Source organism: Muntiacus reevesi, chromosome 9 (assembly GCF_963930625.1).
Source record: "Muntiacus reevesi chromosome 9, mMunRee1.1, whole genome shotgun sequence".
In the NCBI taxonomy this organism is placed as follows: domain Eukaryota; kingdom Metazoa; phylum Chordata; class Mammalia; order Artiodactyla; family Cervidae; genus Muntiacus; species Muntiacus reevesi.
In genome coordinates, this window is record NC_089257.1 from 5,691,102 (window position 1) to 5,763,190 (window position 72,089).

At 37.6% G+C, this 72,089-nt stretch overlaps 3 protein-coding genes and 4 pseudogenes across 3 annotated transcripts; all 7 read right to left on the bottom strand.

Annotated features, from left to right (window-relative positions):
* Positions 1-6,488: 6,488 nt before the first annotated feature.
* LOC136175394 (olfactory receptor 5D13-like) lies at positions 6,489-7,427 on the bottom strand (annotated as a pseudogene).
* Positions 7,428-14,047: 6,620 nt separating this feature from the next.
* On the bottom strand, positions 14,048-14,859 carry LOC136175395 (olfactory receptor 5D13-like; annotated as a pseudogene).
* Positions 14,860-25,936: 11,077 nt separating this feature from the next.
* Positions 25,937-28,675, bottom strand: LOC136175396 (olfactory receptor 1165-like; annotated as a pseudogene).
* An 8,835-nt stretch (positions 28,676-37,510) lies between these two features.
* LOC136174858 (olfactory receptor 1165-like) lies at positions 37,511-39,959 on the bottom strand. The gene is made up of 2 exons (XM_065945118.1): positions 39,034-39,959; positions 37,511-37,523 (listed from the first exon to the last, which is right to left on the bottom strand). Exons 1-2 carry the CDS (start codon positions 39,957-39,959, stop codon positions 37,511-37,513), a joined length of 939 nt encoding a protein of 312 aa, XP_065801190.1.
* A 6,508-nt stretch (positions 39,960-46,467) lies between these two features.
* LOC136175398 (olfactory receptor 5D13-like) lies at positions 46,468-47,914 on the bottom strand (annotated as a pseudogene).
* Positions 47,915-53,061: 5,147 nt separating this feature from the next.
* Positions 53,062-56,167, bottom strand: LOC136175399 (olfactory receptor 5D13-like). Its single transcript, XM_065945705.1, has 2 exons — positions 56,139-56,167; positions 53,062-54,016 (listed from the first exon to the last, which is right to left on the bottom strand). The coding sequence occupies exons 1-2, from the start codon at positions 56,165-56,167 to the stop codon at positions 53,062-53,064; spliced, it is 984 nt and encodes a 327-aa protein (XP_065801777.1).
* Positions 56,168-60,298: 4,131 nt separating this feature from the next.
* On the bottom strand, positions 60,299-68,596 carry LOC136175400 (olfactory receptor 5D13-like). Its single transcript, XM_065945706.1, has 5 exons — positions 68,470-68,596; positions 68,042-68,157; positions 64,871-64,978; positions 63,859-63,969; positions 60,299-61,285 (listed from the first exon to the last, which is right to left on the bottom strand). The coding sequence occupies exons 1-5, from the start codon at positions 68,594-68,596 to the stop codon at positions 60,299-60,301; spliced, it is 1,449 nt and encodes a 482-aa protein (XP_065801778.1).
* Between the last annotated feature and the right edge of the window lie 3,493 nt (positions 68,597-72,089).

Here is a 72,089-nt window from a genome sequence, read left to right on the forward strand (position 1 = left end):
TTGTCACATATTTCTGAGAACAAAATAATTGAAAAATCCAGAGCTCAGACAGACATAGAAATACACCTTAAATTATTCCAGAGACAAAACTGAATGTACCAGAAGATAGAACCACACCCAAGAAAACATCACGAGTTTAGTCACAGGTACTAATATTTTGTAGTATGACTTTCTTAGATGTATTTTACTTGTTCTCAGGTTTTGTTTTTTTTTTTTTTTCTTTTCACTAAAATAAGAGTGTTCACCTCTAGTAAACAAAGTTGCATCATGTATTTTGGAAAAATCTTAATTCAGTTCAGTTCAGTCACTCAGTAGTGTCCAACTATTTGCAACCCCATGAATCACAGCACACTAGGCCTCCCTGCCCATCACCAATTCCTGGAGGTCACCCAAACTCACGCCCATTGAGTTGGTGATGCCATCTCACCCTCTGTCATCCCCTTCTTCTCCTGCCCTCAAGCATCAGGGTCTTTTCAAATCAGTCAGCTCTTCTCATCAGATGGCCAAAGTACTGGAATCTCAGCTTTAACATCAGTCCTTCCAATGAACCCAGAACTGATCTCCTTTAGGATGGACTGGTTGGAACTCCTTGCAGTCCAAGGAACTCTCAAGAGTCTCCTCCAACACCATAATTCAAAGACATCAATTCTTCGGTGCTCAGCTTTCTTTAAGAGAAGGTAATGGCAACCCACTCCAGTACTCTTGCCTGGAAAATCCCATGGATGGAGGAAAGTGATAGGCTGCAGTCCATGGGGTGGTTAAGAGTCGGACACGACTGAGTGACTTCACTTTCACTTTTCACTTTCATGCACTGGAGAAGGAAATGGCAACCCACTCCAGTGTTCTTGCCTGGAGAATCCCAGGGACGGGGGAGCCTGGTGGGCTGCCATCTATCAGGTCGCACAGAGTCAGACGTGACTGAGTGACTTAGCAGCTGCAGCAGCAGATTTCTTTATAGTCCAACTCTCACATCCATACATGACCACTGGAAAAACCATAGCCTTGACTAGATGGACCCTTGTTGACAAAGTAATGTCTCTGCTTTTTAATATACTGTCTAGGTTGGTCATAACTTTCCTTCCAAGGAGTAAGGGGCTTCTAATCAATCACCATCTGTAGTGACTTTGGAGCCAAAAAAAAGTCAGCCACTGTTGCCACTGTTCCCCATCTATTTCCACGAAGTAATGGGACCAGATGACATGATCTTAGTTTTCCGAATGTTGAGCGTTAAGCCAACTTTTTCACCCTCCTCTTTCACTTTCATCAAGAGGCTCTTTAGTTCTTCACTTTCTCCCATAAGGGTGGTTTTATCTGCATATCTGAGGTTATTGATATTTCTCCAGGCAATCTTGAGTCCAGCTTGTGATTCCTCCAGTCCGTGTATCTCATGATGTACTCTGCACATAAGTTAAATAAGCAGGGTGACAATATACAGTCTTTTTATTTTACTTTATTTTTTTTTTAATTTTTTATTTTTCAGTGGGTTTTGTCATACATTGATATGAATCAGCCATAGAGTTACACGTATTCCCAATCCCGGTCCCCCATCCCACCTCCCTCTCCACCCGATTCCTCTGGGTCTTCCCAGCCCACCAGGCCCGAGCACTTGACTCATGCATCCCACCTCGGCTGGTGGTCTGTTTCACCACAGATAATATACATGCTGTTCTTACAAAATATTCCACCCTCACCTTTTCCCACAGAGTTCAAAAGTCTGTTCTATACTTCTGTGTCTCTTCTTCTGCCCTGCATATAGGGCCATTGTTACCGTCTTTCTAAATTCCGTATATATGTGTTAGTATACTGTGATGTTCTTTATCTTTCTGGCTTACTTCACTCTGAATAATGGGCTCCAGTTTCATCCATCTCATTAGAACTGATTCAAATGAATTCTTTTTAATGTCTGAGTAATATTCCATGGTGTATATGTACCACAGCTTCCTTACCATTCATCTGCTGATGGGCATCTAGGTTGCTTCCATGCCCTGGCTATTATAAACAGTGCTGCGATGAACATTGGGGTGCACGTGTCTCTTTCAGATCTGGATTCCTCAGTATGTATGCCCAGAAGTGGTATTGCTGGGTCATATGGCAGTTCTATTTCCAGTTTTTTAAGGAATCTCCACACTGTTTTCCATAGTGGCTGTACTAGTTTGCATTCCCACCAACAGTGTAAGAGGGTTCCCTTTTCTCCACACCCTCTCCAGCATTTATTGCTCATAGATTTTTGGATAGCAGCCATCCTTACTGGCGTGTAATGGTACCTCATTGTGATTTTGATTTGCATTTCTCTGATAATGAGTGATGTTGAGCATCTTTTCATGTGTTTGTTAGCCATTTGTATGTCTTCTTTAGAGAAATGTCTGTTTAGTTCTTTGGCCCATTTTTTGATTGGGTCATTTATTTTTCTGGAATTGAGCTTCAGGAGTTGCTTGTATATTTTTGAGATTAATCCTTTCTCTGTTTCTTCATTTGCTATTATTTTCTCCCAATCTGAGGGCTCTCTTTTCACCTTACTTATAGTTTCCTTTGTTGTGCAGAAGCTTTTAAGTTTCATTAGGTCCCATTTGTTTATTTTTGCTTTTATTTCCAATATTCTGGGAGGTGGATCATAGAGGATCCTGCTGTGATTTATGTCAGAGATTGTTTTGCCTATGTTCTCCTCTAGGAGTTTTACAGTTTCTGGTCTTACATTTAGATCTTTAATCCATTTTGAGTTTATTTTTGTGTATGGTGTTAGAAAGTGTTCTAGTTTCATTCTTTTACAAGTGATTGACCAGTTTTCCCAGCACCACTTGTTAAAGAGATTGTCTTTTTTCCATTGTATATCCTTTCCTCCTTTGTCAAAGATAAGGTGTCCATAGGTTCGTGGATTTATCTCTGGGCTTTCTATTCTGTTCCATTGATCTATATTTCTGTCTTTGTGCCAGTACTATACTGTCTTGATGACTGTGGCTTTGTAGTAGAGTCTGAAGTCAGGCAGGGTGCCACAGCAATCAGAGCAGAAAAAGAAGTAAAAGGAATCCAGATAGGAAAAGAAGAAGTGAAACTCTCGCTGTTTGCAGATGACCTGATCCTCTACCTAGAAAACCCTAAAGACTCTTCCAGAAAATTACTAGAGCTAATCAATGAATATAGTAAAGTTGCAGGATATAAAATTAACACACAGAAATCCCTTGCATTCCTATATAGTAACAATGAAGAAACAGAAAGAGAAATTAAGGAAACAATACCATTCACCATTGCAACAAAAAGAATAAAATACTTAGGAGTATATCTACCTAAAGAAACAAAAGACCTATACACAGAAAACTATAAAACATTGATGAAAGAAATCAAAGATGACACAAACAGATGGAGAAACATACCGTGTTCATGGATTGGAAGAATCAATATTGTCAAAATGGCTATTCTACCCAAAGCAATCTATAGATTCAATGCAATCCCTATCAAGCTACCAACGGTATTTTTCACAAAACTAGAACAAATAATTTCACAATTTGTATGGAAATACAAAAAACCTCGAATAGCCAAAGTAATCTTGAGAAAGAAGAATGGAACTGGAGGAATATACAGTCTTGACATGCTCCTTTTCCTATTTGGAACCAGTCTGTTGTTCCATGTCCAGTTCTAACTGTTGCTTCCTGACCTGCATACAGGTTTCTCAAGAGGCAGTTCAGGTGGTCTGGTATTCCCATCTCCTTCAGAGTTTTCCACAATTTATTGTGATCCACACAGTCAAATGCTTTGGCAGAGTAAATAAGGCAAAAATAGATGCTTTTCTGGAACTGTCTTGCTTTTTTGATGATCCAGTGGATGTTGGCAATTTGATCTCTGGTTCCTCTGCCTTTTCTAAAACCAGCTCGAATATCTGGAAGCTCACGGTTCATGTATTGTTGAAGCCTGGCTTGGAGAATTTTGAATAAGCTCTTCAGATTTTTTGAAATCTGTATTAGCTTAGAGAGGGCAGGATCTCTAAATTGAACATGACCAGTGTTAATAAACTACATCCAAGGACTATTTGTGAGAGACCCTTTTGATAATGGAAGTGTCATTTCTGTGGTTCTGAAAACTGCAAGAGAGTCAAATATTTATAGAATATGCAGCTACAGCTAAAGACTTAAAATTTAACAAAGAAATATATTCCAATGTACAGTACACAGTAAGAGGAGCACTCTTATAAGCCTTTGAGTGTATTCCTTTTGTCATTTTATCTTTTTAAATTTCATATGACAACTATATTCATTAAGGAGACATCATCTAAAGTCTTATCCAGGTGAAGAATTAGCCACCTAGTCGTGTCCATCTCTTTGTGATCCCATGGACTGTAGCCAGGCTGCTCTGTCCGTGGGAGTCTCCAGATAAGAATACTGGAGTGGTTTGCCATTCCTTCTCCAGGGCATCTTCCTGACCAAGGAATCCAACCTGGGTCTCCTGCATTGCAGAGGGATTTTTTACCATCTGAGCCACCAGGATAAGATCTCTTACCTAGGTGAGCACAGTACTAAATATTATGAATTTAGTCAGAAATTTTCATTTCTTTTCATCTTTTACTCATCCAGCAAGTATTCATTGAAGGCCAAATGTGTTTTCTAGGTAATTTTCTAGGCGTTAGAGATATAAGATACAGTAATAATACCAGAAATTTCTACTCTCTTGGAGTATATAGAGGGAGAAGAAAATGAGACAAATAAATTATTGCATGTATTAAACATATCATCTGTTTCTAAGAAAAAAAATATTGTTAAGGGGATAAAGATCACTCTTTATCTGTGATTATCTCATTATATTAGATTTTTCAGAAAAGAATCTTCTTGTAAGATGGTATTTGAATAGGCACATACATGATTTAATAGGAATATATTTATTAACAGTGGATTGAGCGCTAAAATATTTTGGAGCCTATTAACTTCCTTACAAGGTGTTTCATGTTTTTATATTTCAAGCTATTATGTCAGTGGGGATGTCAGTATGTATAGTGTATGTCACTGAGTTCAGTGTGAGGATTGGCATGGTATGAAGCAGACTCTACTTGAACAATCACTTATGAGATTTGGAACTGAGCATCTATAGAGGGTTTCCAGGTGGCCCTAGTGATAAGGTACCTGCAGGAGACATAAGCGTTTCTGGCTCAGTCCCTGCATCTGGAAGATCCCCTGGAGGAAGCCATGGCAACCAACTCCAATATTCTTGCCTGGAGAATCCCATGGGCAGAGGATCCTGGTGGGCTACAGTCCAGGGTCTCAAAAGAGTCAGACATGAGTGAAATGACTTAGCACACAGCATGCACGTGCTATAGAGAGAAAGGATGATGATATGTGGGAGACACAGGGAGACAGGACTCTGTGATGCCCACAGGTAGAAAGTATCTTTAAAATAGTGACAGAAGTGAAAGCTAGGAAATGATGACTGTGAACTTTCTTAGTTCATTGAATTAGCATAAGTAAAACAAGATCCAAAAGGGCAGCAGAATATTCATACAAAATGTGTTAACTATGATGAACTCACAGTAGGCAATACAACTGAAAGGATGAGTGCAAGAAACAGTCTATGCTCAGCTCTAGCACCAGCCAGAAGGATGGAACACAGCTTCTGGGGCACAACAGCTGTGTAAAGCACAGGCTTACTGACAACCAGGAAGCAGTTAAGTACCAACAATACTAAAAATGAGTCGTTGTTTTCTCATTTATTTTTATTAGTTGGAGGTTAATTACTTTACAATATTGTAGTGGATTTGGCCATACACTGACATGAATCAGCCATGGATTTACATGTGTTTCCCATCCCGATCCCCCCTCCCACCTCCCTTTTTTTTTTTTTTTTTTAAGAATTGTGTGTGATTTAGGAGGAAAGAGAGAGAAGCAGAAGTCACACATCCTCCTTCCCTGTGTGTCTCTGTGTATCTTTTTCTGTCTTATAAGGACACTCTCGTTGGATTTTGGGTTCACTTTAAGCTCATCTTGACTCTTACCTTAATTACATCTGCAAAGATCTTATTTCCAAATAAGGTGACATTCTGAGTTTTGGGTGACATGGATATTTGGGAGACACTATTCACCCACAGTGCTTCAATGTTGGCTCAGAAGGTGAAGAATCTCCCTGAAATGCAGGAAACCCAAGTTCAATCCCTGGGTCAGGAAGATCCCCTGGAGAAGGCAATGGCTACCCACTCCAGTATTCTTGCCTGGAGACTTCCACGGACAGAAGAACCTGGCAGGGTACAGTTCATGGGGTGGCAAAGAGTCAGACATGACTGAACAACTCACAGCTTCACTTTGCATACACTCACAACACATATCATTTTACACATGATATACAGCTATTTTATTTGACATTGAACTGAACAGAACCTAAGAGATCAAATGGACAATTTATGACTCTAAATTTATGATCTGGTGAGTTGACTGCATAATTTGAGTCATCATCTCTACAAGAAGATTTAATTAACGCTATGTAATAGATCAAATTTCTTTTGGAAATATATATCTTCAACCAAATTGTATTAAGTGATTCATTAATTTCCTGCCACTCTCTTTTACATCTTTGTTCCTGAGGCTATAGATCAGAGGGTTCAGCATGGGACTCACCACTGTATAAAATACAGAACCTACTTTGACCATGAGCCATGAGTTTTTGGACCCGGGTACACAATAAAGGAACAGGATAGTCCCATGGAACACGGTGAGGGTGGTCAGATGGGAGGCACAAGTAGAGAAGGCTTTTTGGCACCCCCCAGCAGAGGGCATTTTTCTGATAGTGGCAAAAATGGAAATATAAGTAGTGAGGATAATTGCCAGGCTGGCCACCTCATTGAATATGGCGATGGCACAACAGAGCACTTGGCTGATGAAGGGGTCAGAGCAGGAGACGGAGACAATGACAGAGTGCTCACAGAGGAAATTATTTATGATGCTAGACCCACAGAAGGATGACGCCAGGAGAGAGCAGGTGAGTGTCAGGGAGGAGACCGCACCCCACGTGTAGGGGCCGGCCACTAGCGATGCACAGAGCTTTGGGGACATGACCCCTGGATAGAGCAGAGGCTTAAAAAGGCCACAAATCGGTCATGGGCCATCACTGCCAACAGGAACGCCTCTGCCACTGCGAACACAAGCCGAGAAGAGCTGCGTGATGCATCCCGTGAAAGAGACGGTTCTGTCTTCCACAGCCAAATTCTCCAAGAGTTTGGATGTAACTGTGGTGGAATAGCAGAAATCAACAAAGGACAGGTGACCGAGAAGAAAGTACATGGGGGCATGGAGTCTGGGACTGATCCTGATGGCGATCATGCCCAGGTTCCCCACCGCGGTGAATGCATAGACGGTGAGCAAAACCAGGAACAAGGGAACCTGGAGGTCGGGATGCTCTGAGAAGCCCAAGAGGGGGAGTGTGGCTCCGGCACTCTGATTTCCTTCAGCAAACCACATAACTGTTGGAGAAAATCTGAGACAGTGATAATAAAATAATAACAATGATAATGATGACGGTGCATGGATATCACATTTATCGTGCAGCAGACATTGTGTTAAAATATTGGTACCTTCGTTTTGACCACTAAATAAGACTTTGAATTTCAAAACAAGCAGTCTCATATTTTACAAAGGGAAATGGAAGCGTGTATGATTTAAGACACGTGTTTGAATTAACACAGCCTGCTCGTGATGAGTTAGGTTTGAAGGTGATCATGAGTGACAGAAATTGAATTTAGTTTAAAGTTAGACATATTTCTTTAGTGTTGTAGAAAAACATGTTTTTCTCAGTTCCACCAATCTGAAGGTCTGTGCTGTTTAGTGGGAGTAACATAACAATAAATGAAAACATAGCACTCAAATTTATTTTAAAAAGCAGGAGGAGTAATAGTTTTAGAGGCCGTAGTACTTCTATCGTTAGGTCCAAACTGAAGATCATTGAAAAGGCAGAAGTCATGAGTCACCACAGTAATTTTCACATTTTGGAAAACATAAATGGACAATGAAGGAAGTAAAGCCCTAACTTCAGGTTTTCCAATGATTCGAGTCTGATGGTAAAATTATTGGCTTTGTGTTCAATGCAGCAATCTGGTAAAGTAATGAAGTTTATTATAATTCGTAGTGCCCTCACATCTGCTTTATTTCCCATTTGACTATTTATCGTTTGTCTCGCATAGTGTCACTGATGTCGCTCATTGTCTCACTGATGCTCTCAATGCAGTCTTTTAAATTCTTTGATCAATATCTCTTAACTTGCTATAAATATCTTTAATCTAATAAATTTATTAGGAATATTACAACATTCAGTACTTATAGAATATCTGAATTACAGAGTATCTTAAAATATATTTTGCTCAACTCTTTCACATTCCATACTGTTTCTCAAGAAAATCAGAGAATACAGTAATAAACACAAGTGGTTACATGATCACCCTTAACACTTCTGGTGACAGGAATATTGAGTTTGGTTAAAATAATCTTGCTTTGAGTCATACAATCATTATTTGTATACATTATTTTGAGAATGCAAAAGCATCTTGTACTGGTAAGCAGTTTATAACATTAGAAGTATATTTATTTAGCAAAGATTTTAAAATAAGTTAACCAATAACAAGCACACATCTGAAATATTCATTATTAAAGGGACTATCAGTTCGACTCTCATAAACACAGATGCAATTTTAGTTTTGTCTGATCATGTGAAGGGAGAAATTATTCATTATTTCTTGAATAGCTTTATGGCACTTTTGAGACTCAAAAAATGTTTTTCCTATATGCAGAAAAGGGAATCGGTGGGAAGTGGAAAAGAGCTAGTGACAGACACACTGGCACAATGAAAGAAGCAAGGAGCTGGAAACTCAGATTTAAATTCAGTTCCAAGCTTTGGCATTCACTGTATGATCTTTGATGAGTCACTCAGATTTTATGAGCCTCAACTTCTTTATCAGTAATAATGACATGATCATATATATTTTATAGGTGTATAAGTATTAAGTTAGGAAATGACATTAATTAGCACAAAGTCTGACTGTCGTGCAGTATAAAATATATAGGTTTTCCCACCCTCATCCATTTTTATTCTTAATACGCTGAATAACTGGTATTATTTTTAAACACATATTATTTTAAACAATCTAAGAAACAGATCAAGGTTCAAAGCTGGCAGCAACAATAGTGCAGGAACAGTCTGTGATGTCGAAGAGTAGCTCAACTCTTTTTCTGAACTTCCTCTTGGCCCTGTCATGCTAATCCATCGATCACTATCCTTCAATAAATTGCCTCTGTTTCCCCTGCTTTCTCATTATCATCTGACCCTTATTAGTCATCCCTTTTTATTTTTTTTTATTTTTTTTTTTTTTTTTTTTTTTGGTTTTTAATATTTTATTGAAGTATAGTTGATTTACAATGTTGTGTCAATTTCTGCTGTATGGCACAGTGATTCAGTTATACATACATACATTCTTTTTCACATTCTTTTCCATTATGGTTTATCATAGGATCTTGAATATAGTGCTATACAGTAGGACCTTGTTTATCCATTTTCTATATAATAGTTTGCATCTGCTAATCTCAATCTCTCAATCATTCCCTCCCCCAACTCCCTCTCACCCATGGCTGATTCATGTCAATGTATGACAAAACCCACTGAAATGTTGTAAAGTGATTGGCCTCCAACTAATAAAATAATATTAAAAAAAAAAAAAGAAAGAAATAAGAGAACAAACTTGTGGTAGTCATCCCTTTTTAATCTCATGGTCACCTCGGCTCAGCCAGCTTCCCTGAGCTGCTGCTGCCCTGCACTGTGAGAAAATCAGTTTCTCCTTCTCTTGGTTACTGTGGCTGTTATGGCAATTTCTGACTCTTTAAACTTTAATTTCTCCATATTAACTAATTTATCAAGTCTAAATTTCTCTGCTTGGTTTTACCTAAACCCTTATCCTAGCTATATTCTTCAAATTTCAACCTTCTTTAATCAAGTCAGTATTCTCAGAATATAATGCCTGTAATTTCCTCTTTTCTTGCATACTGATGCAGCACTTGAACAATATATAAAGCATTTCATGCAAATCACTATCACGAGGACACTTTCCTTTTCACTTCAGCTATATTTTCCACACCCTTGACATACCTGCAGACATTACTGTCAGAAAAATGGAATTGTATATTATGGGGTTCATTATTGTTTTATACATATGATTCTTACCTTCTTTCGGCTCAATTTTGAGGCATTGAGGAATTCCCAGGCATTATAATATTCTTTTAAAAAATTTCACTGTGACTACTCTGAGAAGCACAGTGTGGATATTCTCAAAGCAAAATCCAGGATGATACCCCAGTGAAGGGGGAGGAGATCAAAGCTCAGCTTTCCAGAAAATCGACTTGGGAGACATTATCGCACAAAGACTGACAGCGTGTCCACTGCTTTAGAGGTTTCAGGATCTCAGTGTTCCCCAAAGGAGAGAAAAGAACCAAGATAGATATTCCCACCTGAAAGCAACTCACCTGAAGATCCCGTTTCTACTATTAATAGTCTCCAGGGGAGTTCCCACTCAGAATTCAAACATCATGTAAAACATTAAGGAGTTAATCAATATAGAAGGAGCCCACAAAAATTTAATGTGACTGGAATATACTTCTTTCTTAATATCCAGGAAAACTCAGAGAAAGGAAGAAACAGAGAGAGAGAGAGAGAGAGAGAGAGAGAGATTTGGAAGCTGTACCTGATTCCTATGAACAGAACGTAGGGCTTATGTATGCTTCCGTGACCTTGGGGATTTAGACCCTAGAGAGTATTTCTTGAGCTATTTATTTTTATATCACACATCAATAAATTAGCTTGAATTTTTTTTTTTTTTTTCATGTGGCAATTTGCAAGAAGCTAGTTCCTTCTGAATCACTGGAGATAGCACCTCAAATAATCCATTTCATGAATTTCTTCAAAAATAATTATTAAAAAAAATACTGAACTGAATAAGAAAACTTGATGACTACAATAAAACCCAAAATGAAAGATAAATAAGCAAAAATGAAACTGTTCAGAGATATTAACTGCTATTATATATATTTACTGTGTGATTTTTCTTTCCCATTCTGTGTCTGAAGTGCATGTGTTTTGAGATGTATAAGCAATATAACCTGGTCTCTGATTTTGTTGCTTAACTTAAGTAAATATTCTTGTCTTCGGAAACAGTGATGCTCTTTACTGAAACTAAATTGTGTTTTCTTCTAAATATAAGCAATCGACACTTTCAAATTTATATTAATACAATTATATAATACAGTGTCTTAAAAATGGAAAATGCATTTTGGAAACATGTTTAAATCTCTAAAACCTCTGAGTGTCAATCAATCCATTGGTTCTACTATACTGAAATATCACACAGTTAGATCCACTGTCTTGCCTGGTGGCTTGGTGATAAAAAAAGAAAAAAAATCACCTGCAGTGCAGGAGATGTAGGTTCTATCCCTGCTTGGAGTCAGGAATAATCCTTAGTAAAGAAAATGGCCACCCACTCCAGTATTCTTGCCTGGGAAATCTGTTGGACAGAGAAGCCTGGTGGGCTGCAGTCCATGGATACACAAAAGATTTGGACACAATTTAGCGACTAAACAGCAGCAACAAATGCTTCCCCTAGGCTCCTGACAACCTGACCAACGCTTGCCAGGCTCTACCAGGAAGGGATAACACACCAGAGGCTGTTTCCCACCAGGCACAGAATTATTGTACATAGTGTGGTCTTGATCCAAAATCCCACAGGTCTGCATGGCTATTCTCTCACTGAGACAGGATTGAGTCCCATGAGGCATCTTCCCCCCATTGCTGACCCCTCTGTACCCTGGACTACTTTGGAGCCAGTATCTACACCCTAGTCACCCAGAGCTAGCAACCTTGTTGGATATTAGTTTTCCATGCTGCACAACAAGCTGCCACCAACTTCGAGGCTGAAACTGCTATCACGGTTTCTGCAGCATCATAGTCGGGAAGTGCTTATGCAGCTTCACAAGATACTGGTGAACTATTCTCAAAGTTATTTAACCCTGTACTCTTACCTGAAATGCATAAGCATTTAACTTGCTCCACATTTTCAGCAGTATTTGAATCTCTTATTCATTTTAAATATTCTAAATGGAGTAGAGTAGTTTCTCCCTGTGGTTTAAGTTTTAATTTTAATAAGAATGTCATTGATGACGAGCTATGCTTAGTATTTTTTCATGTGTTTATTTGTGTGTTCTGTTTTGTCAAATGTGTGCTCAGACAGTTCATCAAAACTTTAAGTAGGTTTTCTTCTTGTATTGAGTATAAAGACTTCCTCTGTAGGTTTTACACTGAAATCATTTATCAAATATAAGTTTTGCAAATACTTACTCACAATCTATGGCTTGTATTTTCACTTTATTAATGGTGTCATTTATGCTTAAGAAACTTTAACCAAATATTTTAATGGCAATGAAGCGATTTTTATTGTTTTTTAAAAATCCATCCTTTTTATGTTCATTCAAAAAACTATCATCCTAACTTATGAAAAATTTTTCTGTTTTATGCTAAATATTTTTTAGTTTTCATTTTTATGTTTACATCTATGATTCATTCATCTATGATTCCTTGGAAGGAAAGTTATGACAATCCTAGACAGTATATTAAAAAGCAGATAAACAACAATACAGTATACTAACGCATATATATGGCATTTAAAAAGATGATAATGATAACCCTATATGCAGGACAGAAAAAGAGACACAGATGTATAGAACAGACTTTTGGACTCTATGGGAGAAGGCGAGGGTGGGATGATCTGAGAGAATAGCATCGAAACATGTATATTATCAAGTGTGAAACAGATCACCAGCCCAGGTTGGATGCATGAGACAAGTGCTCAGGGCTGGTGCACTGGGAAGACCCAGAGGGATGGGGTAGGGAGGCAGGTGGGAGGGGGGATCAGGATGGGGAACACATGTAAATCCATGGCTGATTCATGTCAATGTATGGCAAAAACCACTACAATATTGTAAAGTAATTAGCCTCCAACTAATCAAAATAAATGAAAAAATAAAATAATTTTTTAAAAAGCACAGAGCCATCACTTTGTTGTCAAAGGTCCATATAGTCCAAGTTATGGTTTTTCCAGTAATCATGTATAGATGTGTGTGTGTTGGACCATAAAGAAGGCTGAGTACCAAATTGTTGCTTTCAAATATTGGTGCTGGAGAAAACTCTTGAGAGTCCCTTGAACAGCAAGGAGATCAAACCAGGTCAATCCTAGAGGAGATCAACCCTGAATTCTCATTGGAAGGACTGAGGCTGAAGTTGAAGCTCCAACACTTTGGCCACCAGATGAGAAGAGTTGACTCATTGGAAAAGACCCTGATGCTGGGAAATGTTGAGGGCAGGCAGAGAAGTGGGCAACAGAGGATGAGATAGTTGGATAACTTCACTGACTTAATGGACATGAGTATGAGCAAACTCTGTGATATAGTGAAAGACAGACTGCTGTCATGCATGCCTAAACACTTTAGTCTAAGACAGTATTTGGTCATTGTATGATTGGAATAATTGTGTTGTTGGTTGGTTAGTCATATTTTATTGTTATTGTGTATTTGATTGATTAGTTCTTAGAGTCTATGTTGCCCTCCTGTCTTTAATTTTCCCAGACTTGTGTTTTGAAGAGGATGTCATAAACAGTTTTATTCATTCTTTGTATGAAGCTTGAACTTTCTCCTTAATCATTTTTCTTATGTTGTACATGCCAACTTGGCCAAAGCAGAAAAAAATAGCTTATTTCATCATATACCCATAAACTTTTAATACATTTGAATTCACTCAAATAATTTATAAATACTACAAAAAGCAGTCATTTTTTAAAAATTTTGGTTTACATATGGTTTACAGCTATTTTACTAAACATTGATGTATGCAAAAATCAACAATCATCAATAAGATGCTATCCTGCCAAAGATAAATTAATTTAGAGTGTATTTATCAAAAGATTTGAATCATCAATTACACTGCAAGAATAGAACAATCTGTAGCATAGGATATCAATTTTTTTTTCAGAAATAAAATAATGACTTTAAAAATGTTATGTGGAGTGACAAAGCGGTTTTGTGAAAAGTAATCTTGTGAATGTATTTTTTACTTCTTTGTTCCTCAAGCTGTAGATCAAGGGGTTCAGCATAGGAATCAGTACTGTGTAGAACACAGAAGTCACTTTGACTGTGAGCCAAGAAGTTTTGGGGTTAGGAATGCAGAAAAGGAAAAGGATGGTTCCATGGAAGATGCTGATGGCTGTCAGGTGGGAAGCACAGGTGGAGAAGGTTTTCCAGCGCCCACTTGCAGAAGGCATCCCCATAACAGTGATAAAAATGAACATATAGGACATCAGAATAATCACCAGGCTGCTCGCCTCATTGAATATGGCAATAATAGAGCATAACATCTGACTGATATAGGGATCTGAGCAGGAGACGGAAACAATTACAGAGTGGTCACAGATAAAATTATTTATGGTGCTAGACTTGCAAAGGATAACGCGAGAAGAAAGTATGTGAGTGTCATGGAGCACATTACACCCCAGGAGTAAGAGCCAGCCACCAAGAGAGCACAGCGCTTCGGGGACATCGCAGCGGCATAGAGCAAGGGGCTGCAGACTGCCACGAAGCGGTCATAGGCCATCGCTGCTAACATGAACGTTTCTGCTACTCCAAATAGGCAAGTGAAACAAAATTGCACAATGCAACCAGAGAAAGAGATAGTTCTGTCCTCCGCAATCAAATTCTCCAACAGTTTGGGTGTAACTACAGTAGAAAAACAGAAATCAACAAAGGACAAGTGACTAAGGAAAAAGTACATGACTGTGTGGAGTTTTGAATTGACCTTGATAATTATGATCATGCCTAAATTCCCCACCACAGTGACTGTGTAGATAGACAAGGAAACAAGGAAAAGTGGAGCCTAAAGTTCTGGATATTCTGAAAAACCCAGGAGAATAAACGTGGGTATGATACTCTGATTTCCTTCTGATAGCAGCATGATTCCTGTTGAACAAAGGACCAAACATTATTCCTTAAAAACAGAAATGAATAGAAAAGAGAAACAGAGAAGGCAGAAGCTTCATGTTTCTATGGAGTTGGTATATATCCTCCAGGTATGATCCTCAAACCACCAGCAGCAGGGACACCTTAGACTATGTTAGGGATGCAAATTCTCAAGCCCCGTCTCCAACGTCCTGAATCAAAAACTCTGGAATGGAGCCCACAATTTGCAATTTATCCAGCCCTCCAGGTGATTTAAGATGCATGATAAATTATGAGAACCACTAAAATACAGACTATTCATCCTATCGTTTAAAATTTAGCCCTTCATTAGTATGTTTAATATACAACTAAAATAGAAATTTGGAACACAAGATAAATTGTAAATCACAAGATTTTGAGATGCCAAAAAGAAGCAGTGTACTTTGTTATGGTTCTAACAATTACACTAAGGATCAAGGAGATCACATGATGTGTAAAATGTGCCATATAAATCTTAGTATAATTTTCTTTATATTCTAGTCATATTAAGAATTAAGCACCCATAAAGTTTGTGAATTGGCATAAATCTTAAGTTGTAACTAGTTTATGCCTTCCATCTTGTGCTTAAATTAATTATAGAATCTTATTCATGAAATAATCATGCAGCTTCCATAAGAACCTACATTAAGGCTATACTGCCTCCTGGGATAATTTTTGGGTTTTTATATTGACATTTTGCTTAACATTGATTCAGTCATTAATTGAATTTAATTGGGTTTTTATATTGACATTTTGCTTAACATTGATTCAGTCATTAATTGAATCTAATTAACTTATATTTGTAAATGTGATTTTAGATAATCTATTTTAATATAAAAGGTTTCCACAGTGACTTAAAGGTAAAGAATCCACCTTCAATGTAGGAGACACAGGTTCAATTCCTAGGTAGGGAAGATTCCCTGGAGAAGAAAATGGCAACCCACCCTAGTATTGCTGCGGGCCTCCCTGATGCCTGAGTCAGTAAATAATCCACCTGCAATGCAGGAGACCTGAGTTCATTCCCTAGGTCGGGAAGATCCCCTGGAGAAGGAGATGGCAACCCACTCCAGTATGACTTAGCAGCTAAATCTTTTTGATATATATCTAAAATTATAAATGAGTGTTAGTTGCTCTCTCGTGTCTGACTCTTTGAAAAACAACGGATTCTAGCACACCAGGTTTCTCTGTACATATGATTCTCCAGGTAAGACTACTGGAGTGGATTTCCATTCACTTCTCCAGGGGATCTTCCCAACTCAGAGATCAAACCCAGGTCTACTACAGACAGATTCTTTACAGTCTCAGCCACCAATATATAATTAAATATATAATATAAAATATATATGATGTTATGAGAAACAAAATGATATAACATATTTATAAATTATATATAATTAATTATTATACTTGCCAACAATAATTTTATACTAAATGCATTCAAGATGCAGTGAAAACTACAAATTTTCTCTACCAATGAGTAAACCTCTGTTACAAGGCAAACTTGGAGAAGATGGGGAAGCAAGAGCTGCAATGCCTTAAAATGAATGGCCCCAAGATACAAACATAAAACTTCAGTAAAATTAGATGGATGGTCTGTTTCATCTTAGTTTTGTCCAGATCAAGTGTCAGGCTACGGACTCAGCTCCATGAAGGCCTACTTGATATCCACTACAAACAACCCTAGGCATAAATAATATGTCATCAGAATATTTTTTCCAATCACAGGAGGGACTGGGCAGATACACTGCAAATATCCATTATTATTCAGACTATTTTAATAAATGGCTTTCCTTCAACATTTGAAAATATTAGCAACACCCTGGTATATTAGGAAGACTGGAACCACTGTTTTAGTTTACTGATGCAATACTCACATCAATAACGAAACAGACTGAAAACTTGATTTAGTGTTCAACCTTAGCAATTTCAAATGATTTTGGAGAAAGTCAGTGGATTAATGGTAAGTTTGTACTCAAATTGGAACTAGGTTTATAGAATTACAGAATTCTGTGTATTTTTGCAATTTCCCTATTGCTCATTGCTTCCAGTTTCAGTAATACAAATCTTAATTGTCAAAACCACTTCATGCCATATTAGTGCAAATTAAAATGTTTCTCATCATAGAAAGGGATCATCTATAGCTTGTGGAGTAGTCTATATGAGCTGTACCTCCATCTTTTCCACTTAATTTGAAAGATACAAAAAGAAACATGAACTGACCTGAAACCAGATGTTCTTGATTAATTTACTGAGAATTTCTTTTTAGGATTAATGAATCTCAGGTATATTTCTTCTCAGTATTCAAACATTCTTTAAGATATTAAAAGACTTTAGGCTTGCCAAAATGGTAGTATATTTCAATGAGCATGGCAGTAAAATGGCGTTTTGTTTCTAGGGACAATAGAAATATCAAAAAATACAAAGAAAAAGTTAAAAGCTGAACTCACAGTCTAAATTCTGCCAAACCCTGGGTCCTATATTTCCCCCCATGACCATGAATATATGAAGTACACAGAATTGTAATTGGAGTAATACCCAGTGGACCACAAACCATTTAATTAGGTGAGACACTGTCTCTTGTGTCATTTTAGTAGATGCATTTTCTTCTAAATCATTAAAGATAATTACACCACCATATCTATCCCATTAATTACTTTTTTTGATATTGAACTTTTGAAACAACAGGTATTCATCAAATAAACATGAAATGTAGACTTTGAAATATGAAAAAAAGATATAGAAATAATTGTTATTAACTGCATGTCAAATCCAGCATTCAAGTTTATAGTAGAGAAACTTGACCAGCTCTGCCTTAAGCAAAAGATAAAGGTGGCCTTCTCCAGTGATGTAATATGGATATCATTCACCCTGATATGATGTCATGAGAAAAGCTTCACCTCTGTGATAAAACCATATTGAAAATCTACAATACCAGTTTAACGTGAGAGAATCATTAGGTAAACCCATATCCGGAAACATTCTTCAGAATACCTCACCAATATTCCTTAGAATTGTCAAAGTCAAGAAAAAACAAGAAAGGAGTGAAACACTGTCTCAGACCAGAGGATACTGAGGAGATGTGAAAACTCATCCAATATGGCACCCCGGATTACATCTCAGAAAGAAAAGAGTGTATTAGCGGGAAAAAACAAACCAGATGGAATCTAAATAAAATTTAAATTTTAGTCATCATAATATACCATTAATTATTTCTTAAATTTTATTTTATTGCATAAGAGCACAATATGAGATCTACCCTCTTAAGATATTTTTAAGTGTTCAATACTGTTGACAACACATATAATTTTGTACAGTACACTGTGTGTGTCTTGCTAAATTGAAACTTCTTGACCATTGATTCGTAAATTCCCGCTTCTCTCTCCACTAGCCTCTGATAACTATTATTCCACTCCTAAATTCTGATATATCATATAAGTGGAATCCTTCAGTATTTGTCTTTCTATGACTGAAATTTTCATTTAGCATAATGTCTTCAAGTTTCATCCAAGTAGTCACATATTACACAATTTCCATCTTTTTAAAGGTCAGATTGTATTCCTCTGTTTACATATGCACCACTCTTTTATCCAACTATCTGTCCACAGACATTTCAGTTGTTTCCACACCCTGGCTATTGTGAATGGTTTTACAGTGAGTGTGGGAATGCTAAAATATTTTTGAAAGCTTGACCTCAAATTTATAGGATAACACCCATAAGAAGGATTTCTGGATCATTTCCAATTTAATTTTCAACTTAATAGAGAACCTTTATACTATTTTCCATAGCAACTACAACATTTCAAATTCCTACTAACAATGTACAGTGAGGTGTGATGAAAACTCTGAAATATCTTTGCAACTTATTTTTTAAATTAAAAATTATATAATCTATTTTTAAAATGCCATCATTCACATTAGTAGTCCCATTTTATTGTATCTTCAATACTACAACCAGCTCTGCTTTATGCCAACATGCTATCAATTCTGAACTGAAAAAGTGTAAATGTAATATGTAGCTGTCAATATCACCATTTTATATTATTTTGGTACAACATTTGCCAGACTTTATTTTTAGTTTCTGTGACTGTCAGTGTGTTGGATCCTGGTTGAGGGGTAGTTTTTGGGAGTAGTAAGCAATATTTTTTTAACTTATTATTAACTAAATAGCAACTAATTTAGTGACTACAAACTTACAATTTCCTAATAATGTAGGGTTGGCCATAGAAGTGCATTCCAGTTTTTCCATAACATGCTACAGAAAAACCAGAACAAACTTTCTGGCTAACCCAATATACACATTTCACAAAGAAGTAAACAAGACACAACAAACCTAATTTCCTGGGCCAGAAAATTGGTATATGAAGCCAGGGTTCAAACACTCTTTTCTTCACATAAATAGATAATAAAAATCACAGTTGCTTGAGGGCCTCCTCCAATAGGTTCCGTGGTGGCTCAGACAGTAAAGAACTTGCCTGCGAGGTGGAAGAACTGGGTCCAATCCCTGGGCTAGGAAGACCCCATGGAGGAGGGCTTTGCAGCCCGCTGCAGTGTTCTTGCCTGAGAATGCTGTGCACAAAGGATCCTGGTGGGCTACAGTCTCTGGGGTCACAAAGAGTCAGATACAACTGGATGGCTAAGCACAGCTGTAATTACTGGAGTGACTGCTTGGAGCACAGTAACTGGCCTTGGAGTGCAGAATGAAGCAGGGCAAAGGCTAAGAGCTCTGCCCAGAGAACGCCTAGTCATAGCAAACACCTTCTTCCCACAATACAGGAGAAGACTCTACACATGGACATCAATAGATGGTCAACACCAAAATCAGACTGATTATATTCTTTGCATCCAAAGATGCAGAAGCTCTATACAGTCAGCAAAAACAAGACCGGGAGCTGACTGTGGCTCAGATCATGAACTCCTTATTGCCAAATTCAGACTTAAATTGAGAAAAGTAGGGAAAACCACTAGACCACTCAGGGATGGCCTAAATCAAATCCCTTACGATTATACAGTAGAAGTGAGAAATAGATTTAAGGGACTAGATCTGATAGACAGAGTGCCTGATGAACTATGGACGGAGGTTCATACATTGTACAGGGGACAGGGATCAAGACCATCCCCGAGAAAAAAATATGCAAAAAGGCAAAATGGCTCTCTGAGGAGGCCTTACAAAGAGCTGTGAAAAGAAGACAAAAGCAAAGGAGAAAAGGAAAGACATACCCATTTGAAGGCAGAGTTCCAAAGAAAAGCAAGGAGAGATAAGAAAGCCTTCCTCAATGATCAGTGCAAAGAAATAGAGGAAAACAACAGAATGGGAAAGACTAGAGATCTCTTCAAGAAAATTAGAGATACCAAGGGAACATTTCATGCAAAGATCGGCTCAATAAAGGACAGAAATGGTATGGACCTAACAGAAGCAGAAGCTATTAAGAGGTGGCAAGAATACACAGAACTGTACAAAAAAGACCTTCACAACCCAGATAATCACAATGGTGTGATCACTCACCTAGAGCCAGACATCCTGGAATGCAAAGTCAAGTGGGTCTTAGGAAGCATCACTACAAACAAAGCTAGTGAAGGTGATGGGATTCCTATTGATCTATTTCAAATCTTAAAAATGATGCTGAGAAAGGGCTGCACTCAACATGCCAGGAAATTTGGAAAACTCAGCAGGGGCCACAGGACTGGAAAAGGTCAGTTTTCATTCCACTCCCAAAGAAAGGCAATGCCAAAGAATGCTCAAACTACAGGACAATTGCACTCATCTCACACACTAGCAAAGTAATGTTAAAAATTCTCCAAGCCAGGCTTCAAGAATACATGAACCATGAACTTCAAATGTTCAAGCTGGTTTTAGAAAAGACAGAGGAACCAGAGATCAAATTGCCAACATCCCCTGGATCATCAGAAAAGTAAGAGAGTTTCAGAAAGCATCTCTTTCTGCTTTATTGACTATGCCAAAGCCTTTGACTGTATGGATCACAAAAAACTGTGGAAAATTTTGAAAGAAGTGGGAATACCAGACCATCTGACCTGCCTCTTGAGAAATCTGTATGCAGGTCAGGAAGCAACAGTTAGAAATGGACGTGGACCAATAGACTGGTTCCAAATAGGAAAAGGAGCATGTCAAGGCTGTATATTGTCACCCTGCTTATTTAACTTATATGCAGAGTACATCATGAGAAAAGTTGGGTTGGATGAAACATAAGCTGGAATCAAGATTGCCGGGAAAATCAGTAGCCTAGATATGCAGATGACACCACTCTTAGGGCAGAAAGTGAAGAAGAACTGAAGAGCCTCTTGATGAAAGTAAAAGAGGAGAGTGAACATGTTGGCTTAAAGCTCAACACTCAGAAAACTAAGATCATGGCATCCAGTACCATCACTTCATGGCAAATAGATGGGGAAACAGTGGAAAGAGTGGCAAACTTTTTTTTTTTTTTTTTTGAGGGGGGAGGTATCTCCAAAGTCACTACAGATGGTGACTGCAGCCATGAAATTAAAAGATCCTATCCTTGGAAGAAAAGTTATGACCAACCTAAACAGTGTATTCAAAAGCAGAGACATTGTCAACACAGGTCGGTCTAGTCAAAGCTATGGTTTTTCCAGTAGTCATGTATGGATGTGACAGCTGGACTGTAAAGAAAGCTGAGCATCGAAGAACTGATGCTTTTGAACTGTGGTGTTGGATAAGACTCTTGAGAGTTCCTTGGGCTGCAAGGAGATTCAACCAGTCCATCCTAAAGGAAATCAATCCCGAATATTCATTGGAGGTACTGGTGTTGAATCTGAAACTCCAATACTTTGGCTACCTGATGTGAAGAGCTGACTCATTTGAAAAGACCCTGATGCTGAGAAAGATTGAAGGCGGAGGAGAAGGGGACGACAGAGGATGAGATGGTTGGATGGCAGCACCAACTCAGTGAACATGAGTTTGAGTGAACTCTGGGAGTTGGTGATGGACGGGGAGGCCTGTGGTGCTGCAGTCCATGGGGTCACAAAGAGTCGGACACGACAGAGCAATTGAACTGAACTGAATAGCATTTAACTTATAGTTTTTTTTTAATATGTGTTTCTCCCTATCACACTCTTTTTCATTTCTTCATAATATTCACTGAATTGAATAAGAAGACTCTCTTACCATTTTTGTTTTAAGAGAAAAATATAATTTTAATGGCAAAAACTAACAAGTAAAGGACAATAAAAGAAAATTACAGAACAACCTTACCAATGATCATAGAATTTTAAACTATACACAAATATTGACACATTAAACCAATCAACTAATAAAAATGTAAATATATAATATAATTTTCTCAGGAAAAAAACACATATTTTGACATTAGAAAATTTTTTTAAATATAATTTACCATATCAAAATATTAAAGGAGTTAAAATGAGGAAAATTAGCTTGATAAACTCAACATTCACTCACTAAAAAACAAAATATAACAGGCAAACACATACAAAAAAATACATGAGATAACTTTGCTTAATACTTTAAGCATGAAATGTTAAGTATTGATACTTTCCTTGTTAGATGAGGAAGTCAAGGATACCCACTTTTACTGTTTATTCAAAATTGTACTAATGTTTTCAGTTAGTTAACCAAACACAAGAAAATATAAAAGCAATAGCATTGGAAACAACATATCCAGAAAATGTTTAATTAGAGATTGTGTGATATACATGTTGAAAATCCAAAATAATCTACAAATAAATTATAAAATTATTGAGATATTGTTAGAGTTGCCAAAATGCATTGAATCCTAATTAAAAAACAATAAACATTTTACAAATGAGATTTAAAATAGTATGAAAAAATAATCACACATCCAGATTAATTTAAAAATATATGTAAGAACTTTATAAAAATATGATATATCTTATATTGTAAAACATGAAGTAGATCTAAATAAACATAACAATGTTGAGTGCTTATGATTTGGAAGACTTGAGGATGCAAATTTATCATTGTCTGCAAATAGATCTACAATTCTACAGTTTTTCTACACTAAATCTAAACAAGCATAATTCTAAAGTTTGTTTTAAAAGGTAAAGATAAAGAATATCTTAAACACTCTGCAAGATAAAGAGTTAACTTTTTAGGAGTTGCTCAACTTGATGCCAAAGCCTATTAGTTAAGGGTAGTTCTGGTTATAAAACCCCTAGAAGCATACAGAAAGTCTAGAAACTAACTATAGATATACTGATGTTTGCTTTATGAATATTCTGGCACCACAGAGCAGTGTTAAAATGAGTGAATTTTTCAATAAGTATTTCTGGGGTAAATATACACCAATAAGTCAAAATATAAAATTAGCTTATAATCACGCCCCATCAAAATTTACTTTCAATTTGAAATAAATTTAAAAATCAATGTAAAAAGAGAAAATAAAACCCCAAATTGAAAACAGAGGAAGTAGAATATAAAATATAATGCTGTATGAAATTTGTGATAATTTAGCACATAAAATATGAGAATATGTTTATTATTTTGGAAGTAAGAAGTGGATCTTAAATAAGACATTAAACGCCTTCACTGTGTAAAGAAGCAGTTTGATAAGCATTAATTCATTAAACATAAGGAAATGTGTGCCCCTAAATACATCACCAACCGAGTGAATAGACAAGCCACAATCTAGGAGAAAATATTCATGATACATATATCAAAGGACTTTTATTTAGAATGCATAATGAAATACATATTTCATAGTAAAATATTAACAACCTAATAGAAAAATAGGTTAAAAAAACTCTGAATAGGCCCATCACAAAGAAGTAAGACAAGTCAAATGACTAAGAACTAAATTATAGGAATTCAACCACATTAATAAAGTGGAATTGAATTCATAACCAAAATGAAGCACCCCTACTCACCCACCAACCTGAAAATATTAAAATGTCTGCTATGACAATATTAAACATGGGCAAGAATGGACAATAATTACAACCCACAAGCAATAAAGTTGGAATTTAAACTAATCCCTCTATTTTGGAAAATTATTTGATGGTATCTAGCAAAAGATCAGAAACAAGCTGCCTTCGGTCCAGAACATTCAGAGATGGGGCACACCTCACACAGTGAGTGCTCACGTGCAATGCAGCACACACTTGTGTAAGCGTGTTCACGCAGCATTTCCACTAAAGACAAAAAAGGTGAAACATCCAGGAGTGAAGTCGCTGGCTCACGTGGTAGTTCTATTTTTAGCTTTTGTGTGTGTGTGTGTGTGCAAAACCGCATACTGCTTTCCAGCATTGGCTACACCAATTTACATCCTCACCCTCAATGCCCAAGCTTTCCCCTCACTCTAATTCTCTCCAACAATCGTTATTTGCAGGCTTCATAGAGGAAAGCAGGCGGGGCAATTCAGGAGTGTAAAGCATACAAAATACTCTGTATAAAATAGGTAAGCTACGAGGATACCATGCGACCCCACGGACTGTAGTCCATAAGCTCCTCTGCCCCTGGGATCGGGCTGCTGTGACCTCCTCCAGGGGATCTTCCCCACCCAGGAATCAAACCCATATCTCCGGCATCGCCTGCATTGCAGGCAGGTTCTTCACCCACTGAGCCACAAAGTTTTAACAGTGTATAATCTAAAAACATAATGAATCGCTATGTTGTGCATCTAAAATTATTATAACACTGTAAATAAATAATACTCCATTAAAGAAGAGGAAATAGCCAAACTCCACTTGCAGTAGTAGTATGAATAAACATTATCATATCAATATATTTATTTTGTGGAACATTCTTCAGCAACAAAAATGGAACTACTGTTACAATCAGTTAAAAATTCTTTTGAAACAAAATGCTGAGCCAAATAAGCCAGACATAGGGAATATACTCTAAGATTTTAATAATACAAATTTCAAAAGCTACAAAGCTAAGTTTTAACTCTCATAACCTATTCTCTGTTTTGAAGAAAAAGTTTTGAACACCGCAATGGAGTTTGCTCCTAGAGGCATCAGAGAGGCACAGTGATTAGAAAAATGCTTACAGAAATGCTATAAAGAGCAGATAATGTCTTTAATTTCTTGGAGAAACTAACATACAGGATGATGATACAAAATTACTTGTCTACCTATTTATCACATTTCATAATTTGAGAGTGAGAAAAAGAGATAGGAAAGGAAGAGAAGAAAAAAAAAGAAAGAAAGAAAGAAGACATGGAACAGAAGTTATTTGCAAATTCTGAGGACGTTAGGATGTGGACAGCCTTGTGCTGGGCTGTGCTTAGCCGCTCAGGCTTATCTGACTCTTTGCGACCCCATGGACTCTAGTTCACCCGGCTCCTCTGTCCATGGGGATTTTCCAGGCAAGAATACTGGATTGGGTTGTCATGCCCTCCTCTCGGGGATCTTCCCTACCCAGGGAAAGAACCCAGGTCTCCCATATTGCAGGCAGATTCTTTACCATCTGAGCCACAAGGGAAGCCCATGGACAACATTAGATGATCATTATTTTGCTTATAACACTCTGAAGGTGAGACATAAACATAATTTTATTTCTTTTTTTCTTATAAACTGAAGGTGATATTTTAAAATCACAGTGCAGTTTAAAAATCACATTATATTCATATTATATATATATGATATATATGTATATGTATATGTGTATATATAGTTTTCTCGAGAGATTGTATCCCATTGTGTCCCAGTCACTAAAGAATCAACATGAGTTGTGGGAGACACGAGTTCCATCCCTGGCTTGGGAAGATCCCCTGGAGAAGGGCATAGCAACCCACTCCAGTATTCTTGCCTGGAGATTCCCCATGGACAGAGAAGGGGTCGCAAAGAGTAGGACACTAATCAGTGAATAAGCACACACACGAAGAAAAATGTAATAACCACCAACACACTGTATAAAGCGCATTTAAGAAAGTGCTTTCCTCTATCTCTCTTCTCACTCAAAATCACATTGGGTGAGAAAACATTTTGGTGTTGACTAATTTTCTGATGGTCTCCTTCACATCATTATTTCTAAGGCTGTAGATAAGGGGATTTAGCATGAGGATCACTACTGTGTAAAGCACAGTGGCTACTTTGACGAAGCGCCGTGAGCTTCTGGAGTTGGGTACACAGTAGAGAAGAAGGAGGACCCCGTGGAAAATGGTGATGGCGGTCAGGTGGGAGGCACAGGTGGAGAAGGCTTTTTGGAGTCCACCGGCTGAAGGCATCCTGATGATTGTGACAATTATGAAAATATAGGAGGCGAGGATAATCAGGAGGCTACACACCTCACTGAGAGTAGAAATGGTAAAACATGTCATCTGACTGAGTGAGAGTCGGAGCAGCAGGCAGAGACGATAGCAGAATACTCACAGCCACAGTGATGGATGATGTTAGAACCGCAGAGGGACCGCCCCAAAAGAGAACACGTGATTGTCAGGAACACATTCCGCCCCACGTGTAGGCTGCAGCGACCAGGAGGCTGCAGAGCTTAGGAGACACAGCAACTGTGTAGAGCAGGGGGCTACAAACAGCCACAAACCGGCCATAGGCCATCACTGCTAGCATGGACATTTCCGCAATCACAAGTGTGCAACCAAGGAAGAACTGCATCATGCAACCCACGTAGGAGATGGTCCTTACGTCCACAACCAAGATCTCTAAGAGTTTGGGTGTAGTTGTAGAAGAGTAACAAAAATCAAGAAAGGAGAGATGGCTGAGAAAGAAGTACATGGGGGTGTGAAGCTTGGGACTGATTCTGATGATCACAATCATACCCAGGTTCCCCACCACAGAGACTGTATACACGGTGAAGAAGACCAAGAAGAGGGGCATCTGGAGCTGTGGGTATTCTGAGAAGCCCGAGAGGACGAAGGTGATTCCAGCACTCTGATTTCTCTCATCCATCACTACGGTTCCTGCAGAGAAAATCAGAGTTCACCCTAAGCAACCAGACAGGACAGAAATAGAGGGCATTTTTTTCCCAGCCTGGACAGGGGACTGGTCTGCAGTGGTGAAGTCTGGGATTTCCCAGGAAGGCGAATGAGACACAGTTGGAGCCCAAATGGTGCACCGCGTGTCTACAGGTGTGGAGAGTGCAAGGCAGCTGCTGATGGAGGGGCAAGGAGAGGATGGACTGGGAAGAACTGAGTGTCAAGGTGACTCAGAAAATGTCCTTGTTTGGATTTTCTCAGCCTCCTCAGCTATGTCTCCCTTTTCTCCACGTGGATAATTCCTTTCTTTAGCTTCATTTAATTGAAATTGTTGATTACACTTCAAATTCTTATGTTTGCTCAGGCCATTCTAACTGCTCAGGATGTCTTCTGTTTTTCTCTCACTTTTCCTTAGAGCTCTCCGATCACAGAGGGCTTCCCAGGTAATGCAGTGGTAAAGAACCCTCCCGATTGTGCAGGAGATGCAAGAGACATGAGTTCAATCCCTGGGTCAGGCAGATCCCCAAGGGAAAGAACTGGCAACCCAGTCCAGTATCCTTGCTGGTGAAATCTGATGGACGGAGGAGCCTGACAAGTCACACAACTGAGAGATTCAGTGCCCAGCTTATCAGAGAAGCCTCAGGTTTACATTCCCTTAATGATCTCGCCAACTGGCCAAACCTTGATAAAACGTCGCATATCGTATCTCCTAGAGAATATGAATGATGTCTTGTTAATAATCTAGACTCTTTAATCAAGTCAACTTGCCTTCAAATTTAACCTCAGCCACTTATTAATATGTCTCTGACAAGTTAAACTCTCTGAAACCTTACCTATAGAATATAATTCTATTATAAGAATTTGTTTTTACTACACAATTATGTATAAAATATAAGTTAAACTAGTGAATTATTTTCTAAAATGTTTAAGACTTTAATTTCACATGTAATAATTGCCCCCCACCGAATTTAGTTTAGAATACCAGAGTGGGTAGCCATTCCCTTCTCCAGGGGATCTTCCCAACCCAGGGATTGAACCCAGGTCTCCCACATTACAGGCAGATTCTTTACCAACTGAGTCACAAGGGAAGACCAGAAATACTGGAGAGGGTAGCCTATCCCCTCTCTAGCAGATCTTCCCGACCCAGGAATTGAACCAGGGTCCCATGCATTGCAGGCGGATTCTTTACCAGCTGAGCTATCAGGGAAGTCCAACTTTAATTTTTCTAAAACATTTAAGACTTTAACTTCACATGTGATGAATGTCCCTCACCAAATTTAGTTTCTTCTCTTGTATTTCTAATGCTGTTTTTCATGTTTACTTTGAATTCGAAATATATGACCTCAAAACATTCTACAATGTAGCACCACCTATAATTTTACAAAGTCTAAAATGGTGCAAATAGTAACTAACAAGTAGAAAAAATGCATACATGGAGGAAATCTTTTTCTTACTTAATTCTTTCCTAATGTTTCCTTCTTAGCTGCACATTTCCATTAATGTCTCAAGCCATCAAGGCATAAGCTTTGTTTTGTCCATTTTTCCCTGTCCTTGTCTGTATCTCTATGATTTCCTTTCCATTCAAGTTTAAGGCTGTGAAAAATGTAATTAGGGCAAAATGAACATATTCTTCAAAATACACTCCCATCTTTATTACTAGCTACCACCCATCTACTTAGCAGCTATCTTTATTTAAATTTCCTACAGCCATTCTTCAGAACCAATTTTGTTTCAATATTAGTTTAAAATCATGCTCAAATGCTTACCCATATTCAAAATCATCTCCATACAAATTACCTGCCTGCAATCTGAATGCTTCTGTCTGGATTTCTGTGATCTCTAAAAGAACTAAACTACCAATGCAGCAGGCATAAGAGACATGGGTTCTATCCCTGGGTCGGGGAAATCCCCTGGAGGAGGGCATGGCAACCCACTCCAGAGTTCTTGCTTGAAGGATCCCATGGACAGAGGAGCCTGGAGGGCTATAGTCCATGGGGTTGTTTATAAAGAGGCAGAAAGGACTGGAGCAACTTAGCATGCACTGTATCGCTGCATCATCCAGACTGTTTGATAGCTACTTCTTTTGTTTTGCTCACTGCAGCAATTTTGATTTTTGTGTACAAAATACACACATTTTGGTATATAAAAGCATTATTACCTTTTAATATCAAATACCAGGCAACATATTTCAGACTACTTTGGGGTTTAATTCAGAAGTCAAATTTGCTGTGCTGCTCCAACTTGCTTTCACCTGCATGACTTTAAACTCAAAAAAAAATTAATGCAAAGTCTGGCATATTTCTCTACAGCTTTATAGATTTCTTTTTAATATTTCCCAAAATTTTAAAAAAAATTTTAATTGAAAACAAATACTACTACTTGAGTGCCCACCAAGGGCATCACTCAGCTATATAAGCAAAGTTCAAAACTAAATGCATCTGTGAATATTAAAGATATATGAAATAAATTCAATATCTTGTATTCTTACCCTTAAATGAATTAAATGAATATCATTTCACTGCTACTAGGGTTGCATAGGTGTTTCTCTGCCAAAAGTATTGTTAACTTCAGAGTTTCCCACATCAGAATTAAAGTAAGTCACTTAATTTAAACAACTCACCAGAAGCCATATAGTCTATATAGATTGATTTACTGAAGACTTCTTTAATTTAAATAAGAATCTTAAAAAGTATTCAACAAAAATACTTACATTTAATTAAAATTATTGTAGTTTGTAATGAGTATTGTAACCTCTTCTGAAGTATATTTCAGTGAAGTCATCAAGAAAATTACATTTTTTTCTCATTAAAAAATAGAGGCACTCTTAAGGGTAAGCAATACTTGTAAGCTAAACTTATGGATCATGCTGTATATTTATGTCTACCTGAGGGACTTTGGGGATTCACACCCCAGATAATTTTGATTGGGGTGTTTTCCATCTACAAACAAGACAATTTAAAGAAAATCCCATATTCCTCATCTAGAGTATAATTTATTTTAAATCATTAAATCATATAGGAAGCTTGAGCACATTTATCTTCTCATCTTAGAAAAATAACACTAGAAATAAAACTGTTTATATTCATCATGGAAGACGTGAATTCCAAAATTCATAAAGAGAAAATCACAATTACTGTTCAATAGAGCACACATAGTGTTGTTCCTGTGTTATGTTTATTTCAGTCTTTCCTCTAAATTTTCCTATTTGGACATCTACATTTTCATAAAAAAAAACACATTCAATATCACACTGAATACAAATATGATATTATGACATTTGCAGTTATTATCATATCCCAATGTTTCCCTGTTTTATTAAACTTTGTTGAGTATACAATTTTTGATAATGCAATTAATAAAACCTATCAATTATGCTGTATATTAATGGTCTATTTCATCATAATAAACTGCTGCAGATTCAGTGACTTGAAAAACACTCATTTATTAGTTCACAATTTCATATGCCTGAAGTTAGGCACAATACACCTCGTCCCTCTATTCATGTTTTCACAAGGCTGAAATCAAAGTGTCATCAAGTTTCTCATCTAGAAATTGGTTCTCTTCCAAGCTCATTCATATTGTTGGAATAATTCAGTTCCTTGAAGATGTAGGAATAGGGTCTTGTTTCCTTGACATCTGTTTTGGGGTTATTCACAGTTCCTAAAAATCACTCCTAGGCATCCACTTTATTTTCTCCACTCAAGTCACTCTTGCACTTCAAATTTCTCTTTCAATACCCTCTTATAATTCATACATCTCTTTAAAGAGGGATTCAAGCATTTTTAACAAATCATTGGATTATATGAGGCCACCAATCAGGATAGTTTTCTTTTCTTATCAACTGATTTAAAACTAGTTATAATTTAAAATTATTTGTCATTAGCTCTCAGTTTAACGTTTAATTGAATGGCTAGTTGAATATATGTGTACACCAAATGGTGGGGAATCGTAAGGACTAGTTTAGACTTCTACTTGTCACTTATGAGGTCAACATTTTTGTACTCTCTCGATTTATAACTCATTCGCTCTAACATAGCACCTACTTGCTTGAATGTTTTACTTAAGAGAAGAAACTTGATGACCTGTGATTCCATCTTAAGAAGATAAAAAAGAAAACATAGTTTTTAATCTCACAATAAATAGAAGGAGGGTCATATGGCAGTTCTATTTCCAGTTTTTTAAAAAATCTCCACACTGTTTTCCATAGCAGCTGTACTAGTTTGCATTCCCACCAACAGTATAAGAGGGTTCCCTTTTCTCCACACCCTCTCCAGCATTTATTGCTTGTAGACTTTTGGATAGCAGCCATCCTGACTGGCGTGTAATGGTACCTCATTGTGGTTTTGACTTGCATTTCTCTGATAATTGGTGATGTTGAGCATCTTTTCATGTGCTTGTTAGCCATCTGTATGTCTTCTTTAGAGAAATGTCTGTTTAGTTCTTTGACCCATTTTTTGATTGGGTCATTTATTTTTCTGGAATTGAACTGCATGGGTTGCTTGTATATTTTTGAGATTAATCCTTTGTCTGTTGCTTCGTTTGCTATTATTTTCTCCCAATCTGAGGGCTGTCTTTTCACCTTGCTTATAGTTTCCTTTGTTGTGCAAAAGCTTTTAAGTTTCATTAGGTCCCATTTGTTTATTTTTGGTTTTATTTCCAATATTCTGGGAGGTGAGTCATAGAGGATCCTGCTGTGATTTATGTCAGAGATTGTTTTGCTTATGTTCTCCTCTAGGAGTTTTATAGCTTCTGGTTTTACATTTAGATCTTTAATCCATTTTGAGTTTATTTTTGTGTATGGTGTTAGAGAGTGTTCTAGTTTCATTCTTTTGCAAGTGGTTGACCAGTTTTCCCAGCACCACTTGTTAAAGAGGTTGTCTTTTTTCCATTGTATATCCTTGCCTCCTTTGTCAAAGATAAGGTGTCCATAGGTTCATGGATTTATCTCTGGGCTTTCTATTCTGTTCCGTTGATCTATATTTCTGTCTTTGTGCCAGTACCATACTGTCTTGATGACTGTGGCTTTGTAGTAGAGACTGAAGTCAGCCAGGTTGATTCCTCCAGTTCCCTTCTTCTTTCTCAAGATTACTTTGGCTATTCAAGGTTTTTTGTATTTCCATACAAATTGTGAAATTATTTGTTCTAGTTCTGTGAAGAATACCATTGGTAGCTTGACAGGAATTGCACTGAATCTATAGATTGCTTTGGATACTATACTCATTTTCACAATATTGATTCTTCCAATCCATGAACATGGTATATTTCTCCATCTGTTTGTGTCCTCTTTGATTTCTTTCATCAGTGTTTTAGTTTCCTGTGTATGGGTCTTTTGTTTCTTTAGGTAGATATACTCCTAAGTATTTTATTCTCTTTGTTGTAATGGTGAATGGTATTGTTTCCTTAATTTCTCTTTCTGTTTTCTCATTGTTAGTGTATAGGAATGCAAGGGATTTCTGTGTGCTAATTTTATATCCTGCAAATTTACTATATTCATTGATTAAGTCTAGTAATTTTCTGGTAGAGTGTTTAGGGTTTTCTATGTAGAACATCATGTCATCTGCAAACAGTGAGTTTTACTTCTTCTTTTCCTATATGGATTCCTTTTATTTCTTTTTCTGCTCTGATTGCTGTGGCCAAAACTTCCAAAACTATGTTGAATAGTAGTGGTGAGATTGGGCACCCTTGTCTTGTTCCTGATTTTAGGGGAAATGCTTTCAATTTTTCACCACTGAGGATAATGTTTGCTGTGGGTTTGTCATATATGGCTTTTATTATGTTGACTTATGTTCCTTCTATTCCTGCCTTTTAGAGAGTTTTTATCATAAATGGATGCTGAATTTTGTCAAAGGCTTTTTCTGCATCTGTTGAGATAATCATATGGTCCCACTCCTGGGCATACACACTGAGGAAACCAGATCTGAAAGAGACATGTGCACCCCAGTGTTCATTGCAGCACTGTTTATAATAGCCAGGACATGGAAGCAACCTAGATGCCCATCAGCAGATGAATGGATAAGGAAGCTGTGGTATATATACACCATGGAATATTACTCAGCTATTAAAAAGAATTCATTTGAATCAGTTCTAATGAGATGGATGAAACTGGAGCCCATTATACAGAGTGAAGTAAGTCAGAAAGACAAACACCAATATAGTACACTAGTGCATATATATGGAATTTAAAAAGATGGTGACGCTAACCCTATATGCAATACAGAAAAAGAGACACAGATGTACAGAACAGACTTTTGGACTCTGTGGGAGAAGGTGAGGGTGGGATGTTCTGCGAGAACAGCATTGGAAAAAGTATACTATCAAGGGTGAAACAGATCACCAGCCCAGGTTGGATGCATGAGACAAGTGCTCAGGGCTGGGGCACTGGGAAGACCCAAAGGGATGGGGTAGGGAGGCAGGCGGGAGGGGGGATCAGGATGGGGAACCCATGTAAATCCGTGGCTGATTCATGTCAATGTATGGCAAAAACCACTACAATATTGTAAAGTAATTAGCCTCCAACTAATGAAAATAAATGAAAAAAAAAAATTTTAATATATAAATAGAAGGAGGAAAAGATGAGAATGGTGATCAGCAAAATAGAAAATGGACTGTGAAACAGAAATAAGGGATTGAACAAAACTAAAATTCTGATGTCTAAAATAATACATAAAATCAATCATCTGTTAGATAAATTGATTAAAAATAAGAGATCATAACGCAATTGCTACTCAAGGGAAAAAAAATGGAGCTTCATTACAAATGTTGTCAATGTAGAAAAAATAATTAGGCAGTATTATGTATAATTTTCTTCCAAAAAATTTAACTATTTAGTTGATGTTGAAAAATCATTTGAACCATACAAATAAAGTTACTAAAGATGAAATACAAAATATGAATAGCCTCTATCTTTTTATAAAATTGAATTTTCAGTTAAAAATCTTCCCATGAGCAGAACCCCAGGCCCATACTATTAAATGGTAAATTCTGTCAAGCTTTTAACTAATAAACAGCACAAAAAAACGTGCATGGATATTTGAACAAACAGAGCAATAAGACGTATATGCAACACTTTTTCTTCACCCGTTAATATAGCTCATTCTCAAACTGGAGGAATTGGGATTTGAATTCAGTCAGTCTGACCCTAGAGTTTGTGCTCTTAGTTAAAAAGTTATGTCATTTGGTTGCAACTGGGTCATAAAGATTCTTAAAGGATAAGCTTATGATCATGGGTTTTATATTCTCATAGTTGGGAAGGTTTTGGTTGAAGGAAGGGCTTGATGGGAATTTTACTCCAGGAAGACGATTCAGATGGGAGGGGGAGGAGGGACTAGAGGAGGAAATGAGACTGGGAATGTTATTTAAACTTGATGCTGTTACTGTCTTACCTATACCTTGTGTGAAACATGTATTTAGGATTGTGTTTATTTGTATGTGACAGCTCTCTGATTCCCAAACATCCGTGTACATAAGAATATTCCAAGAGACTTGTTTAAAATGAGCATTCCTGCGTTTCTCAGCCAAATATCCGGGAGTTCAACTGATTTTCCAGGCGATTCTGGCAGCGGTTCTAAGAAACCTCTATGATAGAAACCAAAGGTTTCTGGGTTTGATTTTCAGGCACAAATATCTAGAATCCAGCGCTGGGCAAGGACAATGACAGAATTCCTTGGCCTCTTCCTGACCTTCAGGAGCACAGAATTCAGTTGAAGAGGCAACGACAACTCAATCAGCAGTGTGCAAAACCTGAAAATGATTAACTAGTTTAGAATGTGTGAATCATAGGCCCATAGTTTAAAAACTGATAGCTGAGATGCGGGTTACTGGCAGCCATCAGTATATGTATATATATATATAGTCCCCAGTAAAAAATGCATTTCTCAGTGAGGCAGAAATTGTAAATGAGCTACGAAGCTTACTCTTAGAGACACAGCACAACAAGCAGGCGAGCGCACAGAGAAAGCGTTAGGGTCGGGGCAAGGCGGAGGCACACCAGGAGAGAGGGTGTGGGTGTCTCCGAGGGGGAGGAGGAGCCGCCGCCAATATTTCTCATCGTTTTCTGAGTTTTTGGACACCTCTGGTGTTTCATGGGTTTCCCTGGTGGTTCAGAGGTAAAGAACCCATCTGCCAGGCAGAGGACACATGTTCTATCCCTGGATCAGGAAGATCCCCTGGAGAAGGAAATGGCAATCCACTCCAGCATACTTGCCTGAAGAATCCCATGGATGGAGGAGCTTGGCAGGTTACCATCCATGGGGTTGTAAAAGAGCTAAGACTTAGTAACTAACCAACAACATGAACAACAAAACCAGACAAAGATGTTGTAAAAAAAAAAAAAAAATCAAGATAACTAATGCACTTCATTACAGAAATACTGAAAAAAATATTAGAAAATAAAATATCACAGTATATGATAGAAAAATAATTAATGACTCACGTGAGGGGGAGGAACCAAAACAATTGCCTGCAGAGCAGCAAACAAGACATATAAGAAAATTCCTTCAATCTGATAAAGATCATCTACAAAAATACCTCTAGCTAGCATTATGTTTAATATAAAAACAGAAAACAGAAAAAAAAATCCTACACCAAGTAAAATAACTTGATTTTCTCCTAACCCTGTGTATAACAACAACCAAAAAAATAATGTCCTCAACCACTTTTATTCAACATCTTATTTTAGACTTTTGCTGAATAAGGAAAGAAAATTGTAATTACTGAAAAGTAGAAAGTAAAACTGTCTTTATTTGCCAGCTAGAGTCTGTATATAGAAAGCTCTAAGGAATCTGCAACCAAAATATAGGAAAATAATAACAGAATGCAGTAGTGCTACATAAATGAGTATATCTAAAAATATCAATTGCATCATTGTATTATAATGGTGAGCAAATAGAAATGACTTTTAAAAGTATAATTTGCAAGACTTATTCATGCATGCACGTGTGGGTGTGCGCTAGTCTCTTGGTCACGTCTGACTCTTTGCGACCCCATGGGCTGTAGCCTGCCAGGCTCCTCTGTCCATGGAATTCTCCAGTCAAGAATACTGGGTTGCCATTTCCTTCTCCAGGGGATCTTCCCGACCCAGGGAATGAACTCAAGTCTGCGAGCATATGGATTATCAATAAACTGTTGATAGCTAAACTGTAATCCCTGAGTACCTCAGTTACACCAAAGGCAAGCCTTTTCTAGTATTCATGATCAGCAGGTCAAGTTTTTCACAACGATAACCTATTTCTGACATTCTATACTCTAACAAGAAAGTGAAAGTGTGTCACTCAGTCATGCCTGACTCTTTGGGACCCCATGGACTGTAGTCCGCCAGGCTCCTCTGTCCATGGAATTCTCCAGGCAAGACGGCTGGGATGGCTGACCATTCCCTTCTCCAGGGAGTCTTCCCAATCTAGGGACTGAACCCGGGTCTCCTGCACTGCAGGTGGATTCTTTATCATTTGAGCCACCAGAGAAGACTGCTCTCTTATCAGGAAGAGGTTAATTTCGATTCAACACATGAATACTAGAAATATTTGTCACAGCCATCTAGGAAGTATGAACTTTTCAATTACAACTCTAGGGGACTGCCTTTGGATTTGTACATTCTTGGGAAAATGTTAGCAAGGTATATACATAGTATTACAGCCAAAGTATTTTAAAATTAATCACAGTAATTTCAATAGTTAATATGAGGATTACTTAAAGTTTCTTGTAACTAATAACAATTTTATTAAATGCGAGTTGAGAAAAATCATCCATTCAAAGTGCAATGAGTTTTGTATTTAATGAAATAATTTTTCTAGAACTATAAATTGCAAGAATGATATATCTTCCCTTTTGTTTCAATATGTTGATTTGTGGTTATTAATTCATGATGGTTAAACCACTTTTCAGTTTCTGGAATAAAATCCAGTGTGTTAATATTCTGTCTTGAATATTCATTATATAACCACATTAGAAACATTGATCTATAAATTTATTCTTATAATAGCTTTGTTCGAATTGATTGTTAAAAACTCAGTGAATATAATGTATTATTAAGTATCCTCTTAATCTATACTCTAGAAAGATTTGTGCATGATTGAAAATATTTCTTAAATGTTTGGAGAAATTCATAACATAATAAAAGGGGCATATGATTTCCTTGTTAGGAAGTTTTTGAAAACAAATTCCATTACTTTGGACTTCCCCCGTGATTCAGTCGTAAAGAATCCACCTGCAACACAGAAGACACAGGAGATGGAGGTTCGATCCTGCATCAGGGATATCTCTTGGAGAATGGCATGGCCACCCACTCCAGTATTCTTGCCCGGAAAATCCCATGGACAGAGAAGCCTGGCAGGCTAAATTCCGTGGGGTCACAAAGAGTCAGACATGACTGAGCACACACAGACATCCATTACTTTAATAGATAAGACTTTACTTAGATTTTCTATTTTTATTGTATAAGATTGAATGCTATGTTTTCCCAAGGAAGGTGTTCATTTCACTAAGATTTGCAATTTCTTAACAATGATTCTTCACAATATATTCTTATCTGCCATGCCTGTAGAATTTTACCTATGCCCATTTTTTCCCCTAATCAGTAAAGAAAGAGATAAAGTTTGGATTGTTTTTAACTCAGCATGTCAAACTCAATATATAACATGCCTTTGTTGTCTCTTTTCCCTCAGAAACCAAATCAATCAAAGTAATAATAATGAGAAATAAATCAAATGGCAAAGTCCCATCAATAAAAACAATGGTGGGATTTCCCTGGTGGTCCAGGGGCTAAGATTCTTTGCTTCCACTGCAGGGAGCACGGGCTTTATCTCTGGTTGGGAAGCTAAGATCTCACATGGCGTGCAGCACAGCCAAAACTAGAACTAAAAATCAATACATTTAAACAATGGTAAAATAAAAACCAGCTAATATGATCTTATAATTATGAAGGAGTATAGACGAATGAAGCCGAGAGGGCCTGGCTACAGCCGAGAATGTGTTAACGTGCAGAGCTAAAGAAAAAGTGACGTAGATTTTAGAGCCCCTAAGAGTCTCAGGGTTTAAAAGAATGAACAAAATAAATACTGAAGTCTGTATGAAAATGAAACAGTCAAGGATAAATGGGATCCACTTACAGGGAAGAAAAGCTATCAGAAGTTGCTCTAATAGATAGTGAGCTTTACTTCAAAGTTATCATAAAGAATACGTGGTAATGGCAGGTACTTCAAAGGAATAAAAGAAAGACTTATTATACTGAATGAGGTAGATTCATGATTAAGTCCAGTTATTCAGAAGCATTTCTGTTAATCTCATTATAATTTTTTCATACTTCATTATTGACAAAGAGCATTTCTTTTCATTTGGATTATGAGTGCAAACCTGAGACGTGAATGAGTATATGTCAGAAGAAGAGAAAATAAAGCAGTTCTTAACTTGGGCTTTATCACTGAGTAATCATCATAACTCCTTAGACATACATTTAACTTTTTCTCAACATTCAGTATCATCTTAAATACCTTTTGTTGAACTATATTATACTGGTATTCAAAAAATGAGTGATGCCTACAGAGACTAGCTATTATTTTCAGGATCTTCTTGCTTAAAATCAGGTAATATTTTTATCATGCAAACTCAAAAGTCTTCATTTTAGCTGGAGTAAAATAAAGTTTTGAGAAAAGCTAAAAGTTGCATTTTATAGAACTGAATCAAAAGAGTTAGTTATGAGAACCTGAGTGCAAATTTAACCCTAACCCTAACACTAACCCTAACCTTAACCCTGACACTAAACATAGTTATCATCTGTGTTTGCAGCAGTGTTACAAATCACAACATAAACTGTAGCATAAGGAATGAGTCCCTAACAATATATCTCTTTTTGTCACTCTGACTTCCACAATGTATTATTTCTATATTAATTCAGAAATAATTGTAGCTCATCCTGATCACCAAATAAAAAATGCAAAATGCAACATACAATTTATTTGAAACATAACCATATATTTACTTAAAATAAAGATAAGCTAGCATCAGAAAAATATTTGAAAATTATTAGGCATAGTATGAACATAAACATATTTGAGTTATACACAACTTGACTTTAATTCAAGTGGCTTTTCAGTCCCATTGGACGTCTGAATTATACTGAAGGAGAAAGCAGTTACATAGTTATCAAACTCCTGACTGTCTCTTTCACATCTTTATTCCTAAGGCTAGAGATAAGAGGGTTCAGCATAGGAATCATGACAGTAAAAAACACGGTGGCTACTTTGACCAGGAGCCATGAGCTTTTGGAGTTGGGGACACAATAAAGGAACAGGACAGTCCCATGGAAAATGGTGATGGCGGTCAGGTGTGAGGCACAGGTGGAGAAGGCTTTTCGGAGTCCACCGGCTGAAGGCATCTTGATGATTGTGACAGCTATGAAAACATAGGAGGCGAGGATAATCAGGAGGCTACACACCTCATTGAGTGTAGAAATGATGAAACATGTCAGTTGACTGAAATGGGTGTCAGAACAGGAAGTAGAGGTGATGGCAGAATACTCACAGCCAAAGTGATGTATGACATTAGAACCGCAGAAGGACAGCCCCAAAAGAGAATATGTGATTGTCAAGGAACATATTCCACCCCACGTGTAAGTCCCAGCGACCAGAAAGCTGCAGAGCTTAGGAGACATAGCAACTGTGTAGAGCAGGGGGTTACAAACAGCCACAAACCGGCCATAGGCCATCACTGCTAGCATGGACATCTCCGTAATCACAAATGCACAGCCAAAGAAAAACTGTGCCATGCATCCTTTGAAAGAGATAACTCTGTCTTCCACAACCAAGACACCTAGGAGTTTGGGTGTAAATACACTGGAAGAACAAATATCCAAAAAGGATAGATGGCTGAGAAAGAAGTACATGGGTGTGTGTAGTTTGGGGCCGGTCCTTATGATCACAATTATGCCAAGGTTCCCCACCAGAGTGACTGTGTAAATGGTCAAGAACACCAGGAAAATGGGTACCTGGAGGCGTGGGTATTCTGAGAAGCCCGAGAGGATGAATATGGTCACAGAGCTCTGATTTCCTCCATTCAGTACCATGGCTCTTGATTTAAAAAATAAAAATGAAGAAGAATTAAAATTGAGCAGTGGAACATGAGAAGGTGGAGTGAAAGAAACTGAAGATAGTTCAACCTAAGCTAGTGAAGGCAGTGTGATCAGTATATACTCAGGAATGTTCTGAAGTGTCAGGTTGAAGTCTTTACTTGACAACTTAAGTGAATTTGATTATGGGAAATTAGTTTTATCCTTTAGAATTTTAGTTTCTCAATAAGAAAGAATAGTATTTATCAATAGTAGTATTATACATAAATGATTCTTAAATGAATGTGATGCTTAGAGCATTAAATATCCCCAAGATAGAATATAATTCTGTGAAAATGCAGGCTGCAGAGAAGGAAATCAGAAAAAAAAGAAAAAGAACTAAACAAATCATTGGTTGGATTATGGGAGTCACATGATAAAAGCAAAATTGACTTGGGAAAGATTAAACACTTTTAATACGTAAAGAAAAATATAATAGTAAATTTCTGTTGGATTAAACATATAACTGCACATGCATAATGGTCCTGGGACTAATAAAAATAGAATTTAGCCTGTATATTGCTGTTTTCAGCTCATATAGGTTTCCTCTGCCAAAAACCTTCTGGATTCTATATCCCTCAGAATGAAAGGATGATCCTAGGTTGAATCAACTCACCAAATGCCAGATATCCTTGGTGTGTTTTTATGATGGATTCCTTGCTAACACTAATATGCTGCATACACGTTTTGTATCAAAATTGAAATTTTGGTTTAAATATTTCCAGTCCTTTAATCAGAAAGCTGATGATTCCTGCAAAATATAGTTAATAAAGATAGCAAGAAATATCACCTGTCATTTTTGCAACAGTCAAGAAATTGCAGGAGGAGAATGAACACACCCTTGAGGAATAGACAGACCTAGAAATTATACTTCATGATGGTGTTTTAATTTGTTTTATATCTAACCACCTAACCCTGGGGACTCAAACCCTGAAGAATTCTTACAGAGTTTATTGTCATGAGCTACAAACAGAATAACTAAAGGAAACTTCCTCTTCTGTAATTTACAGTATGATTTCTTTTGTCATTGACCTATTGCTGATGTTTTTAAAAATAATTCACCTCTATACAGAGGCTGTGTTCATGCATGCTAAGTCGCTTCAGTTGTGTTGGACTCTTTGCGACCCCATGGACTGTAGCCTGCCAGGCACCTCTGGTCGTGGAATTCTCCAGGCAATAATACTGGAGCGGGTTGCCATGCCCTCCTCCAGGGGATCTTCCTGACCCAGGAATTCAACCCCTCTTAAGTCTCTTATGTCTCTTGCATTGGCAGGAGAGTTCTTTGCCACTAGCGCCACTTCGGAAGACCATACAGAGGCTATACTCCTTATCATAAAAATTATATTAACATATTTTCCAATGACCCTAACCCAAATTATGGCTGATAAGATATGCTTTTTAGTCTTATATATCTCTACATATATTAATATGAAAACACACTTAACAATACACTAGACAAAACACACAACATTATACTATACATATTTTTGCATTTAGCCAGTTAGGCTTATTGTTTGTCATGCCCTGAATATGAGCACCATCAGCTAAGGGTTGATAGAGTGGAGAATTATTAGGTGTCATGATACTGGCTTAGACTGCAAGGAAGCCCAACCAGTCAATCCTAAAGGAAATCAGTCCTGAATGTTCATTGGAAGAATTGATGCTGAAGCTGAAATTCCAATACTTTGGCCACCTGATGCAAAGACCTGACTCATTGGAAAAGACCCTGATGCTGGGAAAGACTGAAGCAGGAGGAGAAGAGGACCACAGAGGGTGAGATGGTTGGATGGCATCACCAACTCGATGGTCATGAGTTTGAGTAAACTCTGGGAGTTGGTGATGGACAGGAAGGGCTAGCCTGCCATAGTGCATCGGGTCACAGAGAGTCAGACACGACTGAGCGACTGAAATGATTGGCTGACTGACTGACTGATGATCCTGGTGATAGATTCAGCTATATTTTTGTACTACAGTCATAGAAGTCATAGCACTAATATTTTAAGTTCATTCATGTGATCCCGGCACCTACTTCTTTATGTCACATATCAAGAAAGAAAGAAGGCCGTGTAAAATATTGACCCAATAAGATGTTACTGCACAGTTTCTTTGAAAGAGGAAATTGTAACCCCTCCAGTATTCTTGCCTGGAAAATTCCATGGACAGCTGAGGCTGGTGGGCTACCATCCAGGGGGTCGCAAAAAGTCAGACACAACTGAACATATACACGCTTTCATACATACATACACATGTAGTTTCCTGTATAGGAAATCTTGATACACACATATGTAGGGGCATTGGAAAACAAAGATTACACAAGTTATTCAAAGTGTTTGACAATTCTAGTGCAGCTAATTTTGGAAGATTTAGCCAAACGGGTAATCTTCAACTCAGCAGCTAATTGAAGTTCACATTTACATGTGTAAGCTATTTTTAATATGTGATGATGAAGAAATAAAGAAAATATCTGCTTACTTGTTTGAGCATCTATTGTAAGCCACATCAAAGCAGTTGGCCTGATATTTCAGCTGAAGGTTTGTTAGGGCAGGGATTGAATCACCAAATATACTTGTAATTTCAACCAAAGGAGCTTTTTAAAAGAGAATCACTTGCAATAGGTTTTTGGTTTTTTACTTCTTTGCTATTTTATAGATTTCTTAGTATGCTTTTTATTAGTAAGTCAAATATAAATGATAAAGATAGCTGAAGTTCATGTAGACCAAAGATAATTAGTTCAACAAGTTCTACTTTTAATTTTATTAATTCTATAAAGAATTACTCTAAAATTCTAAATTCCTTTCTTCCAAATTTTGCTCAGAATTGAATGCTAGTTTTAGTTAAAGCAAGCACTGTGTATATGATATGAACTTGTTTCTTTTTAAAAATATTTATTCATTGATCTTTGGCTCACGGGCTCCAGAACACAGGCTCAGTCGTCATGGGGCACAGGCTGAGTCGCGCCGTGACATTTGGGATCTTCCCAGACCAGGGATCCAAACAGTGCTTTTATCCTCCAATATGGACTTTAATTAAAGCTTTAAGACCTTAATTCCATAAACTTTGACAGTGCTTCTAAATAGAGAAACCCAGATTGTGAATGCTCCCACAGAGAGGTTGGGGATTGCATTATGAAAATATGTTTTTAAAAATGAATATTTTAATTATTTGTGATATGGGATCTTTTGTGTTAAAAAACAGAATTATTTCAAATTCAGATGAAAAGATTTGTGGGAGAAGTAAGTGCCAAATGCTCATTTAAGTAAAAAATGACTAAATGGTTTTATTTACAGAACTTGTTATTTTTTAAACAAGTAGGGTGAGAAAAAAAAGAGAGATTAAAATAAAGGCAAGTTAAACTACAGGAAAATATTTGTCAGGAGAAATATGGAGGTTCTAGAGTCTAGACTAGAGCGATATTAAAATAAACTGTGAATGGACCCAGACAGATTGTTGAAGAAACTTTTTCAAAGGGAGAAGTATTTTTATTTTTGGTCTAATACAAAATCAGATTGTATCCTAACAGACACAAACAGGCAATTGGGGGAAAATATCAAAATATACTGGAATGCCATCAATATTGCAAAATGCCACAGAGCATGTGATAAAGAAAATTATTTTATTATGTGGAGGACTATATAGTCTCTGACACACAGTTTTCCCACTGAGAAATTTAGGGAAGTTTACTAGTGGCTTAATAAAAAAGAAGATTCATTTAGGGCTACCATATTTCAACTTATTTCAAAGTAAATTTTGCCAAAGTGTTGATGCCCAAAATTTTGTAGTTTCCTACTGTAAGTTCCCCAGGACAATCAAAAGAACCCATATCTCATTTTCTCCCATTTCCTGTGGCCACCACAACTTTCATGATAGTATTCTCCACCAGACACCCAATTTTTCAAGACATTTGGTTTGGTGAACACTACATTACAGTATCCACAAAGGGTAATTTATAAACTATAATATTACTACAGACCACTGATTATTGGAATCCATTTTTTTTTTTTTTTTTAATTCACATGATGCTTGTTCTGTGTTTAAGGCTAAAGATATTGTCCAAATACTCATCTTTGAAAGCCTTCCCCAAAATTACCACCTGAATTTCTTTGGGAAAACATAAACCTCACTAGAAGGTTATACTAGGAAATTAGGTTTTTTTTTAAGTATTGAAAAAATTAATCACGATATTGCACAGTAATGATCACACTGGAAATGTGACATCTTTAGGAGTGGAGGATGCTATGGTTAGTAGAATATGGAAAAATGAAGATAGGTATCACAGATCAAGAAACTATTTTTTATCAACTTGAATCAAGAGCTCTTTTACTAATTTCCTACTAAATCTAGTAGATTTTATATTTTAAACGTTTTACAACTTTTGATTCTGAATTTCCCTCATGTGAGGGCTTCCTGGTGGCTCAGATGGTAAAGAATCTACCTACAGTTCTGGAGATGTGGGTTTGATCCCTGGATGGGGAAAGATCACCTGGAGAAGAGAACAGCGACCCACTCCCATCCTAGGCTCCCTCCCCTCTCCTCATTGCACTCTTCAGGTCATCACAGAACACCAGACTGGGCTCCCTGTACTGGAAAGGAACATTCGGTTATGACCCTTGGATGACAAGCAAACGGTAAATCATTATCACTATTGCCATACACAAAGAGGGTCGGGAACTTCGTTGTACACCCTAAACAAATAAAGACATATGATTAGTGTAAAGCGTTATGGTAAACATTTAATTTTCATGGAAAACTAAATCATGGGAGGAAACAAACAATATTTAATATGTTGAATTGTAACTGCAACACACGGTCCCTCCCTGCCCTCTGCTTATAAACCTTAGTAATGATTAGTGAGACCCAAATAGGAAAGGCAAGTTCATATTCTTAGTCTCAATCAGCCATTTGCTTAAAGCAGTCCAGTGGCCCATCAATTATTAAAACCTTTGGGAAAACCAGTCATAGTCATGGATTATCTGTTATTTGACATAGAATTACCTGAAATTATCAAGGTTGAATATCTTTAAAGAGATAAATGTTTTAACTAATCTTTGGTGAATATTGAGCCAGGGCTTTCCAGGTGGGGGTGCTAGTGGTAAAGAATCTGCCAGCCAATGAAGGAGCCGCCTGAGACTCTGGTTCAATCCCTGAGAGGCCTGGATTTGATTCCTGCATTGGGAAGTTTCCCTGGAGGAGGAAATGGCAACCCACTCCAGCATTCTTCCCTGGAGAATTCCATGGACAGAGGAGCCTGAGAGGCTACAGTCCATGGCATCACAATGTCAGACATGACTGAGAAGGCACGCATCACCCATGCACAAATATTGACCCAAATTCTTCATGTCACCCCATACCCCTGACCTGACACATAAAAGCTCTACAAGAAGCAAAATTTTTCAAACTTTGACTTTGAGCTTAGCCATTTTTTTTTCCTTTGACTTGTATAAAGTTAATAGATGAGACCCAAACAGGAGCTTGATTGCTTCCAACATAAGAATGATCCAAGGAGGATGATATACAGACAGGTCTGGAGACTGATTTGTTGGTCTGATTAGCCCAGCCTTGAAGCTCGAGTGACCTGCCTCATATCAGCAGAGCTACCTCAGGAAAGTCACTTTTTCAAAAATAGCTCTTGTTACAACCTACTGGAGTTCATAAATGTTTCTTTTTCATCAAGGAATAGCTAAGGCTTTATTGAAATCTGTATATTAAATCATAAGCACTTTGTTGATTGGTATATTGTACTGTCATTGGAGAACTGGTTTAAAGATACTGTAACTTAAAATGAATTGAAAATTACCTCAGTAAAATTTCCAGTCAAATAAGTAGATGAGTAAGTTTTAAAATGTACAACCACAATGATGTAACTGGAAAAACTTAGGTGATAGGTATATATTATATCTCCAACATTTGTATCATTTTCTTGAACTAGCACATAGGAAATATTTTATATGGTTTATAATATGGTTATATTACCAATTATAGTTTAACTATGCCATATTCAGAACTATTTAAGATAAATTCATTTGTTATCTATCTTTATTTGCCTGGGAAACTTCCAAAACCACAATGTTTCTTATGGAATTAATAAAGTCTTTTTTAAGATAGTTAGAGTTTTACTCTAAGCAGCTTTTAACATACTACTTTTATATTAAGAAGTAAAACTTCCTTATTGTAGACTATAACTCTTCAGATCCTTTCAAAATTCCTATAGTTCACTTGACTTGAATTAGCCTGAAATATAACCAGGACAACTACAAGGTCAGATATTATACACACAAAACAATTACAGTTCAGTATCTGTATCAAAAATTTAAGTAGTCCTTTATTTCTATTTTAATTTGTAATTTTAAAGTTACTTTCATAAAATAAAAAAGTGAACAGAAATTGGCCTGTCAATTGCAAGGTTAAAATAGGTTCATGATTCAATTTGCTATTGAGAAACTCTTACTCCCCAAAAATCTTTCTAGCTTTACATTTTATCACAGAGCAATTTAATATTCAGTGATTTCTTCACCAATTCTTTCACATCTTTGTTGCTGAGGCTGTAGATCACTGGGTCCAGCATGGGGATGACCACTGTGTAAAAGACAGAGGCCACCTTGACCATGAGCCATGAGCTTCTGGAGTTAGGAACACAGTAGAGGAAAAGGATGGTCCCGTGGAAGATGGTAATGGCAGTCACATGGGGGGCACAGCTGGAGAAGGGTTTGTGGCGCACCCCCCCACCCCCTGTCGAAGGCATCCTTAAGACAGTGATAAAAATGCACACATAGGAGGTAAGGATAATCATCAGGCTGCTTACTTCATTGACTGTAGCAGAGACTAAAATGATCTGGTTAATGTGGGGGTCAGAGCAGGAAACAGCAACAGTGCCAGCATGCTCACAGACAAAGCTATTTATGAACTTAGTCCCACAAACGGATAACGTTGACAAAACGTGTGTGTATATTAAAGAACAGGCTACACTCCAAGAGTATGATGCAGACACCAACAAGAAACAAAGCTTCTGGGACATCTAGAGAAGAGGGTTTCAAATGGCCACAACTCGATCACATGCCATCACTGCCAACAGGAACGTCTCTGTCACCACAGATATGCAGACAAAGAAGAACTGCATGAGGCATCCTGTGAAGGAGATGGTTCCGTCTTCTACAATCAGGTTTTCTAGTAGCTTGGGTGTAATACTGTTGAGTAACAGAAATCCACAAGGATAAGTGACTGAGAAAGAAACACATGGGCGTGAGGAGCCTGGAGCTGGACTTGATGATCAGGATCATGCCCAGGTTCCCCGGCACAGTGACTGTGTAGATGGTCAGGAAGACCAGGAACAGGGGCAGCTGGAGCTGAGGATATTCTGAGGAGCCCAAGAGAATGAAAGCGACCTCAGCACTCTGGTTCGCTTGGTTCTTGTGGACAAAATATGAAGGCTGATCCAGAAGTAAAAACCAAAATTTGAAATAGTAAGAGACCAGAAAAGAAAATGTGTTGAGAAGCTCAATGGGTCTCTGTTAAGAGTGTTGTTGAAAAATACCAGATTCCCACTTTATTTGAAATGCTAGTATTTGCTTACATAGCGATTCCACAGTGAATGATAATTTTATATCAATGTAACCATTGAAAACAAAGAACTAAAACAGGCTGAACCCTGCTCTATTTCAGATAATAAAATTCAGTATTTATTTATTTATTTTTCACTGTGCTGGGTCCTGGCTGCTGCTCACAGGGTCCCCCCAGTTGCAGTAAGCAAGGGCCTCCGCCATCTGTGGTTCTGGGTCTCTCACTGAGATGACGACTCCCCACCCTTGCTGCAGAGGAAAGCAGAATTCAGCAGCGGCGGCTCTCCAGTGCAGGCTCAGTGGAGACGGGCCCCGCTGCCCTGCTGTGTGGGCCCCTCCTGGACCAGGGACTGAACCCATGGGTGTCACTCACTGGTAGGCAGCCTCCCAACTGCTGGACCACCAGGGAAGTCCATCAAATAATAAAATTCAGTGTTATCAGCTGACTTCCTGGAACACTCTCTTTGCATGAATTTGAGCTTCGTGAAACAGTTCAGTTGGAGGAAAAGCATATGAGATTCTACAATTTCTTACCTGACTCACTTCTTTAGCTCTGAGACAAATTACTTACAACTATTAATTTTTTTAAATGATAACATCCCTGAAAAATAGTTAAAGTTTTCTTTGATGTTCTGCCCTTGTACTCCTAGTAACCCAAAATTTTCAACCCATTCTGGAATCGTGCTGTGAAAGTACACTAAACTTTTTCACTTACATTGAATTAATTTTGAAAATGTTTAAATGCTATTCTTTATAGCCTATTTTATTATTCATCAGGAGGTTAACAACAAAATAAGTGCCATACCTGCTGTGATAATAGCTGAAACTATCTTGGACAAAAAGCTTTTCTTTTTCCAGAATAGCACATTATAGAATTTGGTTGACAAAAATAAAAACTATGAAGCTATTGGACAAAGCCTATAAATTTCAAGATACAGAAAAAACATGTATTACTGCATTTTAATTAAGTTTTTAGCTTTTTCAAAGAAAAATATCAAGAAAAAAACCATTTTAAATGGGACATCGGAACATTTCCTGGTTATTACTGCTATCACAAGGCATATCTTCCATAATAAGATGAGAATATTAGTATAAACTTTGAATCATGAGAATGGAACTAGATATTTCAATAATGAATCCAAAGGTTATACGACAAGGTGTGATGCATAGTAGATATTTAGCTTTCTTGTTCATTGGAATTATGAGTAATGGCTATGATTTTTAAAAACTTATGAGTTGTGAAAATCAGGCACAAAATGGATTGTTGTCAACTGGAGCACACATTTGGGAAGACAGTGTAGACCTCCTTTCCTCTAGAGCCCACACAATAGATACACTATAGTATTTTGTTTGAACACTTAGTCTACAATGCATAATTATATTTCTAATGTCCTACAGATTTTCTTACTCCATTACAGCTTTCTCGGATTGCCACGTTCTGACCCTGTAGGAAAGATATCTTCCAAACACCATCCCCACAATAGACCCTCTGTAGCAATAGTGTAAGTTCTCAGTCCTTCCTTCAGTTTAAAATACTCTGTGCAAGATCAGAATAATTGTCCATGATTACTTTAACCTGACTTTCCGTGACTTTAAGATTCCAAACAAATGTTATTAGTGAATGCATGGCATTTCTATCATTCAGTTTGACTTTTTCAAAACTGCTTGTATCTATCAAAATGTGTATATCACTTAACGCATTCTTGTTTAGTGAAAGTGAGTCTATCAAACTGTGTTCCATAGCACATGCCCATTTCCTTATATTAGCAGCTTATTTCCCCACTTTATTCTTGCTTCTGACGTTTTATTTTGCCACCTACTGTAATAGATAGTACTCCTTTTTTGCCCCCTTTGTATACATACAAACACTCCTGTTTATTACTCACAGGTATGATATGCTGTATTGTTTTATTTATAAATATGATTGTTACTGTCACTTTGCTTCTTGAAGATTACAGGAAAAAGTGAAGACAGTGCTTGCTTTTTTTATTATTCTTCATTTGCCAAAATGTTTATTTCATTTCCAGCTATATAGTGGAAACCCAACAAGAAAACCAGGATGAATAGTATTTGAAAGAAAGAAAGAATCAGAACACAATACCACAAACCTTTAAAATCAAATTAAATCATTTTGTGGGTACTTTGCTCTAAACATATGTGTCTCCTGCAAAGATTGTTGGGACTCTGTCTGCATTTTCTTTTTAAAATAAAACAAGGGTTATGAGTCAGCTCACCTGAATACAAAAACCCTTGAATGAGTCTGCTAAAGAACTCCTTGCTAAGAATTAAACACCTGGAATGCCGCTGCTTACTATTTAATAGAAACAGACCTGAAAACGGGAGTGCAACCCACCAGTAAATTTATGAGCTATTTCATATATTGCTATTTTCATATATATTCTACATATATCACTACTATTTTACATATATTACTATTGAGAAAACTCCCAGATACCAAAGGTAAGATCAAACTGGAAACTAAATCCTGACACAAAACTGCATCACAAATATATGCCATCAAGATCTTAGGGATGTGGAGACAGACATTATCACTAAAGTGTTGCCTTGATGACTGCAGTTCAGTAATTAGATGTTAACACTGTCCCAGGTGGTGTCTTGATTGTATATTATTTCCCTAAAACCTTAGGGCATTTGAATTATCAGCTTGTTTAATCTTAAAACGTAAAAGAAATTGCATCTGTTTCTTGATTTTATATGGATGCAAAATATAAAACTATTCAAGAGAAAAATAATCTATTTGACAGTATTGCAGAAATAGCTTTTATTAAACTATGTTTAATTTATTTTTCTATTTTCTTATGACAGTAAATACTCATATTTTCTTATGTTTTTCAAAATAGAGGACCTAAACAGTAACTCATATTGTTTATTTGGTATATTACACCGTTTATATTGTAAACTTCATGTTATATTTACATTACTGATTTTATCAAGAGGAAATTACTTTCATTGTTGTTTTTCAAATGTAAATACAGTGTTCTCAGATGTTTAAATTTACTATTGAATCTTAAAAAACAACTCAGTGGACGTGAATTTGAGCAAGCTCCGGGAGATAGCAGAGGACAGGGAAGCCTGGCGTGCTACATTCCATGGGGTAGCAGAGAGCCAGACAGGACTTAGCCACTGAACAACAGCAGCATGCCAAATGCACACTTTTTTGTACTAAATCCCTCTTAGATATGATGTATTATCTTATTTTATATATCAATGAACTGATTTGCTATTTGAACTGGTTGCCCATATTTATTTACGATATATTATTCTGTACATTTCTTGTCTGGTGATACTGTCATCAGACAATAAGCTATAAAACACTCCCTACTTATTTTACAGAGAGGCAAAGTTTATGCAAGATTGACAATTATATCTTCTTAATGTGGAATCTTCCTTGAAGATAAGACTATGATATTTATAAAGAATTTTCTGGAGTTTTGATAATAACAGTAGGAAATAACCACCAAATATAACTAGAAAATTACTCCTAGATGTTTCTTCTTTCAGGCTCTTCTTTCAAACTCAGGGTTATTTTTATTTACTTTCTGTTGAGTATTATCTTTGTGCTTAGAATGAAACTATTTTTCATCTACAAGACTGTTCTTGAACTTGAATGAACTAAGTATCTAGGCAGTCATACCCAGGAAAAATAGCATTGAAAGAGTGTTCCACAACCTGTTCCCCTATTAGCTCATCTAAGTTTTTCTTTATCTCTTTCAGGCAAAATATTTTTTTAGGATGATGAATAGTAATGAAGGCCAGTTGTGCAATAAAGAATTTAACCCACCATCTATGGAGTTGGTATATCATATGACAGTTGCCCAGCATCAGCAAATTTGCTGAAATCTTATTTATTATTATACATGATATGATAATTAGTATTACCAATGAGGCTTATGGGCTTTCCTGGAGGCTCAGACAGTAAAGAATCTGCCTGCAATGCAGGAGGATAGGTTTTGATCCCTGGGTAAGGATGATCCCCTGGAGTAGGGAATGGCTATCCACTCCAGTATTCTTCCCTGGAGAATTCCATGGACAGAATAGCTTGTGGGTTATATCCACGGGGTCGCAAAGAGTCGGAGAAGACTGAGAACCTAACACAATGAGGTTTACATTGAACTTATAACATTTTCTCCATTAAGAGACTATTCTGTACATTCTTTCTTTATCTTGTGAACAATTTCATTAAAAATATTTCCATAACACTTTAGAAACAAAACAAAAAGTTGCATCTATGCAAACCACCAAGAAGACTTTAAAGTTAAAAGAGTATAATTTATTTCTGGAAATAAAGAGCTCATCACTAGGACTTTGTAGAACAGACAATAAAATCATTTATATTAACAGATTTTCAATCTTAAAATCATTACATTCATTGTAAACTTGTACTGTCCAAATTTATGGAGAATTTCTGCTTTAAATATATGTAAGTAAATGACTATTCACAGTATTCTCTGAAGTAACAGACATTGTATTCTAAAGGATTCTGCAGCCATCCAGACTTTTTTTTTTCTTTATAATTTGTTCTGGCTTTTCTTGAAAGACAGAAACCTAATTACAACTTCAAAATTATTCTTTGCCTAAAATCTGTCATCTAATTTTTTAAGATTAGGATCTTAAATACAAGATGTGTAACATATGTCAAAGATAGTTCATTGTATAAACTGCAGGTAAGTTTGCTAGTTGGGCAAAATTAAATCAGGTTAGCCAAGATGCTCTAGCTGATATTAGCAGGGTTCCCATTCAGTCCACCAATAATGTTACTTACCAATGAAGTTCTCTGTTATTTTATCTTTATATACCAGTAGCTATATCATACACAATTTAAGATTGACGTGAAGACTACTTTAGATTTAGCTGGAACTATTTCTGAAGTGTGCAGTTCTTATTTTATTTTTGATGTTTTATTTACAAAAAGCAAATAAATTTTATATTAACAAGTGCAATTTGACCAAATTATATTCAGGACTTTGTGGGGATGGAAATATGACTTCTTTGAACTTATAATGTACCAATGTTTCTTGTGTGGGATTAAATAAATATGTCTTTTCAATTTAGTGTCTTAGTGTTGAACAACTCTCAGTTTACTATATTTCTGTTGATGCAACTCTGTCATAAATTTTCTATAAATTTAGCTATAAGTTACTTTAACTTTTAGCTATATATTTTCAGAGCAACTCTATAAATCCATTGCCCGATGACTGTACCTTGGCAGCCAAATGATAATGTAAGCTTACTCAGAAATCTTTATATGAAAAACCACCTAGAGACTTAATTTAAATGGTCCAGGCTTTAATTATGTGTTGCTTGTTATTTTATAGGTAATTCTCTGAAGTTTACTAAAGTTGTTGCATGTTGTGTATTAACCAGGGCCTTTCACACTTCAAAAGTGTGTACTGTTTTCTTTTCTGAAAAAAAAAATAGTTTGAAAGTACTGTAAATTCTGGAAGACTTGGACAACTATCCTCTTGAAAGTGCACACTAAATCTTAGTCATTTTACATTAATCATTAATTGACATATTAAGTTGGTGTTGACTAACTTCCTGACAGTGGCCTTCACATCTTTGTTCCTGAGGCTGTAGATCAGCGGGTTCAGCATGGGGATGACCACTGCGTGAAACACAGAACCCACCTTGAGCATAAGCCACGAGCTTTTGGAGTTAGGAACACAATAGAGGAAAAGGACGCTCCCATGGAAGATGGTGATGGCAGTCAGGTGGGAGGCACAGGTGGAGAAGGCTTTGTGGCGGCCCCCAGTTGAAGGCATCTTCAGGACAGTGATAAAAATGCAAACATAGGAGGTAAGAATAATCATCAGGCTGCTTACTTCATTGAATGTGGCAGAGGCTGAAGTGATCTCCTGGTTAATGTAAGGGTCAGAGCAGAAAACAGCAACTAAGGCCGCGTGCTCACAGACACAGTTATTTATGAACTTAGTCCCACAGAAGGATAAAGTCAAAAACAGTAATGTGTATATTAGGGAACAGGCTATGCCCCAAGAGTATGTAGCAATCACCAACACAAAGCTAAACCTCTGGGACATCACAACTGTGCAGAGAAGAGGGTTGCAAATGGCCACAAGTCGGTCATATGCCATCACTGCCAACAGGAACGTCTCTGTCACCACAAATATGCAGACAAAGAAGAATTGCATGAGGCATCCTGTGAAGGAGATGCTTCTGTCTTCTACAATCAGGTTTTCTAGTAGCTTGGGTGTAACTACTGTTGAGTAACAGAAATCCACAAAGGATAAGTGGCTGAGAAAGAAGTACATGGGCGTGTGGAGCCTGGAGCTGGACTTGATGACCAGGATCATGCCCAGGTTCCCCAGCACAGTGACTGTGTAGATGGTCAGGAAGACCAGGAACAGGGGCAGCTGGAGCTGAGGATATTCTGAGAAGCCCAAGAGAATGAAAGCGACCTCAGCACTCTGGTTTCCTTGGTTTCTGTGGACAAAATATTAATGTGATCCAGAAGTAAAAACTAAACTTTGAAATAGGTGAGAGAACAGAAAATGTGTTGAGAAGCTCAGTGGGTTTACAGTGTTTCTGTAAATGCTATATACTTCTGCCTTATTTCAGATGCTAATGTCCACTTATATGTCAATTAAATAGCCAATAGTAATTTTCATTGTGTATGATCTTTGGAAACAAAGAACTAAAACAGATTAGATCCAGCTTTATTTCAAATAATAAAATTCATTATTATCAGCTGCTTTCAAGAGACATTGTCTTTGCATGACTCTGAGCTTTGTGAAAACACCTGATTTGACAATTCAATTACATGCATTGGAGAAAAACATATCGTTAGGTTCCAGTTTCTTACCTGCCTCACCTCCTGAGATATGAGAAAATTAACTTATATGTTAATTTGTAGAATGGTAACATCTCTGCAAAACAGTTAATATAATATCTTCTTGGTTGTTCTATCTCCTTTCAATTCCTTTTTTATTCCTAGTTATTCCAAATTCTCAACCCTTTCTGGAGCTATGCTATAAAACATACTGAATTTTTTCACTTATGTTGAATTAATTTTGAAAATATTTAAATGTATTCTTCATAGCCAATTGTATTATTCATCAGAAGTTTCAAAACAAAATATGTGCTATGCTTCCTGTGATAATAGTTGAAATAGTATTGAACAGAAAACTGTTATTTTTTTCCATTGTAGCAGACTTTGGAGTTTGGGTGACAAAAATAAGAACTGCGAAAGTACTGGAGAAAGCAAATAGGCTTCAGAATGGATCAAATATATACTCTGCCATTTTGAATTAAGAAGAATTTGAATTTGAATTCCAAAGAAAAGTGGCTGGAAAACACCTATTTCAAATGGGACACCAGAATGTTTCTTGATTATTACTGATCACAAGGCATTTCCTCAACAGCAAGATAAGAATATTAATATAAACTTTCAATCACTAGAATGGAACTAGATACTTCAATAATGAATTCAAATGCTGTAAGACATGGTAGAACAGATATTTACCTTTTTATATATTAGAATTATGAATAATTGTTAGATCAAACATCTGATATGTTTGTGAAAATCCTGCAGAAACATGGACATCTATCAACTGGAGGTGACATTGGGGAATACAATGTCGAAATCCCTTCTTCTAGAAGCCCCATGATAGAAGCACTGTAGAATTTCATTAGGATGCCTGGTTTAAGATGCATATTTCCTTATTTTCCTCTAGGTTTTCTCACCACACTATAGCTTTCTCTGATTCCCACATGATGAACTTGTAAGAAAGATATCTTCCAAAGACCATATCCACAACAGATCCTCTGTGAAAATACTCTGTAAGGTCTCAGTTCGGCAAAGATTGATTATGACTCTATTATTCCAGCCACATTCCTTCCATTTAAAATACTCTGTGAAAGACTATGAGAATAATTTTCCATGATTGTTTAATATAACAGTGACTTTAAGGTTCCAAATAAATGTTAAGCAAATGCATAACATTAACATTATTCAGTATGACTTTTCCAAAAACTGCTTAGATCTATATTCAACCTCATTATCACTTAATACACCCTTCTTTAGTGAAGGTGGATTTATTAACTTCTGCTATGTAGTACACGCCTATTTCTTTATAATTTATTTCTCCATTTTATTCTTTCTTATGACGTTTGCTTTATTTTGCCACCTACTTTTATAGACATGACTCATTGTTTCATCCCCTCTGTATACAGACAAACTTTCATATTTATCACTCACAATTGCTGTAGGTTATTTTCCTATTATTTACAAATATGGTTGTTACTGTCACTTTGTTTCTAGAAAATTACAGGAAAATCTTGAAGACAAGGCCCACTTTGTTATAATTCTCCCTTTTACCAAAAGGAGAATTCTCCATTTCTGACTTTATGATGAATACCCAATGAGAAAACTATGATAAAAACTATTTGAAAGAAAGAATTGGAATATAACTCCATAAACCTTCTCAGCCAAAAAGTGGTTCTTTGTGGACACTTTGTTCTACACATATGTTTGGCTCCTACAAAGATTACTGGATCCTTGTGTTTTATTTTTTAAGTAAAACAAAGGAGACATGAGTCAACTCACCTAAACACAGAAGAACTTGAATGAGTCATTAGTGAAGACCTCTTTGCCAAGATTAACGAACTCCAGCAATGCTGCTGCTTGGTACTTGATAGAAACACATATGAAAAGGGCAGTAAAAGTGCCCAGCATTTTTCATTAATTATTTCATATCTTATGATTTTCCAACCTGTTAAGAAAACTCAGAGATACCAAAGATAAGATGAAGCCTGAAAAGTAAATCCTGGCACCAAGCTGTATCATAGATATATGCCATCATGACCTTAGGGATGTGAAAACAAGAGAATATAACTGAAGTACTGCCTTGATGACTGCAGTTCAACTAATCACGTGTTAACACTGTCTCAGGTGGTATATTGGTTGTATATTATTTCCCCAAAGCCTTAGGGCAGCTGTATTATCAACTTTACTCATTTAATCTTAAAAAATAAACAACACCATTTTAAAAAACTTTATGTGGATATAAAATACATAAATCCACAAGGGGAAATTATACCACAATAGATTTATCTTTTATTATCCATATTTAATTTTTTAAATTTTCTTATGAAGGTACATATATATATATTCTTATGTTTCTAAATATATGGCTGCTAAACTATAATTATACTGTTTATTTTGTACTTTACAATATTTGTATTATAAACTTTATTTTATATTTACACTATTGATTCTATTGATAGAAAACAGCTTCCATTGGCTTTTCAAATATAGAATGTTCTCAGATGTTTATTACTAAATCTAAAAAGAAATTTTGGATGATATGTTTTCTAAAAATATCTGTTTATGAAAAGGATGATATTTTCACTAATTTTGGTAACTACCCATTTTGGCTTTAAAGACACAGGTTAACAATAATAATAACGTGATGCAGAAGGAGCTGAAGTGGAAGCAGTAAGTTTACTTTCTTGGACTCCAAAATCACTGCATTATGGTGACTGCACCCATGAAATTAAAATGCACTGGCTCCGTGGGAGGAAAGTTATGACAAAACTAGGAAGCATATTCAAAACCAGAGACATCACTTTGCCAACAAAAGTCCATATAGTCAAAGCCATGATTTTTCCAGTAGTCAGGTGCGGATGTGAGAGTTGGACCATAAAGAAGACAAAGTGCCGAAGAATTTTCCTTTCAAACTGTGGTGCTGGGGAAGACTCCTGAGAGTCCTTCATCCAGCAAGATCCAACCAGTCCATCCTGAAGGAAATCAACCCTGAACATTTACTGGAAGGACTGATGCTGAAGCTGAAGCTCCAGTGCCTTGGCCACCTGATGTGAAGAGCTGACTCACTGGAAAAGACCCTGATGCTGGGAAAGAGAGAAGGCCAGTGGAGAAGAGGGCAGCAGAGGATGAGATGGTTGGATGGCATCACCGACTCAATGCACGTGAGTGTGAGCAAACTCCAGGAGACAGCAAAGGGCAGGGAAGCCTGGCGTGCTGCAGTCCATGGGGCAGCAAAGACTCGGACGCGACTTAGTGCCTGAACAGCAATAACAACACGCTCATTGCTCACTAGTGGAAGACTCAAAATACACTTTGACTGTGCAGCTGTGTCCTATACGGGCTCTGATTTCTCCCAAATGGTACCTCACATCATCATGGTGCTTCTGAGGTTATGGATCTCTTAATATTCATTGGAGAAAGCATACACTCTTCTTCAAATAAATGACACCATGACAATTGGGTGTTCACAAGTAAAATTATGGGATTGGACACTCACATCATATTATATATAACAATTAACTCAGAAAGTGAACAAGGACTTGAATGAAAGAGCATAAACTATAAAACTCTTACAAGAAAAACATAGGCCTTAAATTTCATGGCCTTGAATTTGGCAGTAGATTCTTAGGGAAACAAAAACATAAGTGACAATAAATAAATAAATAAATTGCTAAATTGAACTTCCTCAAAATTTAAAATATTTGTATGTTAAAAACATTATCAATAAAGTGAAAAGAAAAGCTACAGAAAAGAAACAATAAAGACAAAAAGTTAAATCAGATACAGCACAAAATTTACAAATGTCCATCAAGCATGTGAAAATATTCTCAACTTATTTGGTTAGTAGGAAAATGCAAATCAATATCATGATGAGATATCAATTTATATCCACTGGATTTGCTATAATAAATGTATATAATAGCAATGATTGGCAAGGATATGAAGCAACCAGAAGTTATGTATTGTGCCTGGGAATCTAAAATGCTACAGACACTGTAGAATAAGTTGGTGGTTCCTGTCACATGAATGAACATATAATTACTATTAGGCAAAATGCTTAGCAGGGAAAAAAAATAGTCTTTCACAAAGAGGTGTTAGGCTTTCCCCCCAATTTCTGACAGATAACATATATCTTATGTGATAGTAGACTCTACTTAGGGAGGAGGGGCTGGGTATACCTGATATCAAGGTGTGTGCATGCTAAGTCACTTCAGTGGTGTTTGATTCCTTGCCACTCGATGGACTGTAGCCCACCAGGCTTCACTGTCTATGGGATTCTCCAGGCAAGAGTACTGCAGTGGGTTGCCATGCCCTCCTCCAGGGGATCCTCCCAACCCAGGGACTGAACCCATGTCTCCTATGTCTCCTGCACTGGCAGGCAGGTTCTTTACCACCAGTGTCAGCTGGGAAGCTCCACAGCTTATGTCAAATAGATCCACTCTATAGACTGGACGTGAGTTTACCGCAAAGTGTGTTAGTTGCTCAGTCCTGTCTGAATCTTTGTGACTCCATGGACTGAAGCCCAGCAGGCTCCTCTGTCATGGGATTCTCCAGGCAAGGATACTGGAGTGGGTTGCCATGCCCTCCTCCAGAGGATCTTCCCCACCCAGGGATAGAACCCAGGTCTCCTGCAATGCAAGCGGAGTCTTTATCATCTGAACCATGAGGGAAGTCCATGAGTTTGCCAGTTGGGCAAAATTAAATCAGGTTAACAAAGATGCTCTAACTGATGTTAACAGGGCCCCCATTCAATCTACCATTAATGTTACTTACCAATGAATTTCTCTGCTATTTTATCATTGTACATCAATAGCTATTTTATATGTAATTTGACTGACATGAAAGACTATTTTAGATTTAGCCAGAACTATTTCTGAAGTGTGCATTTCTTAATTTTATTTTTGATGATTTATGTATAAAAAACAAATACATTTTATATTAACAAGTAGAATTTTACCAAATCATATTCACGACTTTGTGGGGGCAGAGACATGACTTCTTTGCACTTATAATGTACCAATTCTTTCTACGTGGTGTTAAATAAATGTATCCTTTAAATTTAGGCTTCCCTGGTACCTTAGATGGTAAAGAATCTGCCTTCAATGCCGGAGACATAGGTTTGATTGCTGGTCATGCAGATCCCCTGGAGAAGAGAATGGCTACCCACTCCAGTATTCTTGCCATGGGCACAGGAGCCTGGCAGGCTAAAGCCCATAGAATTGTAAAGAGTCGGACATGACTGGGCAACTAAGCACCGGCAAGTCTTTCAACTTTAGCGTGTTAGTGTTGAACAACTCTTAGTTACTGTGATTCAACTGATGTGACTCCCTCATCAGTTCAGTTGAGTCGCTCAGTCGTGTCTGACTCTTTGCGACCCCATGAACCGCAGCACGTCAGGCCTCCCTGTCCATCACCAACTCCCAGAGTCCACCCCAAACCCATGTCCATTGAGTCGGTGATGCCATCCAACAATCTCATCCTCTGTCATCCCCTTCTTCTCCTACCCTCAATCTGTCCCAGCATCAGCATCTTTTCAAATAAGTCAGCTCTTCTCCTCAGGTGGCCAATTTTCATGGCAACTCAAATCCATTCTTCCATGACTTATGATGACTTTAAAAAAAAAAAAAGAAGAAGAAGAAGAAGACGACGACTCAGCTGAACAGGCAAATGGTAATGTGTCTTTACTCAGAAATCTTTTCGTGACAAACACATTATCTAGAGACTTTTTTAATCGTCCAGACTTTAATTAGGTGTTATTTATTATTTTATTGCTAATTCTCTACAGTTTACTAAGGTTGTTGAATGATGTATCAACAAGGGAAGTATGTTAAATGTGTGCACCATTTTCCTTCTTAAAAATTGGAGTTTGAAATGTTATTAAAAAATGCTAGAAAACTTGGACAGTTCTCCACAGTGCTCTTGAAAATGAAAAAGCAAACCTAAGCCGATTTGCATTGTTGACATAATAATTTGGTGTTAACTAGCTTCCTAGCAGTCTCTTTCACGTCTTTGTTCCTGAGGCTGTAGATCAGTGGGTTCAGCATGGGGATGACCACTGTGTAAAAGACAGAGGCCACCTTGACCATGAGCCATGAGCTTCTGGAGTTAGGAACACAGTAGAGGAAAAGGATGCTCCCGTGGAAGATGGTAATGGCAGTCAGGTGGGAGGCACAGGTGGAGAAGGCTTTGTGGCGCCCCCCAGTCGAAGGCATCTTCAGGACAGTGATAAAAATGAAAACATAGGAGGTAAGAATTATCACCAGGCTGCTTACTTCATTAAACGTGGCAGAGGCTAAAATGATCTCCTGGCTAATGTGGGGGTCAGAGCAGGAAACAGCAACTATGGCCGCGTGCTCACAGACAAAGTTATTTATGATATTATTTCCTCTAAAGGACAATTCGGATAAAAAGTAGGCAAGAGTCAGGGAACAGACTGTACCCCAAGAGTATGATGCACCCACCAGTAAGGAAAAAAGCTTCGGAGACATCACGACTGTGTAGAGAAGAGGGTTGCAAACAGCCACAAATCGGTCATACGCCATCACTGCCAACAGGAATGTTTCTGTCACCACAAATGTGCAGGCAAAGAAGAACTGTGCGAGGCATCCTGTGAAGGAGATGGTTCTGTCCTCCACAATCAGGTTTTCTAGTAGCTTGGGCGTAACTACTGTTGAGTAACAGAAATCCACAAAGGACAAGTGTCTGAGGAAGTAGTACATAGGGGTGTGGAGTTTGGGGTTTATCTTGATAATTAGGATCATGCCCAGGTTCCCCAGCACAGTGACGGAGTAGATGGTTAAAAATAACAGGACAAGGGGTATCTGGAGTTTGGGGTATTCTGAGAAGCCCAAGAGAATGAAAGTGACTGCAGCACTCTGGTTTTCTTGGTTCCTGTGGACAAAATATAAAAGTTGATTCAGAGACCTCTGAAGCAAAATTTGAATGAAAAATCGTGTTATTCGCTCAGTCTGGTCAGAGGTTTTTGCAACTCCATGGACTGTAGCCTGCCAAGTCCCTCTGTCCATGAGATTCTCTTGGATGGGTTGTCATGCCCTCATCCAGGGGATCTTCCTGACCCAGGCATAGAATGAGAGTACTTATGGGAAAAAGAGTGCATTGAATTCTTTTTTTTTTTTTTTTAACTAACCTCTTTTCCTCCAAAATGCCTCTATTGTCTTTTTTCAACATTAAAATTCATTCTTTTCAAACTACTTCCTAAATTCTTACCGAAACCTGAAATGGCACTCAGTATAAAGGGAAGTTCATTCCACATAGAATTCTCTAAAAATTCTATATCTCATTAGGAGTTGAAATTAAACACTCTGTTACTTTCACTCAGGTTTTATAACTTTATACTCCAAGAACACATTTAACACTTGAAGATTTCCTCTACATGTATAGCTATGCCATTCACATATTCCCCCACTCTTTTTCTTCAGTTGTTCATTTACATTCCTAAACATGTGATTAATTCCTGATTCCCTGAAAGTATGTTTCACTTTAACATACAAATCATAGAGCACACATTCTCTAACTGAAAACACTTTTTCCAAAAGTCAGGATTTGTTCCCTATGTCTATGGTAACAAAGTTTGAGTAGTCCAGGGTTGAAAGGGAAATCACCAAGGATGAGTACAATTTCTGGTGCATACTTGTTCCTTCTTCCCCACACGCCTTCTCCACACCTGTAGCTTTTCACTCCACCTCCCACACTCTGTATTCATCAACAGGCTTGGGGCCCCTGTTCCCAATCGCCCATGTAGCCCCAGGAAGTGTCAGCCATGCTCAGTTAGGAGCACAGGCGCTGTGCATAGTATTCATCTTCTTTTCTGTGCAATTACCCTGGAATAATTTTCCCATTGCAGACCCACTATGTACTCAGTCCTGTAACAGGCATTTTAGAAATTATAAAATTATAAAATCTCAGCCTCAATTTGTTTCTTAGAGCATTATTCCAGGATATAATCCGTATAAGCACAAATGACAACTTATACTTCTTGTTTATTATTAAAGTTTGTATGTATAAAGGGAATGAAAATATTGTGATTCAGAAAAACCAAAGATATTTCCTAGCGATGTAGCCTAGTGAACAACAATAAATGTGGTGAAAGATAAATAATCAAAGACTTCTAGTCAGCTAAACAGGTAACCTGGCAATTAGATTTATGCACATGTTGTTTGCCTCCTGCAAAGATTAATGGAATATATTAGAAACATATTATTTTCCCTTTAAAGTGAAATAAAAATCAACTCACCTGAGTGTAGAAGAATTTGACTGGCTCATTTAATAAAGCTTCTAAGTTTAATGGATTCCAGGAAAATTTTTGCTGAGAAGTCAATTTTTTTTAATATAGTAATAAGCCTGAAAAATAGGAATCTAGAGTATATTGCAGAAAATGAATTTCTCTTATAATGTATTAAAAATATATTCAGACATGACAAAGAGCAAAGGAGACCAAAAAAGCTGAACCCTAACATCAAACTGTCACATATATATGCCACCAAAACCCTAAGGAGGTTTACCTTAGAGAATATTATTTAACTATTGCCGTGAGACCACAAATGGGGCAATTAGATGAAATAATGCCCTTGTGATACTTCGGTTGCATATGCATTTTTTTCCAAAGTTTGGGGAACAATTTCATCATGCACTCTAGTTCATTGATCTTTTAAAAATGTTGAACTAGACACTATATTTTTGTCTTTAAATACTTGCAAAATGCAGAAATATACTAAAGCAAAATCAGCTATTGTGTCACAATCCAAAGATTCTTAATTTTTGTTGAATTTCTGGTTGTCCATCTGTATCTGTATCTGTGGGCTTCCCTCATAGTTAATTGGTAAAGAATCCTCCTGCAATTCAAGAGACCCCAGTTCGATTCCTGGTCGGAGAGATACCCTGGAGAACGGACAGGCTACCCACTCCAGTATTCTTGGGCTTCCCCTGTGGCTCAGCTGGTAAAGAATCTGCCTGCCATGCGGGAGACCTGGCTTCAGTCTCTGGGCTGGGAAGATTCCCTGGAGAAGGGAAAGGCTACCCCCTCCACTATTCTGGCCTGGAGAATTGCAGGGACTGTATAGTCCATGGGGTAGCAAAGAGTCGGACATGACTGAGCAACTTTCACTTTCTCTGTATCTGAGGGACATATTGATGTGTTTGATGTAAAACTTAAACAATATGAATCGTATTATAGTGTTTTTTAAATCCTTTCTTTAACATTCTGTTGTGTTTCATTTTCTATAAAAGCGATTGGTTTTCTTAAGATAATACAACTTGCATTACTATTACAAATATGAGCAAAATTTTTTTTTTTATTCTTCCATTTATTATTGAAATTCCATTCTATTTTTCAATTTGTAGTCTAGGTTTATGGGAAGTATAGTATACTTATTATTTAAGAAGCTGACGTATCTTAACATATAAACATCTCAACTCCAGTGACTTAATTAATAGAACAGGGAGCAGCATTTTTTTCTGGAAAAATGTGTACAGTAAATACTTTATCGCTTCTCGGTCTTTTGGCTAGGATCAAGTGTAATACTTTAGCCTCTGTGGGCCACATCGTCTCAATTTCAGCTATGCACGTCTGCATCTTGCAGCCTGGATTCACCTGTAGACAATACATAAATCAATAGGCATGACTCTGTTCCAATAAAATTTTATTTATAAAAGAGTAGGACAGATTTGGTTTGCAGATCACACCTTGTCAACCTATGCAATAGAATGCATTTCTTGATTGTTCAAAGTCTCAACTTATTTCCAGATCAGTAGGCAGATGCCTTTTGAGTGGCCATGCAGAGACTTAAGCTTGTTCTCAGTTATGGCTTATGATAACGTGACTGGGTGCATGTGTGTGAAGTCACTTTAGTGGTATCTGACTCTGTGCAGGGGTATGGACTGAAGCCCGACAGGCTCCTCTGTCCTTGGGATTCTCCAGGCGGAATTCTGGACTGGGATGCAGTGCTCTCATCGAGGGAATCTTCCCAGCCCAGGGATCAAACCTGTCTCTCTTGGATTGGCAGTTGGGTTGTTTACCACTAGCGCCACCTGGGAAGTTCAACAATAGGATTGTTATGGTATAATTATAAATTATAATGTAATGAGAGAAATAATAATTTGGTTTAAAAAATACTACACTTTTCTGCATTGCTACTGTGCATAATATTTTTGTGTTTTGCTTATTTATTTTTCATTAAACTTTTGTCAAGCATATTAAGAGTGCTCTTCACATGTTGAGATACTTGAATAATGACCAAGATACTTCCTGATCAATAAAATCACAATAGGACTTTGAACTTTGAGTCAAACTATAGTGTTAAAGTAGAGGGAAGGGATAAGAAAGAAAAGCAAAAGACATTTTAAGCAGAGAAGACAGTCTGAACCAAGGTAGGAGTTTGAATGATCAAATTTTTTTTCAATTAGAAGTAGAGTTTATGCAGGGCAAACTTTGGGAGATGGTGAGGGACAGAGAAGCCTGGCATGCTGCAGGCCATGGGGTTGCAGAGTCTTACGTGACTGCGAGACTGAACAACAGAAAGTAATGAGAGGGTAGCAGGCGGGAAGGCCAGGGGTCTCCAAACGGAGGAAGGAGGCTGCAAGTGCCAGACATTTTTATCTCTCTTAAACCACAGGAAGAAACAAACCAGCCATATTTTTTCTTCTCTATACAAATTTAAAAGGAGGTTTCTCTTAAAACGCTGTGTTGCCATGACACCTGGTTTCACCTGAAGCTAACTACTCTCAAACCTTGAGTTAACCAATACATTTCTTTTTCTTATGGAAATGTTGTCTCAAGCTATGTTAATGTACCCCAGACTCTATCTTCAAGTTGGTTCCGCCAAACAGCCCAACTTACTTACTCAAGTATTGTTCCCCTAATCTATGTAAACGGAACTATTTGCAAGATTCAAGTCAATCGTGTTTTATGGCCAGGGATGAATTATCTGGTGCCATTCTAAATTTATTGACATTCCTTTCTTTTCATTAACAGACTGTGAGTGACTATATAACATATAGTTATATATAATGTTAGTATATACATATATATAACATACAGCTAAAGACTTGGACGGGGTACTCTTTGCCCCCTTCTGATGCCTGTGTCAGAAACTTTCTCTATCTCCTTTATACTTTAATAAAACTTTATCACACAAAAGCTCTGAGCGATCCAGCCTCGTCTCTGGCCCCGGACTGAATTCCTCTCCTCCGGAGGCCAAGAATCCCGCGTCTTATCTTTCAGCAACAACCTTTCAGTATGAGATACGATCGGACGATCTAAACTGTGTAAGGAATGCAATTAGGATTGGTACCGGCTGCTGAATAGAGTTGAAATAGAGTTCCATGCCCCCAGGACAAGTCTGTAGTAATGAAGAGGTTGTGGTTGCAAAACGGTGTCGACAATGGGAATGAAACTGATTCAGTTTCAATATTATAATCATGGCATTCAGTGTGGTTTCATTAGTAGTTGATGTAAACAGAAAGAAGTAACTCCCATTTTCATTTTGATTCAGAAACAAACATCATGTTCTCGACAACATCTCACTGCAGATAAGTGAATAATTCCCAGAAACTAGCGATAATTATACAGGCACCTAAAATGTGAAGTAATAAACAGTGAGGTGTAATATGGGAGCTAGAGCATCTGATAGTCAAAGGCCTGAAGACATCTGGAACACAGAAGGAAAACAAAAACAGACTCTTAACACTGTCTTCAAATATTTCAAGGCTAAAATATGAAAGAAACACTGGCCCTTTTTTTCTGCTTCCTGAGGACAGAAATTTAATTTTAAATGAATCCACTTCTAAAAGCAACAGGAAGCTAATTTCAGAACAACAACAATAAAAGAATTTTCTTTTTTTCTCCAGTGTCAATAAACAGAATAGTGTGAATGACTCAGAGTCTCTGGGTTGCCCAATTTCACTAAAAGTATATAAGAAGGGACTCTAGAGACACAAACTTTAATGTAAACGAAAGGAAGGGGGAGACTCCTCAAGGAAGCATGCAGACAAGATATTAAACTCCACAATGTCTCTCTATATTTCCCATATTCTGTGACTGGTCCTCACATTGGCCCAGAGCTTTCACTAAGATCAGTTTTTACTTGGTGTTCTCAAAATACTGTTTTAAAATTATCTGTATAATTCTCAAAATCCATAATTTACACATCTGTAACAGGTTGATTTAAATACTCCATCTGGTAAAATATCTATTGCTATAATTAGGTGGTGCATTCTAACCACCTTAATGCAGAAGGATTCAGTTCAATGCAAACTTTATTAATCTTTGTCTATAACGGAGGAGGGCCTTCCCTGGTGACTCAGATGGTTAAGAATCCTCCTGCAATGCAGGAGACCCAGGTTCAGTCCCTGGGTTGGGAATAGCGCCTGGAGGAGGGAATGGCTACTCACTCCAGTATTCTTGCCTGGAGAATTCCCATGGACAGAGGAGCTTGGCGGGCTCTTGTCCATGGGATCACAAAGAGTTGGACACGACTGAGTGGCTGAGCTCGGCACAAACTGAGAGGTCATTCCTGTAAGTGTAGTGGGCAAAGCATACTTTAAAAAAGTAAGAAAGTTAATTCAAATAGCCTCCTAAATTCAATACTACATGTAAATACATAGTTTTAGATAGATCCCTGGGGGCTCAGATGGTGCAGATTTGACCTGCAATGCAGGAGAGCTGGCTTCTATCCCTGGATTAGGAAGATTCCCCTGGAGAAGGGAATGGCTGCTCACTCCAGTATTCTTGCCTGGAGAGGTCCATGGATGGAGGAGACTGGTGGGCTACAGTCCATGGGATCCTGAAGAGTCAGACACGACAGAGCCACTAACACCTGCACTTTCCTCCCCCAGGTATGTGTGTGCAGATGCCTCTGAGAACGGCGAGTGTGAAGGCAGGCCATCACGAGCACCCTGGTGTCCAGGGTCCCTCACTGTGCTCACAGGCAGTTTTATTTATCTTTCTTTGATCTAGCCTGGGCCTCCAGTCTGGCACATATTTCAGAAAAGATTCAATAACTAAAGTAAATCTGATCATCTCAGTCCAGTATTATTTCTTATTACACAAGAGATTATTTTTTCCGCTTAAGTTTATATACAGTTTAAATACTAGTTTGACATAATGGGAAGGAAATGTTGGTTTTACTTTCCCCCAACATTCCCAGTTTGACCCTACATTAGCTATTTGTGGTCTCATTCTCAGCAAAATTACATAGCACTGACAGAATGTTTTCATAGGATCGAAGAGTATAAAGTGCTAATCGCTCAGTCGTGGCTGACTCTTTGCAACCCTGTGGGCTGTAACCCAGCAGTCTCCTCTGCGCCTGGAATTCTCCAGGCAAGAATACTGGAGTGGGTTGTCATTTCTTTCTCCAGGGTATCTTCCTGATCCAGGAATCGAACCCAGAATCTCTCACTTTCTAGACGGATCCTTTACCTTCTGAGCCACAAGCAACATAAAATCCCTCTGCAAATTAGTAGCAAAGAGTATGAATTAGTCTTTCCCTAACAAGTGATGCACCTAGCATATCCACTAGATGGCAGGGTGACACTATAATTTAAATCAAGGCACAAATAATGTGCATTGATTGCTTTAGAGAAAGTAGCAGAAACTGATAGAAAGCAAGATGTCCGTGGTTTAAATATAACTTTGAAAACATTTTATTCTGTGAAGGAAAACTGACCTGTCGTGCCGACCGACAGAGGATGCTGAGGCCACCAAGCCTGCACGGCTCCTGCACCCCCAGCTCCCGCCCAGACCGTGAGCCTGAGGAGCTCTGGGTGGGATCAGAGCTGCACCCTGAGAGAACAGAATAGGAAAGAACAGGCACCGGCCCTAAGCAGCTAAGGTGCAGCTCACAGGGATGATGTCAAGGAGCCCAGACTGTTCCCCCTTCCCAGGCGCAGAGAAGCCCTGAATTCATTAACACGAGCTCCCTGGGATGATATCAAGGAGCCCAGACTGTTCCCCCTTCCCAGGCGCAGAGAAGCCCTAAGTTCATTAACACGAGCTCCCTGGGATGATGTCAAGGAGCCCAGACTGTTCCCCCTTCCCAGGCGCAGAGAAGCCCTAAATTCATTAACACGAGCTCCCTGGTTTTCTTTGATTTACAGTAATCTTCTGATGGCTGACTACCTGGATTTTGCTGCAAAATGCATGGACGTACTGACTCCTGCCTTCCCTTTTCAGAGCAGTTTCCTTGAACTGAGCTGTTGTCTCCCAGGTTTGCGCTGCGCATAGTCTGTCAGTGGAGTCTGACTCTATTGTGACCTCATGGGCTGAGCCCACCAGGCTCCTCTGTCCCTGGGATTCTCCAGGCAAGAATATTGGAGCGGGAAGCCATTTCCTCCTCCAGGAGATCTTCCTGACCCAGGGATTGAACTCCAGTCTCCTGCACAACAGGTGGATTCTTTACTGTCTGAGCCACCGGGGAAGCCCTGTAATTTCTAGGTTTCAGTCAATAGAATAAAAAATAATTATCAATATTTAGGTTGTGGTTTTTTTTTTTTTTTTTTGGTCAGTTGGTAATTTCACTTCTCTTTCAGGAATAAGGAAACAAGTGTTCAAAGATGGTAATTTACTTGATCACATTCAAGCATCCACTCACCTTTGATTTTTATCTTTGCTTTTTCACTTTTCAGTTTTGAACTAGCAGTGATGTGTTGTCTCTTGTTCACTTATATAATCACATATTTTGGTTAATGAGAGTTAACACTTCATTTCAATTAATTGTATAAGAAGCTAATACACAAAAATGTGGTTAATAATATGTACAGATATTAGTAAAAAATATTAAAATCCTTACAGAAACAAATACAATTAATATGCATAGTTTCTGTGAATCCACAGTTCCACGTTTCCCAGACTCAACCAACTGCAATTATGTAGTACTGTGTTTAACACTGAAAAAATGTGTGTATAAGTGGACCCGTTCAGTCCAAATCTGTGTTGTTCACTGGATTGTATCCTCTGCGAGCCCATTGCCTTCTTGAGGTTAGGACAGGGAGAGTTATTCATCTCAACTGTAAAGCAGGCGCTCTTAAAGAATGAATGTTTTATGGCATTTTCTATGATCTACCCCACCAAGTTGGTTCTCAACAAGATTGAATAAATCATTGTAATAGTCTTATTTGACACAATTTACTATTTGTGTTCATAACTCTGTAAGGTTGTGAATAAGAATTGATAAAATTTTTCTTAGCTTTAAAGCAGGTTTACTATAAATGAAGAGGAGTTATAACAAAGTAATGGCAAAGTAATGTCTCTGCTTTTCAATATGCGGTCAAGGTTGGTCATAAGTTTTCTTCCAAGCAGTAAGTGTCTTTTAATTTCATGGCTGCAATCACCATCTGCAGTGACTTTGGAGCTGAAAAAAATAAAGTCTGTCACTGTTTCCACTGTTTCTCAATCTACTTGCCATGAAGTGATGGGACAGGTGCCATAATCTTAGTTTTCTGAATATTGAGTTTTAAGTCAACATTTTCACTCTCCTTTCACTTTCAACAAGAGGCTCTTTAGTTCTTTTTTGATTTCTGCCATAAGGGTGGTTGTCATCTGCATGTCTGAGGTTATTGATATTTCTCCTGGCAATCTTGATTCCAGCCTGTGCTTCCTCCAGCCCAGCGTTTCTCATGATGTACTCTGCATATAAGTTAAATAAGCAGGGTGACAATATACAGCCTTGATGTTCTCCTTTCTTTATTTGGAAGACTCTGCTGTTCCATGTCCAGTTCTAACTGTTGCTTCCTGACCAGCATACAGATTTCTCAAGAGGCAAGTTAGGTGGACTGGTATTCCCATCTCTCAAAATTTTCTACATTTTGTGGTGATCCACATAGTCAAACGCTTTGACATAGTCAATAAAGCAGAAATAGATGTTTTTCAGGAACTCTCTTGCTTTTTTGATGATTCAAAGGATAATCTGGTTTTTCTGCCTTTTCAAAAACCAGCTTGAACATCTGGAAGTTCACGGTTCACGTACCGTTGAAGCCTGGCTTGGAGAATTTTCAGTGTTACTTTACTAGCCTCTTAGATGAGTGCAATTATGTGGTAGTTTGAGCATTATTTGGCATTGCCTTTCTTTGGGATTGGAATGAAAACTGAGTTTTTCCAGTCCTGTGGCCACTGCTGAGTTTTCCAAATTTGCTGGCATATTAAGTGTAGCACTTTCACAGCATTATCTTTTAGGATTTGAAGGAACTCAACTGGAATTCCATCACCTCCACTATCTTTGTTTGTAGTGATGCTTCTTAAGGCCCACTTGACTTCACATTCCAGGACATCTGGCTCTAGGTGAGTGATCATTCCATCGTGATTATCTGGGTCATGAAGATCCTTTTTGTATAGTTCTTCTGTGTATTCTTGTCACCTCTTCTTAATATCTTCTGCTTCTGCTAGGTCCCTACCATTTCTGTCCTTTATTGAGCCCATCTTTGCATGAAATGCTCCCTTGTTATCTCTAATTTTCTTGAAGAGATCTCATTCCCATTCTATTGTTTTCCTCTGTTTCTTTGCATTGGTCACTGAGGGAGGCTTTCTTATCTCTCCTTGCTATTCTTTGGAAATCTGCATTCAAATGGGTATATCTTTCCTTTTCTCCTTTGCTTTTTACTTCCCTTCTTTTCACAGCTATTTGTAAGGCCTCCTCAGACAGCCTTTTTGCTTTTTTGCATTTCTTTTTCTTGGGGATGATCTTGATCCCTGTCTCCTGTACAATGTCACAAACCTCCATCTATAGTTCAATAGGCACTCTGTCTATCAGATCTAATCCCGTGAATCTATTTGTCACTTCCAGTGTATAATCATAAGGGATTTGATTTAGGTCATATCTTGAATGGTGTAGTGGTTTGTCCTACTTTCTTCAATTTAAGTCTGAATTTGACAAGAAGGTGTTCATGATCTGAGCTATGAGGGAAGCCCACTTTTCATCGAGGGGGCTGGAATGCAAAAGTCAAAAGTCAAGATATACCTGGAGTAATAGGCAAATTTGGCCTTGGAGTCAAAAATCCTTGGGTTTCAAATCCTAAAAGATGATGTTGTGGAAGTGCTGCACTCAACATGCCAGCAAATTTGGAAAACTCCCCAGTAGCCACAGGACTGGAAAAGGTCAGTTTTCATTCAAATCACAAAGAAAGGCAATGCCATAGAATGCTCAAACTACCACACAATTACAAGGAAATGGCAACCCACTCCAGTACTCTTGCCTGGAAAATTCCATGGACTGAGGAGCCTTGTGGGCTATAGTCCATGGGGTCGGAAAGAGTCGGACATGACTGAGCGACTTCACTTTCACTTTCACACACTAGCAAAGTAATGTTCAAAATTCTCCAAGCCAGGTTTCCACAGTACATCAACCGTGAACTTCCAGATGTTCAAGTTGGATTTAGAAAGGGCAGAAGAGCCAAGGATCTAATTCCCAGTATCTGTTGGATCATAGAAAAAGCAAGAGAATTCCAGAAAAACATCTATTTTTGCTTTATTGATTACGCCAATGCCTTTGACTGTGTAGATCACAACAAGCTAGAAAATTCTTCAAGAGATGGAAATATCAGACAAAGTTACCTGCCTCCAGAGAAATCTGTATGCAGGTCAAGAAGCAACAGTTAGAATGGGATATGGAACAGACTGGTTCCAAATTGGAAAAGGAGTATGTTAAGGCTGTATACTATCTCCTTGCTTATTTAACTTATATGCAGAGTACATCATGAGAAATGCTGGGCTGAATGAAGCAT

Excerpts from the sequence above, each read along its gene's own strand:
- LOC136175400 (XM_065945706.1), bottom strand. The coding sequence starts at position 68,596 with ATGCGCAGCGCAAACCTGGGAGACAACAGCTCAGTTCAAGGAAACTGC. Across the intron at positions 68,158-68,469 it reads TCAGCCATCAGAAGATTACT|GGTGCAGCTCTGATCCCACC; the intron begins GTAAATCAAAGA and ends CTGTTCTCTCAG. Across the intron at positions 61,286-63,858 it reads AAAGACCGAGAAGCGATAAA|AGGTCTCTGAATCAACTTTT; the intron begins GTATTTACTGTA and ends ATTTTGCTTCAG.
- LOC136175399 (XM_065945705.1), bottom strand. The coding sequence starts at position 56,167 with ATGACTCATTCAAGTTCTTCTGTGTTTAG. Across the intron at positions 54,017-56,138 it reads TCAAGTTCTTCTGTGTTTAG|AAACCAAGGAAACCAGAGTG; the intron begins GTGAGTTGACTC and ends TTTTGTCCACAG.
- LOC136174858 (XM_065945118.1), bottom strand. The coding sequence starts at position 39,959 with ATGGTACTGAATGGAGGAAATCAGAGCTCTGTGACCATATTCATCCTC.